Source organism: Salmo salar, chromosome ssa01, assembly GCF_905237065.1.
Source record: "Salmo salar chromosome ssa01, Ssal_v3.1, whole genome shotgun sequence".
In the NCBI taxonomy this organism is placed as follows: domain Eukaryota; kingdom Metazoa; phylum Chordata; class Actinopteri; order Salmoniformes; family Salmonidae; genus Salmo; species Salmo salar.
This window is the reverse complement of record NC_059442.1, coordinates 138,647,610-138,713,044: the sequence shown is the minus strand read 5'-3', so window position 1 is coordinate 138,713,044 and position 65,435 is coordinate 138,647,610. Positions and strand designations below refer to the sequence as shown.

The 65,435-nt window shown below is 42.5% G+C and overlaps 3 protein-coding genes across 3 annotated transcripts; all 3 read left to right on the top strand.

Annotated features, from left to right (window-relative positions):
• The first annotated feature begins 17,967 nt into the window (after positions 1–17,967).
• LOC106565618 (DDRGK domain-containing protein 1) lies at positions 17,968–28,970 on the top strand. The gene is made up of 9 exons (XM_014132927.1): positions 17,968–18,175; positions 18,677–18,832; positions 18,919–19,055; positions 19,885–19,986; positions 20,103–20,225; positions 21,408–21,446; positions 28,109–28,165; positions 28,351–28,399; positions 28,516–28,970. The coding sequence occupies exons 1-9, from the start codon at positions 18,088–18,090 to the stop codon at positions 28,674–28,676; spliced, it is 912 nt and encodes a 303-aa protein (XP_013988402.1). The 5' UTR covers positions 17,968–18,087; the 3' UTR covers positions 28,677–28,970.
• A 505-nt stretch (positions 28,971–29,475) lies between these two features.
• LOC106565624 (uncharacterized) lies at positions 29,476–35,187 on the top strand. Its single transcript, XM_014132939.2, has 4 exons — positions 29,476–29,686; positions 31,931–32,110; positions 32,399–32,560; positions 33,095–35,187. Exons 2-4 carry the CDS (start codon positions 31,933–31,935, stop codon positions 33,547–33,549), a joined length of 795 nt encoding a protein of 264 aa, XP_013988414.1. The 5' UTR covers positions 29,476–29,686; positions 31,931–31,932; the 3' UTR covers positions 33,550–35,187.
• Positions 35,188–38,082: 2,895 nt separating this feature from the next.
• Positions 38,083–47,968, top strand: lzts3 (leucine zipper tumor suppressor family member 3). The gene is made up of 7 exons (XM_045700751.1): positions 38,083–38,307; positions 41,307–42,107; positions 42,733–43,338; positions 45,544–45,672; positions 46,018–46,209; positions 46,484–46,714; positions 47,159–47,968. The coding sequence occupies exons 2-7, from the start codon at positions 41,394–41,396 to the stop codon at positions 47,966–47,968; spliced, it is 2,682 nt and encodes an 893-aa protein (XP_045556707.1). The 5' UTR covers positions 38,083–38,307; positions 41,307–41,393.
• Positions 47,969–65,435: the final 17,467 nt, after the last annotated feature.

Genomic DNA, 65,435 nt, shown 5'->3' with positions numbered 1-65,435 from the left:
TTGACAGATACATAACTCCATTTTTATTATAGGAAACAGGGCTGCATGGGTCACATTTTCCCTTTCACTTCACAGGGTAATTAGTACTTGGAAAAAACACCACCAAAACACGTGAGGATGCTTCTGGGTTTACACAGCCTTGTGTAGACAAACTGTTTACAGTAGGGAGTGTGGGAGAGAAGTAAGGGGTGAGGTGGAAGAGGAGAAGGATAAGGAAAAAAGCAGGGGTGGGAGGAGAGGATGAAGGGAGGAGGATAAGATTTGTGTGTGTGTCATGTAGTACCTGGCAGATGTTCTTTGGAAGATGAAGATGGGAGAGATTGCAGAGACAGAGGCTCAGAGAATTTACCCTATTTGTCCTGTTCTAATCAAAGGTCTGACTGTGGTATGGTGCTGCAGAAACTAAACACTGTTCAGCTGAGTAAGAAACTATGCAATACCATCTGTGAATTGAAGAACTTACCACAAAATATTTCACTTCATAACAGCAGAATTACTTTGAATTACTTTGTAATGTACAGTGCCTTGCAAAAGTATTCATTCCCCTTGGTGTTTTTCCTATTTTGTTAAATTACAACCTGTAGTTTAAATTGATTTTTATTTGGATTTCATGTAATGGACATGCACAAAATATTCCAAATTGGTGAAGTGAAATGAAAGATTTGTTGTTTAAAAAAATTCTAAACACAAAAAAATGTAAAAGTGGTGCATGCATATGTATTGACCCCCTTTGCTATGAAGCCCCTAAATAAGATCTGGTGCAACCAATTACCTTCAAAAGTCAGGGACAAAAAAAAAAGTCAGGGACAAAGTTGTGGAGAAGTACAGATCAGGGTTGGGTTATAAAATAATATCAGAAACTTTGACCATCCCACAGAGCACCATTAAATCCATTATTAAAAAATGGAAAGAATATGGCACCACAACAAACCTGCCAAGAGAGGGCCGCCCACCAAAACTCATGGACCAGGCAAGGAGGGCATTAATCAGAGAGGCAACAAAGAGACCAAAGATAACCCTGAAGGAGCTGCAAAGCTCGACAGCGGAGTTTGGAGTATCTGTCCATAGGACTACTTTAAGCCATACACTCCACAGAGCTGGGCTTTAAGGAAGAGGGGTCAGAAAAAAGCCATTGCTTAAAGAAAGAAATAAGCAAACACGTTTGGTGTTCGCCAAAAGGCATGTGGGAGACTCCCCAAACATATGGAAGAAGGTACTCTGGTCAGATGAGACTAAAATTTAGCTTTTTGACCATCAAGGCAAATGCTATGTCTGGCGCAAACCTAACCCCTCTCATCACCCCGAGAATACCATCCCCACAGTGAAGCATGGTGGTGGCAGCATCATGCTGTGGGGATGCTTTTCATCAGCAGGGACTGGGAAACTTGCCAGAATTGAAGGAATGATGGATGGCTCTAAATACAGGGAAATTCTTGAGGGAAACCTGTTTCAGTCTTCCAGATTTGAGACTGGGACGGAGGTTCACCTTTCAGCAGGACAATGATCCTAAGCATACTGCTAAAGAAACACTCGGGTGGTTTACAGGAAAACATTTAAATGTCTTGGAATGGCCCAATCAAAGCCCAGACCTCAATCCAATTGAGAATCTGTGGTATGACTTAAAGATTGCTGTACACCAGCGGAACCCATCCAACTTGAAGGAGCTGGAGCAGTTTTGCCTTGAAGAATGGGCAAAAATCCCAGTGGCTAGATGTGCCAAGCTTATAGAGACATGGCACATGGACTTGCAGTTGTAATTGCTGCAAAAAGTATTGACTTTGGGGGGGGGGGTGAATAGTTATGCACATTCAAGTTTTCAGTTTTTTTGTCGTATTTCTTGTTTGTTCCACAATAAAAAATATTTTGAATCTTCAAAGTGGTAGGCATGTTGTGTAAATCAAATGATACAAACCCTCCAATAATCCATCTTATTTCCAGGTTGTAAGGCAACAAAATAGGAAAAATGCCAGGAGGGTGAATACTTTCACAAGCCACTGTATACAGTCAAATACGTACAATATTAGTTTCCATTAACTGCAGAAATTTGAATGGAATAATACTCATATATTTAATATGATTTCCAACTGTACAGTTACAGTATAGTGCATTGATAATTCTTTGTACAATTATTTTTGATTAATCATACAAAAATAATAAATACAAATATTTTGATACACACATTACCAAACAAGTCTTACACTTTCTGAAGAAATGTTTAAAATATCTTCAAAGCGAGTACAAAGAGGTCTGTAGGAAAACTCACAGAATAGATTTGCAAATAAAACACTGATAAACATATGGAATGTCTCCATGAAATGACACTTAACTTCTTAAGGATAGGGGGCAGTATTCGGAAGTTCGGATGACTGACGTGCCCAAAGTAAACTGCCTGTTACTCAGGCCCAGAAGCTAGGATATAGCATTGGATATAAAACACTCTGAAGTTTCTAAAACTGTTAAAATAATGTCTGTGAGTATAACAGAATTGATATGGCAGGTGAAAACCCGAGGAGAATCCACCTGGAATCTTTTTCTTTTAGGTCACCACCCATTGAAATGCTTGTCTATGGGATATTCAAAGGAAATCCTCCCAGATTGCAGTTCCTATGACTTCCACTAGATGTCAACAGTCTTTAGAAAGGGTTTCAGGCTTGTTTTTTGAAAAATTACTTAGTAATTGTAGTTTTTCAAGGTGGCTCTCATTTTGGACTGGATGAGGTCGCGCACTTCATTATTTATCTCCGGTAATGAACATACTATTCTCCGTCTTACATTTAATCATTTATTTACATATTAGGGTACCTGAGGATTTATTAGAAATGTTGTTTGACTTGTTTGGACTAAGTTTTTTGGTAACTTTTGGGATTCCTTTGTATGCATGTTGAACGAGTGGAACGGGTGGACTACTGAATCAAACGCGCCAACTAAACTGACTTTTTTGGGATATAAAGAAGGACTTTATCGAATAAAACAACCATTTGTTGTGTAGCTGGGACCCTTGGGATTGCAAACAGAGGAAGATCTTCAAAGGTAAGTGATTTATTTTATCGGTATTTCTTACTTTTGTGATGCCTCTGCTGTTTTGGAAAATGTTTTTAATGCTTTTGTATGCGGGGCGCTGTCCTCAGATAATCGCATGGTATGCTTTCCCCGTAAAGCCTTTTTGAAATCTGACAAAGTGGCTGGATTAACAAGAAGTTAAGCTTTTAAATGATGTATGACACTTGTATTTTCATGAATGTTTAATTATTAAGATTTTTGTATTTTGAATTTCGCGCTCTGCAATTTCACCGGGTGTTGTCAATATGTGGCGATAGCGTCCCACCTAGCCCAAATAGGTTTTGAGTGCTACAAGTGGAGCTACAAGACATCTAGCAAAGTGTTGACAAAATCCCTCCTGAGATGTGTGCAAATCTGGTGGCCAACTACAAGAAACGTCTGACCTCTGTGATTGCCAACAAGGGTTTTGCCACCAAGTACTAAGTCATGTTTTGCAGAGGGGTCAAATACTTATTTCCCTCATTAAAATGCAAATCAATTTATAACATTTTTGACATGCGTTTTTCTGGATTTTTTGGTTGTTATTCTGTCTCTCACTGTTCAAATAAACCTACCATTAAAATTATAGACTGATCATTTCTTTGTCAGTGGGCAAACTTACAAAATCAGCAGGGGATCAAATACTTTTTTCCCTCACTGTATCAGCACCACTGTATCAACTAGGAAATGGGATGGTGAGAGCAGATCATAAGAAACTGTTTATTAACCAATCAAATTAATTTATAAAGCCCTTTTTACATCAGCTGATGTCACAATGTCCTGTACAGAAACCCAGCCTAAAACCCCAAACAGCAAGCAATGCAGGTTTAGAAGCATGGTGGCTAGGAAAAACTCCCTAGAAAGGAACCAGGCTATGAGAAGTGGCCAGTCCTCTTCTGGCTGTGCCAGGTGGAGATTATAACAGAACATGGCCAAGATGTTCAAATGTTCATAGATGACCAGCAGGGTTAAATAATAATAATCACAGTGGTTGTTGAGGGTGTGACAGGTCAGCACCTCAGGAATAAATGTCAGTTGACTTTACATAGCCGATCATTCAGAGTATCTCTACCGCTCCTGCTGTCTCTAGAAAGTTGAAAACAGCAGGACTGGGACAGTTAGCACATCCGGTGAACAAGTCAGGGTTCCATAGCCGCAGGCAGAACAGTTGAAACTGGAGCAGTAGCACGGCCAGGTGGACTGGGGACAGCAAGGAATCATCAGGCCAGGTAGTTCTGAGGCATGGTCCTAGGGCTCAGGTCCTCCGAGAGAGAAAATGAAAGAACGAAAGAGAGAAAGAGAGAGAGAATTAGAGAGAGCATACTTAAATTCACACAGGACACCGGATAAGACAGGAGAAATACTCCAGATATAACAGATTGACCCTAGCCACCCGACACAAACTACTGCAGCATAAATACTGGAGGCTGAGACAGGAGTGGTCGGGAGACACTGTGGCCCCGTCCGATGATACCCCCGGACAGGGCCAAACAGGCAGGATATAACCCCACCCACTTTGCCAAAGCACAGCCCCCACACCACTAGAGGGATGGATATCTTCAACCACCAACTTACCATCCTGAGACGAGGCCGAGTATATCCCACAAAGATCTCAGCCACGGCACAACCCAAGGGGGGGCGCCAACCCGGACAGGAAGATCACGTCAGTGACTCAACCCACTCAAGTGACGCACCCCTCCTAGGGACGGCATGGAAGAGCACCAGTAAGGCAGTGACTCAGCCCATGTAATAGGGTTAGAGGCAGAGAATCCCAGTGGAGAGAGGGGAACTGGCCAGGCAGAGACAGCAAGGGCGGTTTGTTGCTCCAGTGCCTTTCCGTTCACCTTCACACTCCTGGGCCAGACTACACTTAATCATAGGACCTACTGAAGTGATGAGTCTTCAATAAAGACTTAAAAGATGAGACCGAGTCTGCATCTCTCACATGGGTAGGCAGACCATTCCATAAGAATTGAGCTCTATAGGAGAAAACCCTGCCTCCAGCTGTTTGCTTAGAAATTCTAGGGACAGTAAGGAGGTCTGCGACTTGTGACCGTAGCGTAAGTGTAGGTATGTACGGCAGGACCAAATCGGAAAGATAGGTAGGAGCAAGCCCATGTAATGCTTTGTAGGTTAGCAGTAAAACCTTGAAATCAGCCCTTCTCTTAACGGGAAGCCAGTGTAGAGAGGCTAGCACTGGAGTAATATGATAACATTTTGGGGTTCTAGTCAAGATTCTAGCAGCCGTGTTTAGCACTAACTGAAGTTTATTTAGTGCTTTATCCGGGTAGCCGGAAAGTAGAGCATTGCAGTAATCTAACCTAGAAGTGAGAAAAGCATGGATACATTTTTCTGCATCATTTTTGGACACAAAGTTTGTGATTTTTGCAATGTTACGTAGATGGAAAAAAGCTGTCCTTGAAACAGTCTTGATATGTTCGTCAAAAGAGAGATCAGGGTCCAGAGTAACGCCTAGGTTCTTCAGAGTTTTATTCGAGACGACTGTACAACCATCAAGATTAATTTTCAGATTCAACAGAAGATCTCTTTCGTTCTTGGGACCTAGAACAAGCATCTCTGTTTTGTCCGAGTTTAAAAGCAGAACATTTGCAGCCATCCACTTCCTTATGTCTGAAACACAGGCTTCCAGGGAGGGCAATTTGGGGGCTTCACCATGCTTCATCGAAATGTACAGCTGTGTCATCCGCATAGCAGTGAAAGTTAACATTATGATTTCGAATGACATCACCAAGAGGTAAAATATATAGTGAAAACAATAGTGGTCCTAAAACGGAGCCTAGATGAACACCGAAATTTACAGTTGATTTGTCAGAGGACAAACCATCCACAGAGACAAACTGATATCTTTCTGACAGATAAGATCTAAACCAGGCCAGAACTTGTCCATATAGACCAATTTTTGGGTTTCCAATCTCTCCAAAAAATGTGGTGATCGATGGTATCAAAAGCAGCACTAAGGTCTAGGAGCACGAGGACAGATGCAGAGCCATGGTCTGACGCCATTAAAAGGTAATTTACCACCTTCACAAGTGCAGTCTCAGTGCCATGATGGGGTTTAAAACCAGACTGAAGCGGTTTGAATACATTGTTTGTCTTCAGGAAGGCAGTGAGTTGCTGCGCAACAGCTTTTTCAATTTTTTTTTAGATGAATGGGAGATTCGATATAGGCCAATAGTTTTTTTTATATTTTCTGGGTCAAGGTTTGGCTTTTTTAAGAGGCTTTATTACTGCCACTTTTAGTGAGTTTGGTACACATCCGGTGGATAGGGAGCAGTTTATTATGTTCAACAAAGGAGGGCCAAGCACAGGAAGCAGCTCTTTCAGTAGTTTAGTTGGAATAGGGTCCAGTATGCAGCTTGAAGGTTTAGAGGCCATGATTATTTTCATCACTCAGATGCAGGCCATCAGTCCAGTAAAAACATTGCTAATTATTATGCTCACGCAGCTGTGCCTCACAAGTAATACAACTAATGATCTATTACCAGTGTGATTATATACATAAAATGTTGAAATATCATTTCTGAGAAGAACAACATTGACTGGGCAATTGAAGCGTAGCTAATATGCGCAGATAATGTATTGAACCTATTTATTTGTACCTTTATTTAACTATAGCCTACTGCACAAACCTCATTGCTACAGAACTGTTTTTAATTGGTTAATGTTGCATAGGCTTGTGTTTTTTAAGTAATGTTTAAAAAAAAATCTGAGCAGTAGATCTCGGCTTGCATTTTGACTCAGAAAGTGATCTTGACTCAGAAAAGGTTGGTGACCACTGCTCTATACCAAAACAATACCACTGCAAAAAGAAGGCATATTAGCCAGACACAGAATGGCATTTGATGCAACCAGAGAAACTGAGCAACTGCTCTGTCCAATCAGTGGGCATCTTTTGAGTTCAATATCATTACATTGGATTTTTTTTTACATCAACATTTTACAGAGACACCCATGTATGCATTAATGGATCAATTATACAATCATACAATCAATTTTACTTTGTTTTTACCAATCCAACTACATATTGGTAATCATTTATTTGAATGGTAAATCTCTATTAATAAACATGGTAAATCAAGATGTAGCCTAGGCCTATCCACAATACAGGTAAATGCATATTTAACAGGAGTGAGTGCATGTATTGAGTTATTGGGCTTGTTTTGGCTTATTTCATGGTTCTACAGATGACAAACAAATATGTTTACCTTCCATTTGGGAATTATTTTATTGTACTGATCAACAACCTTTTCATAGAAGTAGCTTATTTTATAAAACATTTTCTTTTTAACCAGTAATGACTTCAATGTAAGAGGGGGGTAGCCCTTCTGATAATCTTTGTGAGAGACGTGAGAGAGAGACCCAATAATGTCTATTTACCACCACAAACCGACGCTGGCACTAAGACCGCACTCAAGGAGCTGTATAGGGCCATAAGCAAACATTTAAATGGGGAAAACCTAGTCAGTTGTACAACTGAATGCCTTCAATTGAAATGTGTCTTCCACATTTAACCCAACCCCTCTGAATCAGAGAGGTGCAGGGGGCTGCTTTAATTAACATCCATGTCTTCAGCGCCCGGGGAACAGTGGGTTAACTGCCTTGCTCAGGGGCAGAATGACAGATTTTTACCATGTCAGCCCGGGGATTTGATTCAGCAACCTTTACGGATAATGGCCCAACACGCTAACCACTAGGCTACCAGATGTGGTGCTCCTAGTTATGGTGATTTTAAATGCAGGAAAACTGAAATCCGTTTAACCTCATTTCTACCAGCATGTCACCTGTGCAACTAGAAGCAAAAAACTCTAGATCATCTTTACTCCACACACAGAGATGCATACAGAGCTCTCCTTCGCCCTTCATTTGGCAAATCTGACCATAACTCCTGATTCCTGTTACAAGCAAAAACTCAAACAGGAAGTACCAGTGACGCGCTCAATATGGAAATGGTCCGATGATGGTAAACTACAGGACTGTTTCGCTAGCACAGATTGGAATATGTTCAGGGATTCATCCTATCTGCATTGAGCTAAAGGCTAGAGCTGCCGCTTCAAAGGAGTGGGACACTAATCCGGACACTTATAAGAAATCCTGCTACGCCCTCCGACAAACCATCAAACAGGCAAAGATCCAATACAGGGCTAAGATCGAATCATACTACAACGGCTCTGATGCTCGTCAGATGTGGCAGGGCTGGCAAACTATCACGCGAGCTGCCAAGTGAAGCAAGCCTACCAGACAAGCCAACTGCCTTTTATGCTCGCTTCGAGGCAAGCAACACTGAACCATGCATGAGAGCACCAGCTTTTCCGGGTGACTGTGTGATCACGCTCTCCATAGCCGATGTGAGTAAGACCTTTAAACAGGTTAACATTCACAGGGCCAGATGGATTAGCAGGAAGTGTACTCAGAGCATGCCCTGACCAGCTGGCAAGTGTCTTCACTGACATTTTCAACCTCTCCCTGACCCAGTCTGTAATACCCAAATGTTCCAAGTGGACCACCAATAGTACCTGTGCCCAAGAACGCCAAGGTAACCTGTATAAATTACTATCGCCCCGTAGCACTCACATCTGTAGCCATTAAATGCTTTGAAAGCCTCAACAGATCCACAGATGACACAATCTCTATTGCACTCCACACTGCCCTTTCCCACCTGGACAAAATGAACATCTATGTGATAAACCTGTTCATTGACTAAAGCTCAGCCTCCAAGCTCATCACTGAGCTAAGAAACCTGGGACTGAACACCTCCCTTTGTAACTGGATCCTGGGCTTCCCGATGAGCCGTCCCTCAGCCCAGGGCACGAACGCTGCCCACTCCCCCGGCCAATCCTGGCAATACGACCGCAGAAACCTGCTCACATCCTGGTTCACTCTCTCCACCTGCCCATTACTCTCGGGATGAAACCCCGAGGTAAGGCTGATCGAGACCCCCAGACGTTCCATAAACGCCTTTCAAACCCTCGAAGTAAACTGGGGACCTCGATCAGACACTATATCCTCAGGCACCCCGTAGTGCTGGTAGACGTGCGTAAACAAGGCCTCCGCAGTCTGTAGGGCCGTAGGGAGACTGGGCAGAGGGAGGAGACGGCATGACTTAGAAAACCGATCCACAACGACCAGGATCGTGGTGTTTCCCTGAAAGGGGGGAGATCGGTAACAAAATCCACCGACAGGTGCGACCAAGGCCGCTGTGGAATGGGTAAGGGGTGTAGCTTCCCTCTGGGCAGGTGCCTAGGAGCCATACACTGTGCGCACACCGAGCAGGAGGAAACATAAACCCTCACGTCCTTGGCCAAAGTAGGCCACCAGTACTTCCCAGCCAAACAGCACACCGTCCGACCGATCCCAGGATGACCAGAGGAGGGGGACATGTGGGCCCAATAGATCAACCGGTCACGGACAGCAGACGGAACGTAACTTGTAGTTGATAGGCTGGTAGTTGATTTTAAGGTACAGTTATGATAATGGGGATTTGTAATTAACATTGAGATTGGACTAAAATGTTGGTAAATGGATGCTTAAATGTAACCATCGACTGTCTTACTTTTGCATAGGGTCAATTAAACATGAGAAGAAAGGGAGAGATATCAGATGTTTTTTTTAAAGAAGCACAAACAGGCAGATCAGGTGCAAACAAACCCCAGCCCTTTCATCACCACCGGACCCCAGAGCAGCTACCTACCTGAGGCTAGTCAGAGTGAGTGGGGTCAGACTGCACAAGGACCCTGTCTACCACCACCAGGTCAGAGCATCTACCAGGCAGTCAGTCACATGCCCAGTTCAGAATTTAAGTTTAGCTTCAGCTTGTAATAGATGATTTTGTCAGATGAAGCCTCACTTTAAAATGTTGGTTGTTGATTCATGTGTGTTCTTGTTTTGATGGCTGCATTTTTATTTTGATTATACACGAACAGTTCTTGTGTTATTTTAATGTAATAGATGTATCAAGGGATGACACAGAGACCTCTGGCTCTGAGCAAGACAGTGAGCCAGAGCTGCCAGGAGATGTTATTGAGCCCATCAAAACTGCATCAAGTACCAGATATGCTGTTCCAAAAGGACCCAATGGTATGCCAGGCCTATACTTTTGTAACGGGCGTCGTAAGGATTGGACCAAGGTGCAGCGGGAACGTGTATACTCATCGTCTTTATTTAATTAAAAGAAGGAAAAACAAACCACATATACAAAACAACTAACAGTCCTGTCATGTGCACAGACACAAAACAGGAGACAACTACCCACAAATCCCATTACAAAAACACCTCTATACATAGGACCTTCAATCAGAAGCAACGAGGAGCAGCTGCTTCCAATTGAAGGTCAGCTCCATTAACTAAACATAGAAATAGAAAGACTAGAACTAACATAGAAATACACTTACATAGAACATAGACCAAAAAACCCCGGAACACATAAAACAAACACCCCTCTTACATAAGCACATAGCCCAACAAACTCCGAACCACATAAAACAAACACCCCCTGCCACGTCCTGACCAAACCACAATAACAAATAACCCCTTTACTGGTCAGGACGTGACAACTTTAAACTACACATTTTAGTTAGCAGCTGTTAGTATCTAATCTTGTGTATCCCTTAATTATACATTTCCATAGAGATATGACACATTATTTAACGTGTATTTCAGACATTTCAAGATCCAGAGAAGAGGGTCCTGTACAGCTGTGTTTGAAAACATTTCCCACAACTCAGCATGGTACTAGGAAAAGGGCTTTCAACAGCTCCTGGTATAAGGACAATTCATGGCTCGAATATTCTGTAAGTCAAGATTCGACTTATTGTTTCGCCTGTAGGCATTTTTCTCTGCCCAATACACCTGAATCTGCCTTCACATCACAGTCAGGTTTTTGTAACTGGAAAAAGGTGCCGTTTAAAGATTCCGGGTTTAAGCTCCATTTGAAGGCAGAGCATCATATCAATGCTATGTATGCTTGTGTCACGATTTCCGCCGAAGTCGGTCCCTCTCCTTGTTTCGGGGGCGTTCGGTGGTCGACGTCACCAGTCTTCTAGCCATCGCCGATCCACCTTTCATTTTCCATTTGTTTTGTCTTTGTTTTCTACACACCTGGTTTCATTCCCCAATTACATGTTCATGTATTTAACCCTCTGTTTCCCCCATGTTTTTGTGTGTGATTGTTTCTATGTTCATTCGGTACGTTATGGCTGGTTTTCGATGGGTGCTGTTTTCACCCGTGCGTAATTGATTACCGTTTATTGTTGGTCAAGTGTATTGTTACCTTGTGCCTTTATTTTGAGTAAAGTACGTTGCTCACTCATTCTGCTCTCCTGCGCCTGACTTCATGCACCAGCTACACCCACCATCTGACAGCTTGGAATCAGCATAAAAGGGCTATTGACAGCAACTCAATGTTAGATGTCATAAATGAGGACCGGAAAAAGAAAGTGGAGGAAAACTGTACTTACATTCAAACAATTGCAGATGGGCTACAATTAACTGCCACTCAAAATATAGCGTAGAGAGGTCATCGAAAGTCTGATGACTCTCACAACAAGGGACATTTTTTGGCAATCTTAGAAGAAATTACAACGCATGACACTCTCATAGAGAAAAGGATGAATGCATGTAGCAATGCTAAGAACACAAGCCTTTAGTTGTGAGGTACTATTACAACGGGGCCATCCACGAAAGCTTTTTACACTTTCAGTCAGCTGAAAGCTTAGATGCAGCAGGTCTCACAAAACACATGGTCTGGACTACAGAAATAATCTTGTGGGGCAAGGCTATGACGGTGCATCCGTCATGAACGGAAAGCATTCTGGTGTGTCTGCACGGATTAAAAACAGTGCAAGATTTGCATTTTATGTGCATGTCACGGGTGTCGTATGAAAGAGACCAAGGCGCAGCGTGCGTATCGTATCACATCTTTATTTCTATGTGAAACTATGCAAGACAGACTATAAACAAAAACAACAAACCGTGACGAAGAGGTGCTACATGCATAAACTCAAAATAATCTCCCACAAACACTAGTGGGAAAAACAACAACTTAAATATGATCCCCAATTAGAGACAACGATGACCAGCTGCCTCTAATTGGGAATCATACGAAAACACCAACATAGGAAAAACAGAAACTAGAACCAAACAGAACTAAATAAACTAGATAAACCCCCCCAGTCACACCCTGACCTACTCTACCATAGAAAATAAGAGCTGTCTATGGTCAGGACGTGACAGTATCCCCCCCAAAGGTGCGGACTCCGGCCGCAAAACGTGAAACCAAAAGGGAGGGTTAGGGGGAGTGTCTAGTGTTGGTGGCGGTTCTGGTGCAGGACGAAGAACCCTCTCATCCTGCGGATCCGCCAGTATAGGAGGCAGATCTGGTGCAGGACGAAGAACCCTCTCATCCTGCGAACCCGCCAGCATCGGTGGAGGCTCCGGATTGGGGACCGTCGCCGGAAGCTCCGGACTGGGGACCGTCGCCGGAAGCTCCGGACTGTGAAGGCGCACTGGAGGCCTGGTGTGTGGAGCTGGAACAGGTAGCGCCAGACTGGTGAGATGAACTTCAGGGCGAGTGCGAGGAGCAGGCACAGGACGTACCTGACTGGGCAAGCTCACTTCAGGGAGAGTGCGAGGAACTGGCACAGGTGGCGCCAAACTGGTGACACTTCAGGATGAGTGCGGGGAGCAGGCACAGGACGTACCTGACTGGGCACACGCACTGGGCTGTGGAGGAGGTCTGGAGCGTAGATCTGGCACAACCCGTCCTGGCTGGATGCTCACTTTAGCCCGGCAAGTGCGGGGTGCTGGCACAGGACGCAGGCACAGGACGCACTGGGCTGTGAATGCGCACTGGAGACACCGTGCGTATCACCGCAAAACATGGTGCCTGACGGGTCACACGCTCCCAACGGTGAGTACGGAGAGTTGGCACAGGACGTACTGGGCTGTGAAGGCGCACTGGAGACCTGGTGCATATAGCCGGCCTCATTTGTACCGGAACTTTAACACACTTCTCGGGATGAGTACGGGGAGCTGACTCAGGTGGCATCTGACGGCTCACACGCTCCTCAGGGAAAATGTCGTACATACTACGCCAAACCAACAGCTCTCTCTCATCACCCCCTCAACTATCTCACAGTACTCCTCACTCAGTCTCTCCCAATATTCCTCTTCGCTCTCAGACTCACCCCTCGGCTTCGCCGACCAACCCATGTGCCCCCCCCCCTTCGTGGTCGCAAACCCCGGCGTCGCAGATTCTCCTCCCTCGCTGCTTCCACCTGCTTCCATGGCGGGCTTTTGTCTCCTGCCATTATTTCCTCCCAAGTCCAGGATGTCCTCCACTCCTGGCTTTCCTCCCATGCCCAGGATCCCTGCTCCTCCTGGGCACACTGCTTGGTCTGTGGGTGGTGGGATCTTCTGTCACATTTGTGTGTAGAGAAGGACCAAGGCGCAGCGTGAGTATCGTTCCACATCTTTATTAATATGTGAAACTATGCAAGACATACTATAAACAAAACAACAAACCGTGACGACGGAGGTGCAACATGCACTAACTCAAAATAATCTCCCACAAAAACCCCAACATAGAAAATCAGAAACTAGAACCAAACAACATAGAACTAAATAAACTTGATAAACCCCCCCAGTCACACCCTGACCTACTCTACCATAGAAAATAAGAGCTCTCTATGGTCAGGACGTGACACAACATGACTATATACAAGGAGTACCAGTAGCGAGCCGATGTGCAGGGCTACAATGTAATTGAGGTACCCGTACATATTGTCGGGGTAATGTGACTAAACAACAGGATAGAGAATAGACAATAGCAGCAGCCTATGGGTGAGTGTGAAAGTGTGTGTGTGTGTGTGTGTGTGTGTGTGTGTGTGTGTGTGTGTGTGTGGCATCAATATGCACGTGTGCGCATGTTATGTTTGTGTGGGTGTATGTATGTAGTGTGTATGTGTGTGTTGGAGTGTCAGTGTAAGTACAGTATGTGTGTGTGCACAGAGTCAGTGCAAGAGAGTCAGTGCGGGTAGCCATTTGATTAGCTATTTAGCTGTCTTGTTTAGCAGACTTATGGCTTGGGGGTAGAAGCTGTTCAGGGACCTGTTGGTTCCAAACTTTATGCACTGGTACCGCTTGCCATGTGGTAGCAGAGAGAAAAGCCTATGGCTTGGGTGGCTGGAGTCTTTGAAAAAAATGTGGACCTTTTGTAGTAGCGGTGCGTGGGTAAAATCACAGGATAAGCCATAAAAATAAACCATATTACAGCCTATGTGTTGTGATAATTGAGCTGTTTGCTCTATAACCTCTTAGTTCATATGCCTTGCGACTGTGATATATGCCTAAAGGCCGAGACAATAAGAAGACACAGTGGCAGAATAAATTCAACCACACCTTTGTTTCATCACAAAACCGGAGAGCAACCTTTATTCAGTGAAGTCCACAAAGCATATTGCATGCAAAAAACAGTTGACCTACAGCATGGTCAAGCAAGTTAATATTTCAGACATTTTCAGTTGGTAGAGCATGGCACTTGCACCGCCAGGGTTGTGGGTTCAATTCCTGGGGCCAGACATACGTAAAATGTATGCACGCATAACTGTAAGTCGCTTAGGATAAAAACGTCTACGAAATGGAATATATTATAAAACAAGAGTTCCATCTACTACTTCAACATCATCAAGTCACATCTGCTTAGTCTAATACAGTGACAACTAAAAGATTCCAAAAACTATTTGGTCCAATCAACATAAACTAAATATGATGTGGATGCCCATGGTTCTGATTTGTGTGTGTGTTCGTGCAAGTAGAAAAAACATGCTGACTTACTCTACTTGTAGAGAAACGCCAATGCCACCCTCCTCTCTTTCATGTTGACAATACGGTCTATCACTCTGTCATACAGTAAATGCTTTTATTTGTTGTTGTCCTATGCTACCTGGCTAAAATGCTTGCTTGCTAGCCTAACTTCCTTTCATGGGCAACGTTAGCTAGATAACATTAGCCTTCTACATCTACTGTTAGGGTTTAACCAACTATTTGTTTGCATAACCAATATAATACAACTATTTAAACCTATATAATAAAATTAGTTGTGGTGCATAACTTATGAATACTAATGCTAAACATAAGAGGTTTATATTGTATTAACATAGATTGAGCGACATATAATAGACATGACTAACTGGAGGGTTGCTGGCTAGTAGTGTAGGCTGAGTAGACTCGTGACACACACACACACACAATGCCTGGTTGTGGGGCCACTTAAGGACAGGTGTATATGAGGAACTGATAGAGGGGAGAATGGCTGTTGCATAAAAACAGGCACTGTCCTTGAGTGTCTGACTCTCGGTTACACACACGAAGATAAGCTAGAAGACAACTATGCCTGGCAACAAAGATGCGTCTAGAGGCTGGAGTAAGTCTAAACCACACCCAAGCCTCTACTATGACAGGCCCTCAGGGAGAGGGAACTAAGTCTGTCAAGAAGTATTTAAAGTAAAACTTGTGATGTTATTCCAGTTCTCTGTCTGCCCTGCAAGGTGTTACAGAGAGCCCGTATATACGAGCCACATATTTACCATTCAAGTGTTTGCATTAATTAAAGTACAAAGAAATCAGAAGTTACTATGTGCAGACTATTTTGTTCTGATACCAGATTCGAATTGACGCAACTTAACACTACTGTAGCAACATATTTAACTTCCATCTTCTCAGGCCAGAGGCACAATGTATGAATTAATGGTTGGATCAGAATCGCCGTTATAATCATTGGCCAGTACAGAGAATTAAGTAAAACCCTATCTCCATACATGGATAATTTAGGAAAGGGACAAATTTAGCTAGCTGGCTAGCCACTGGAGGACAACAACACAACCAGATGCAACAATACAAGTTGTTTCTGTCAATTACATATGCTCTCAATGCGATTTTATCCAAACTGACTTCCCATTACATTTTTTGTTGGTGCGCCAGGACCATTCACAGTTGAGCTCGCTCAGTTTAGCTCAATGCTGATTGGCTATTATGTTATACTTTTTTTATCAAGAGAGGCCAAAATGCTCCCTGGCTTTTCTTGCATTCAATGCTACGGGCGGCAACAATGTCGTGCTCCTTTGGACCAGACAGCATCAGATAGATGGCCTACACATACAGAGACAGAGAGGTGATGTTTCGCTCGCACGGATGCTTTCTCAGGTGAGATACATTCAGCCTCTTTCAAATTGAAGGACAATTATGAAACACAGATAGACAAAATATACATTATTTTATATGTTTATATTTCTTTCTTGATACATTTTTGGGGAAAGTCTGGCTTCCCTTGGTATCCATGAATACACGCCACTGCCAGAATGGCAGGGAGCTCTGCCCCGTGATGTACTGGTCTGTAGTCACCACCCTCTGTAGCGCTTTGCCGTCTTTATGCAATGAATTTGTCTAGCCACACGGTTCTGGTATTTCACGCTCTATGATTTGACATTTAAATAATGAGACAACGCTAGTTGATCACGTGACATGGGTACTTTGTATATGGTTCTGCGGCTATTACATCGATGTTGCGCCTTGATAGAATGCAAGCGAGGGCACTCAAGATGTGCGACGGTGCGTTTAAAACTACACCTGTTGAGGCTTTACAGGTAGATACTGCGCAAATGCCACTATCCCTTAGACGAGTTAATCTAGCCCTGGCATACTTGGCAAGACTGAAGGGTAGTACGGTAGATCATCCAACACGGACGGTATTAGAAAACTGCTGGGAATATGAACGACATCAAAAGAGGGGTTTTGATGGGGAAAAGGGTTGATAAATATGGACTTGTTATAGTGCCTTCTGTGGCAATAGGAAATGTTCCACCGTGGTTTTATATAAGACCACATGTTGATCATAGCCTGATGGAAGAAAAATAAACAGTGGTGTGAAGAAGCTAATGTAGAAACAATAGTGGATCAATATATTAGTACTCAGTTTTGTTCTTGCCGTGCAGTGTATACAGATGGTTCAAAGGATCCTATGAATGGGAAAACAGGAGAAGGTGTACTTATTCTTGAGTTCGATGTTAATCTATGCAAGAGACTAACAAATGATGTATCAGTATATTCAATGAAATGGTTGCCATAATTGTTGGATTGCAATGGATATAGGAGGTGCAACCAAGAAGAGTAGTAATATGTTTGGACTCTGTATCAGTTTTGTGTAGTTTAAAATCTGGAAGGTCAGAACGTGAGGATTTATGGTTAGAAATATTTATGCTGTTGTTGGATTACAAAAGAATGGTATTTAAATTCCGTTCTGTTGGATTCCTGCTCATAATAGGAAAAAAAAGCATTGAAAAAAAATATTGTGGATATACAGGTGCAGTTGGGAAGAGGGGAAATTAAAACATGTATTCTGAAAAATGGGTTAGATTGCTGGCAGAGACAATGGGGTGAAAGTAGTGAGGGCAGAAATGTTTATAGTACAAGGAAATCTGTATTGGAGGTAGTGTCATATAATGGGAATAGAAGGGAGGACATTATGTTGTCTTGGATGAGATTAGGGCATACATGATTTAATTTGTCTTTGAAATTGATAGGGGAACATGATACTGGAATGTGTAATGGCTGTATGGTAGAGGAAACGTTTGAACATGTATTATTATTTTGTGAAATGTATGATGTAGAAAGAGAGAGGTTGTTTGACAGGGTCAGAGAGGTTGGACTTGAATGTGGAGTGGGTGATATTTTGGGTGGGGGTGATGGGAGTAGAGAGGTTTGTTAGGGAAATATTTTCTTTTCTTCGAAATTCAGGGTTAGTTATGAGAATATGGTGTTTTCGGTAGGTCGTGACCGGCCTCACGCTCCAGTACTGTAGGTGGCGGTGTATGCACTTATCAGTTGGTTGCGATTCGCCAATAAAAACTTAAAGAATAAGAATATCACGTGACATGGGTCTCTGAAGCACAACACAACATACGTGTCTGTCATGGTGTAGAAGAGAGTTTGAAATGTGAAATTCATAGAATCTGAAATAGACATTTTAAATTTGCAATGGACATCGTGGTGTATTTGATTGCTGCAGCAATCCTTATTGTGTTGATCGTTTTTGCTGTGAAGGTACGAGGAAAAACAGAGGAAGGTAAGGAGTTAACTGTAGCTACCAGGCGTTTGGATAACGACACCAATACTTAAACAGCTAACGTTAGCAATAGTTGCTATTCGTGTTTAACACTGGCTATTTATAGCGTGCTAACTAAGTTAAAAGTAGAGGTTTTTTGGGTGTTTAATTTTTTTCCTTGTCCCTTGCTTGTCATGACCTGTCAGTTCTCAATGTAGCTAGCTAACGTTAGCTAGCTAGCTACTGTTGTAGCTGACTAAGGAACGTGTTGACAACAAGCTTATTTACGTTATTTCTCTTGCTATATTTAAGTCTCCCTCCCCTATTCTCTTCCTCTACTTTCTACTAGTAAACTTAATCGAGTCTATCTGTGCTCCCATTATCTGCCTTCCCTGACTCCCTCCATTAACTCTTCCCCATGTCTCCTGCTCTTTACCTCTCTCCGCATATGTGCACTCGTTTTTGGGCTAAATTGACCCAATAATCTGTCATTTAAAATGGTCCACCCCCCTCTCTCTGCAGTTGATCGTGAACAGAGGCAGGATGTGTTGGCTCGGGTGGCAGCTCCTCGCCCGCAGGTGGCCGAGGAGCGGGGGGCGGGCATGCCCCGGCGCCGTAGAAATCTCAACAGCAGGGTGATGGCCCAGAGACGAGCCCAGAGGGACGCATCCGACAACGGTAACACACCTGACATACACACATGAATATCACATGTGTTTCAATTGTGAAAATGAAGTTTCACAAATGTGTGAATGCTCCTTCAGAGGACAGCCCTGTAGAGGAAGTGGCTGTGGAGGAACAGGAAGAAGAGGAGGAACAGCAGTTCCAGGCCACAGGGAAGCTTGGAGCCAAGAAGCAGAGGAAACTGGAGGAGAAACAAGCCAAACGGGCTCAGAGAGAGGTATTACCACTCTCTGGAACAGCTGGAGGACAGTTCTCCATTGGAGATTGCCCATTATATGTCATCAGTAGCATGTCAATCAGTAGTAGGGCCGGGACGATACCAGTATCACAATACTCGTTAGTATTGTGGCAAGGAAACAAAACATGAAGCGGATTTAACTTCTTTAGGAAAACAGCCCTAATGTTGGAAACAAACATCATTATGTTGTCATCCAGTGTCACATTTATTTTCCAAGGTATAGCACACAATATTTTACCCTGCTGGTCATCTATGAACATTTGAACATTTTGGCCATGTTCTGTTATCTCCACCCAGCACAGCCAGAAGCGGACTGGCCACCCCTCATAGCCTGGTTCCTCTAGGTTTCTTCCTAGGTTCTGGCCTTTCTAGGGAGTTTTTCCTAGCCATCGTGCTTCTACACCTGCATTGTTTGGGGTTTTAAGCTGGGTTTCTGTACAGCACTTTGTGACATCAGCTGATGTAAGAAGGGCTTTAGAAATACATTTGATTTGAATTTCATTTGATTTTACATACAGCAGGTTTTTAAAGGACCAAAGAGTTTGATCTGCTTCTTGTTTTCCTGTTTGCCATGAACAAAAATATTGCCTCACAGCCCTAGTCAATAGTCTACAATGGCTTTCTCCCCTCAAATGGCGTTCTCCCTTCAGCTGCACTGCTTCTTCTCTCAGCTGCACTGCTGTGATAGAACCAGGCAGGTGAAGGGCATCCACCATATTGCGTTGACCCACCCTGCCTTTTCAAATCATTGTATTTTATGTTTGCAAGTGTTGTTCTTGGCGACTGGGTTTGATGCTGTGTTCCTCAGGCTGAGCTGGCAGAGAGAGAGGAAAGGAAGAAAATGCAGGAGCTCCGAGAGCAGGAGAGAAGCAAGGAGGATGAGAAAGAGAGACAACAGGAGCAGAAAGAGGTAATAAACACACACACTATCTCACTCTTCTGAACACAGATGCAGGTAGACACATCACTTCTTATTCCCACTTTTGCAGTCATTCCTTCTTTCTCCTATAATTATTTTCTGTTTAGGAGGAAGAGCAGCGGCGGGCCAAAGAGGAGCAGGAGAAGGAGGAGGAAGAGGAGTACCTAAGGCTCAAACAGTCCTTTGTCGTCGAGGAGCAGGGTGAAGCTGATGATGTCACAGAGGAAGAGGTAGTTTACTAGTGTATTCACATAGTTCAGTTTAGGTGGCTGTTGACATGAACCCGTTTTTATCAAGTAGATCAGGGCTGGGCAACTGGCGGCCCACTGCCCCCCTTTTGTAGGCCCGCGGAGGGAGAAAGAAAGAGAACAAAAATATAAACGCAACATGTAAAGTGTTGGTTTCATGAGCTGAAAGAAAAGATCCCATAACTTTTCCATACTCACAAAAAGCTTATTTCTCTAAAGTGTTGTGCACAAATTTGTTTACATCCCTGTTAGTGAGCATTTCTCTTTTGCCAAGATAATCCATTTACCTGACAGGTGTGGCATATCAAGAAGCTGATTAAACAGCATGATCATTACACAGGTGCACCTTGTGCTGATGACAATAAAAGACCACTATAAAGTTTCGAGGGAGCGTGCAGTTGGCATGCTGACTGCAGGAATGTCCACCAGAGCTGTTGGCAGAGAATTTACTGCTAATTTCTCAACCATAAGCTGCCTTAGCAAGTTATTCTAGTCTAGCTTTTCCTGCATGGGACTCCCAAGAGCTAAGGAGCATTTCTTTTAAGGAGAGGCCAGTATTACCTGAAAGAGAGGTAGGCTAGGACATCAATTATTTTATATATATATATATATATCAATTTAGAACAGGATTATCTATTTTGGATAAAATTTCAATGGTGTTGGGGAGAGACTGCTAGAGAGTGCCTGCGCGTGCACTGATTTTAAAGTAACGATATTCGACTGATAGGCTGTTTTAAAACTCAGCAGCTGCAATAATAAAAAAAATCGTTATAATTAAAAAACAAGGTCACCCCCGAAAGCCAGATGGAGATGGGTAAATTAGACACGCATTCTGTCTTTTTATATTACTGTAGCATAGGTTATGCTGCAGCAAATGTAGACCTACCTGTCACAATAAAACATTTTTTACCATGATGAGATGGGCTGTCTGTCCCCACCCTGAGGGTTGATTCATCATGCAGAGGCCGTAGAGAAGCCACATTTAGACATCGCATGTAATTTAACAGTTCCATTTCACACTATGCTGTTCATGTAAATAATTTACCGGTTTCTCGCAGTTATTTATCCCGGGAAAAGGGAGTAGTTTTGGGCGGTAAATCTCGGTAACCGGATTCCTGGCATTAAATCTCTATTTTATGTAAATGTTTGTTCTTTTTTTTATAGTCACGCAACCTTCTACAAGAGTTCATCCAGTACATCAAGGTATGAGCAGGAACCTAACCAGAACCATATACACTGTGTACAAAACTTTAGGAACACCTTCCTAATATTGAGTTGCACTCCCTTTTTTCTCGCAGAACAGCCTCAATTCGTCAGGGCATGGAGACCCCCAGCTCCGCTAAAACCTTTGACAACTATGTGCCGCTTTCAAGGGAATGTTAAATAAATGTTATAACTATTTGTTTTTAACATCATAACCTCTTGAAGAGAATAGTCAGAACTACACAGGTCTGATTATTCCACATTTAGCTCTATCAGAGTTATAGGCTACAGCAATTAACTGCATGCTTTTCATGATCTGTAAACCTCAATTGATCATGACATTTTAGATGCGTGAGGATAGCCTAACCATTTTTTATTTTATTCGTTATTTATTTAACTATGTAAGTCAGGTAAGAACACATTCTTATTTACAATGACGGCCTACCCCGGCCAAACCCGGACAACTCTGGGCCAATTGTGCACCGCGATATGGGACTCCCAATCACGGCCTGATGTGATGCAGCCTGGAATCGAACCAGGTACTATAGTGATGCCACATGCACTGAGATGCAGTGCCTTAGACTGCTGCGAAACTCGGGAGCACCATTTGGCATATAGCTAGTTAACAAACAACGTGTCATTTGGCTTGTATCTTTAGAGATTAGGCTTTTGGAAAGAGCTTGACATCAGCAAGTCCTCGTTCTGGTAAAGTTGTCAGTTGGACTTATGTCATCACCACTAGATGACAAGCAAATCAAACACTATTTGGATAAAGCCATCTAGTTTATCCCCTGAATGTTAACTTGTTAACTAACCATATTGACATGATCTGTTATTAGCTAGGTAGCCAATTTGACATCGTCCATTAATCAACGTAGCTTATCATGTCTGTCCACAGCAATCGTGATTAAACACCCTTAAAAACAATGTTGAAAAGGGAATAGTGTTAACTTCATTAGGTAGACCTAAGTTGGTTGGAGAAAAAAGTACATTACAACTACAGTGCATTCATGGGGCGGCAGGTAGCCTAGTGGTTAGAGCATTGGGCCAGTTGCTAGATCGAAGGTTGCTAGATCGAATCCCCGAGCTGACAAGGTAAAAAGCTGTCGTTCTGCCCCTGAACAAGGCAACCCACTGTTCCTAGGCCATCATTGTAAATAAGAATTTGTTCTTAACTTGCCTAGTTAAATAAAATAAAAATTCACTAAGTATTCATACATTTGGTTCTTACAGCCTGAATTCAAAATTGATTAAATATATTTTCTTCCTCGCCCATCTACACAAAAAAATCCCATAATGAAAAAGTGAACAAAAGTTTTTAGAAATGTTTGCAGATTTATTGAAAATGAATTTGATATCTAATTTACATAAGTATTTACAACCCTTTGCTATGACACTACAAATGGTTTTCAGGTGCATCCAATTTCCTTTGATCATCCTTGAGATGTCACTACAACTTGATTGGAGTACACCTGTGGCCAATTAAATTGTTTGGACATGATTTAGAAAGAAACACCTGTCTGTATACAGTACCAGTCAAAAGTTTGGACACCTACTCATTCAAGGGTTTTTCATTATTTTGACTATTTTCTACATTGTAGAATAATCGTGAAGGCATCAAAACTATGAAATAACATGTGGAATCATGTAGTAACCAAAAAAGGGTTAAACAAATCACAATATATTTTATATTCTTCGAAGTAGGCACCCTTTGCCTTGATGACAGCTTTGCAAACTCTTGGCATTCTCTCAATCATCTTCATGAGGTAGTCACCTGGAATGCTTTTCCAACAGTCTTGAAAGAGTTCCCACATATGCTGAGCACTTGTTGGCTGCTTTTCCTTCACGCTGCGGTCCAACTCAACCCAAACCGTCTCAATTGGGTTGAGGTCGGATGATTGTGGAGGCCAGGTCATCTGATGCAGCACTCCATCACTCTCCTCTTTGGTCAAATAGCCCTTACACAGCCTGGAGGTGTGTTTAGTCATTGTCCTGTTGAAAAACAAATGATAGTCCCACTAAGAAAAACCAGAATGCAGAATGCTGTACTAGCCATCCTGGTTAACTGTGCCTTGAATTATAAATAAATCACATACAGTGTCACCAGAAAAGCACCCCACACCATCACACCTCCTCCATGCTTCACTGTGGGAACCACACATGCAGAGATCATCTGTTCAACAAATCTACTTCTCAAAGACACCGCGGTTGGAACCAAAAATCTCAAATTTGGACGACTCAAACCAAAGGACAGATTTCCACCAGTTTAATGTCAATTGCTCGTGTTTCTTGGCCCAAGCAAGTCTCTTCTTATTAGTGTCATTTAGTAGTTTCTTTGTAGCAATTGTGAAGGCATGATTCACGCAGTCTCCTCTGAATAGTTGATGTTGAGATGTCTGTTACTTGAACTCTGTGAAGCATTTATTTGGGCTGCAGTCTGAGGTGCAGTTAATTACCGATTTCTGAGGCTGGTAACTCTAATGAACTTACCCTCTGCAGCAGAGGTAACTCTAGGTCTTAATTTCCTGTGGCGGTCCTCATGAGAGCCAGTTTCATCATAGCTCTTGGTTTTTGCGACTGCACTTGAAGAAACGTTCAAAGTTCTTGAAATATTCTGGATTGACTGGATGATGGACTGTCGTTTCTCTGCTTATGAGCTGTTCTTGCCGTAATATGGACTTGGTATTTTACCAAATAGGGCTGTCTTCTGTATACCACCCCTACCTTGTCACAACACAACTGATTGGCTCAAACGCATAAAGAAGGAAAGAAATTCCACAAATGAACTTTTAACAAGGCACACCTGTTAATTGAAATGCATTCCAGGTGACTACCTCATGAAGCTGGTTAAGAGAATGCCAAGAGTGTGCAAAGCCGTCATCAAAGCAAAGGGTGACTACTTTAAAGAATCTCAAATATAAAATATATATATATTTTTTAGGGGTTACTAAATGATTCCATATGTGTTATTTCATAGTATTGGTGTCTTCAGAATTATTCTATGATGTAGAAAATTGTGAAAATAAAGAAAAATCCTGGAATGAGTAGGTGTGTCCAAACTTTTGATTGGTACTGTAAGGTTCCACAGTTCAGGCATGCCAGAGCAGAAACTATACCATGAAGTCCAAGTAACTGTCCATAGATCTCAGAGAATTGTAATGAGGCATGTATCTGGGGAAGGGTATACAACTATTTCTAGAGTGTTGAAAGTTTCCAAGAGCACATTGATCTAAGTCGTTGGAAAATTGACAAAATATGGAACTACCCAGACTCTGCCTAGAGCTGGCCGTCCAACCAAACTGAGCAACCGGGTAAGATGACCTTGGTCAGGGAGGTGACCAATAACCCAATTATCACTCTGACAGAACTACGGAGTTCCTTGGCTGAGATGGTAGAACCTGCCAGAAGGACAAGTCTTTACAGTACTTCACCAATCTGTGCATTATGGGTGAGTGGCCCAGTGGAAGCCACTCCTGAGATAAAAAGCACATGACATCACGCCTGGAGTTTGCAAAAAGGCATGGGAAAGCCTCAGAGCATAAGGCAAAGGATTATGTGGACCGATAATGCAAATTGAACTCTTTGGCCTGAATGCAAAGCGCTGTGTGTGTGGAGAAAGACGGGTGTGAGCTGTGCCTGGTTAACACCATCCCTACCATGAAGCATGGTGGTGGCAGCATCATGCTATGGGATGGTTTTCAGCGGCAGGGACTGGGAGACTGGTAAGGATAGAGGGAACAATGAATGGAGCCAAATACAGGCAAATCCGTAATGGGAACCTCCTTCAGTGTGCAAACGACCTTATAAGATTTCCATTCCAACAGGACAATGACCCCAAGCATACATCCAAAGCAATGCTGGAATGGCTTCAGAACAAGAATGTGAAATGTCCTTGAGTGGCCCAGCCAAAACCCAGTCTTGAATCTCATTTAAAATCTGTGGAAAGTCTTGAAGATTGCTATTCACCGCCACTCCCCATCTAACTTGACAGAGCTTGAAAAAAATTGCGAGGAAGAATGAGAGAAAATCCCCAAATCCAGATGTGCAAAGCTGATACATGCGAACTAAAGATGAATCAAAGCTGTAATCGGCGCCAAAGGTGCTTCTACAAAAAGTATTGACTCCGTTGTGTGAATACTTATGTAAATTAGATATTTCTTTATTTTATTTCTATAGATTTCTAAAAACATGTTTTTACTTTGTGTAGATGGGTGAGGAAAGAATCTATTTAATCAATTTTGAATTCAGGCTGGCTCTAACACAACAAAATGTGGAATAAGTCAAGAGGTATGAATACTTTCTGTTTAGCCAACTGTGCAACATTTCTACCGGTAGCTTGCAATCTAATATTTGTATTTTCATTTTATTGCATTTTTTTATTTAACTAGTCAAGTCAATTAAGAACAAATTCTTATTTACAATGATGGCCTACCAAGAGTCAAAATGCCTCCTGCGGGGACCTGGGCTGGGATTAAAAATGTAGGACCAAACACACATCACAAGAGACACCACAAACCTACATAAAGAGAGACCTAAGACGACAACACAGCATGGCTGCAACACAATATGAGTAAACATGATCAGCTAACAGTACATCGGCAGTCGTGCCCTTCTTGACATGCAGAGCCCACAAAGGATGGGAAATGAACCTAAACCACTCACTATCAGGTATAGTTAACTTCACTTGTATTTTAGATCACCCAAATGTCAACTTAATTGTAGCCAATATTAAGAGAGATCGTGAGGCTATCGTCATGTACAGTTGAAGTCAGAAGTTTACATACACCTTAGCCAAATACAACTAAACTCATTTTTTCCCAATTCCTGACATTTAATCCTAGTAAAAATTCCCTGTCTTAGGTCAGTTAGATCACCACTTTATTTTAAGAATGTGAAATGTCAGAATAATAGTAGAGAGAATGATTTATTTCAGCTTTTATTTCTTTCATCACATTCCCAGTGGGTCAGAAATTTACATACACTCAATTAGTATTTGGTAGCATTGCCTTTAAATTGTAGCCTTCTACAAGCTTCCCACGGTAAGTTGGGTGAATTTTGGCCCATTCCTCCTGACAAAGCTGGTGTAACTGAGTTAGGTTTGTAGGCCTCTTTGCTCGCACACGCTTTTTCAGTTCTGCACACAAATTTTCTATAGGATTGAGGTCAGGGCTTTGTGATGGCCACTCCAATACCTTGACTTTGTTGTCCATAAGCCATTTTGCCACAACTTTGGAAGTATGCTTGGGGTCATTGTCCATTTGGAAGACCCATTTGCGACAAAGCTTTAACTTCCTGACTGATGTCTTGAGATGTTGCTTCAATATATCCACATAATTTTCCTCCCTCATGATGCTATCTATTTTATGAAGTGCACCAGTCCCTCCTGCAGCAAAGCACCCCCACAACATGATGCTGCCACCGCTTCGCGGTTGGGATGGTGTTCTTCGGCTTGCAAGCATCCCCTTTTTCCCTCCTAACATAACGATGGTCATTATAGCCAAACAGTTCTATTTTTGTTTCATCAGACCAGAGGACATTTCTCCAAAAAGTACGATCTTTGTCCCTATGTGCAGTTGCAAACTGTAGTCTGGCTTTTTTATGGCGGTTTTGGAGCAGTGGCTTCTTCCTTGCTGAGCGGCCTTTCAGGTTATGTCGATATGGGACTCATTTTACTGTGGATATAGATACTTTTGTACCTGTTTCCTCCAGCATCTTCACAAGGTCCTTTGCTGTTGTTCTGGGATTGATTTGCACTTTTCGCCTCAAAGTACGTTCATCTCTAGGAGACAGAACGCGGTAGTGTTTATATTTGCGTACTATTGTTTGTACAGATGAACGTGGTACCTTCAGGCGAAATTGGATGAACCAGACTTGTGGTCTACAACTTTTTTTTCTGAGGTCTTGGCTGATTTCTTTAGATTTTCCCATGATGTCAAGCAAAGAGGCACTGAGTTTGAAGGTAGGCCTTGAAATACATCCACAGGTACACCTCCAATTGACTCAAATGATGTCAATTAGCCTATCAGAAGCTTCTAAGGCCATGACATCGTTTTCTGGAATTTTCCAAGCTGTTTAAAGGCACAGTCACCTTGGTGTATGTAAACTTCTGACCCACTGGAATTGTGATACAGTGAAATAATCTGTCTATAAACAAGTGTTGGAAAATGACTTGTCATGCACAAAGTAGATGTCCTAACCAACTTACCAAAACTATAGTTTGTTAACAACAAATTTGTGGAGTGGTTGAAAAATGTGTTTTAATGACTCCAACCTAAGTGGTATGTAAACTTCCAACTTCAAATGTATCTGAAATCACATGATCAATTGATGTTTACTGGTGATGAAAAGCATGCAGGTAGGCTATTTGCTGTATAATTATGATGATAGAGCTACATTAAATGTCAGCAATTGTTTTGTATGGAATAATCAGAAATGTGTAGTTCTGACTGCTGTTCAAGAGGTGATGTGATAATATTACAACCAAATACTTAACATTTATTCAACATTCCCTTGAAAAAGGCACACAGTTGTCAATTGGTTTAGCAGAGCAGGGGGTCTCCTTACCCCCTACAGGCAAGTCGATTGCTTTGCACCTTATTGTGACATTTTGTTGTTAACAACGTGTAGGTTTTTTACCCTCTATTCCTCTGGTTATCTCACAGGACTCCAAGGTAGTACTGCTGGAAGACCTGGCGTCACACTTTGGAATGCGCACACAGGTGAGGGGCAGGTGATGGCTGGAAAATGATCAAAGGGTGCCATGGACCATGATTCCTGCACTCAATGGTCTGTTCTCATTTTGAAATATGTGTGTCAGATTGTATCTCCACAAGGTTCAAGGTTATATTAGTGGTGGTTGAGAGAAGGGAGATGATTGGTCATCATAACTAATCTTTGCTCACAGGATGCAATTGCGAGACTGCAGGACCTCTTAGCTGATGGTGAACTCACAGGTAAGTGAATAAAAGTGTGTACCAAAATTAACATTATTTCTCTGAGTAAATGAGTACAGTCAGGCACTCTTGCTTCTCTGCTGTCTGACCGTCTTTATTCTCATTCTTTTCTCCAGGAGTGATCGACGACAGAGGGAAGTTTATCTCCATCACGCCAGAAGAGTTAAACGCTGTGGCTCAGTTCATCAAACAAAGAGGGAGGGTCTCGATCAGCGAGCTGGCCCAGGCTAGTAACTCACTCATCAACCTCACGCCCGAGATACGAAATACAGCCTAATGGGGAATATACAGACACACACACACACACAACAATACACATTGTGGACAGATTTTGCCAAAGCTAGAAACTCCCTCATCAATCTACAGTAAAATCTGAAATATTCAATGCTGCCAGATTTGTGATGCCAAACTCAGATAAGTAATGAAGCATAAACAAACACATTAGACAACACTCATGCTGGTACAGACTCAGAATTATAATTTCATACACTGAATTATTGGATTATCTTGAGTGTTCTCATTATACTAAGTATACAGACTGTATATGAATAAAGTTGACATGTGAATTGGTTTTTGGATGTTTCGTCTTTTTCTGTCAATTTCCAGCCCATATTTATTTGTATCTTAAACTCGGCCATACAATCACTACCCACAGTTATACCTTGAGTACGTAACACATATTGTTGCACATTATTGCATTCTTAGAGCAGATTTATGTTCCAGATTTCATAGCATATTGTTGATTCCTTGGTGGGATGAATATGAACCTGTCAGAGACGGGTAAATAATTGTACAGTATGCAAAAATACTAATTTATGCTTTGTTGGATTTTCTAGTTAATTACATAATGTCCCTGACTAATTGTTTGCACACCGTTGCACTCGGGTCGTCAGTAGTTACCACAGCCACAAAGTCATAAACCAGTTTAACCTTTAAAAATATGATTTTACACCTAACCTTAGCAGTGTCGTTAACTTTATGCCTAACCGTAATCTTAAATGAAGACCAAAAGGCATATGATTGTTTCAGGAAGTTTTACGATATAGACTTTGTGGCTGTGGTAACTAGTGACAACATTGCACTCGTGATTGTAATTTCCGGTCATCCCGGAAGACTGTCTACGAGCCAGCGTTAGCCAAATGAAAGTTAGATAATTCCGTGCTTTGAATTGGCTTTAGATTATGTCGGATCAGAAAAAACATATATTTAGCCACACCCGTGAGGCATTTATATACATTTAAAGAAATAGATTGTATGTTCGTGGATTTCCTTGTTTTCTTAGCTCTGGTAAGTAACGCTAGCCTAGCTATTTCCGAAAGAACAAGCTTGTGCAGTTATTATTGTGCGCATGCATCTGAAATAGCAAGCGCATGCTAGCTAGCCTGCTATAGTTACTTGATTGACAACTGATTCTCTTGAGTTAGGTTGTAAATGTGAAATTTCGCAATGCCTGACTACACACCCTTCAGAAAGTATTCATACCCCTTGATTTATTCCATATGTTGTTGTGTTACAGCCTGAATAAAACATTTTATTCAATAGATATTCCCTCATCCATCTGGACACAATACCCAATAGTGAAAACATGTTTTTAGATTTTTTTTTTTTTTTTATTGAACATGAAATACAGAAAGATCTCATTTACATAAGTATTCACACCCCTGAGTCAATACTTTGTAGAATCACCTTTGGCAGCGAGTTTTCATGGGTAAATCTTACATTTTCCACACCTGGATTGTGCATAATTTGTCCATAATTGTTTTCAAAATTCTTCAAGATCTGTCAAATTGGTTGTTGATCATTGCTAGACAGCCATTTTCAGGTCTTGACAGATTTTCAAGTAGATTTAAGTCAAAACTGTAACTTGGCAACTCAGAAACAGTCACTGTCTTCTTGGTAAACAACTCCAGTGTAGATTTGGCCATGTGTTTTAGATTATTGTCCTGCTGAAAGGTGAATGAATCTCCCATTGTCTGGTGGAAAGCTGACTTGACCAGGTTTTCCTCTAGGATGTTTGATGCCTGTGCTTCACTCCATTCTGTTTCTTTTTTAACCTGAAAACTCATCAGTCCTTAACGATTACAATCATACCCATATCATAACGCAGACATCAAGATGATTGAAAACAATACTTTGGAGAGTGTCACTCAGTAATTTGTTGTAATGCATTTGCCCCAAAACATAACACTTTGTATTCAGGACAAAAAGTGAATTGCTTTGCCACATTTTTTTACAGTATTACTTTAGTGCCTCGTTGCAAACAGGATGCATGTTGTGGAATATTTTTTATTCTGTACAAGGTTCCTTCTTTTCCCTCTGTTAATTAGGTTAGTATTGTTTAGTAACTACAATGTTGTTGAGCCATCCTCAGTTTTCTACTATCACAGCTATTAAACTCTGTAACTGTTTGGCCTCATGGTGAAATCCCTGAGTGTTTTCTCTCCTCTCCGGCAACTGAGTTAGGAAGGATGCCTGTATCTAAGTAGTGTAAAGTGTATTGAATGGGATATTGAATGTCTGCTTTTTTCCCTACCCATCTACCAATAGGTTTCCTTCTTTGCGAGGCATTGGTAAACCTCCCTTGCCTTTGTGGTTGAATCTGTATTTGAAATTCACAGGTCAACTGGGGACCTTACAATTATCTGTATGTGTGTGGTACAGAGATGAGGTAGTCATCTCATGCTTTTACTCCTGAACTTATTTAGGCTTGCCATAAAGTGGTTCAATACTTATTGACTCAAGACATTTCATTTTTTCATTTTTAATACATTTGTAAAAATGTCTAACAATATTTGACTTTGACATTATGGGGTATTGTGTGTAGACCAGTGACACAAATCTACATTTAATCCCATTTAAATTCAGGCTGTAACACAATCAAATTTGGAACAAGTCAAGGGGTCTGAATACTTTCTGATGGCACTTTAGCTTGCTTTTCAGACAATATGCTGAACAATAGACAATTCAGTTGTCACATGACTTTTTTTATTTTATTTGTGGCACTTGGTTATCCCTAGCCAAGTAAAACTCAACTCCACGATGTTGATGTGAAGTACATTGTAGAGTTGAGTTTTACTTGGCTAGGTTATCCCGTAGCAGCAAGTAGCTAGCTAGTCTACATTTTCGTCTTATAGTGGGTTAGTGCTAGTCTAGCTGTTGGTAAGTGAAGGGTTAAGTGTACAGATGCCTTAGTAATACCGAACCATTCCACAGATCTCTCACTTCCTCATTTCAAGTTTCCCAACTTCAGGTTTACAGTGTCAATGTTCCTACAACCTGCAACAGCATTCTGTGCTGCATAGTTATTTTTTGCATAAACTCTTCTTAGTTGTACATCCATTGGAGTCATATTATTACAGCTAACCATACACATGACTTGTCTGAAACAGTAAGAAAATCCAGAGTCTAGTAAAACACCTTGCCTAAATGGTGACATTACATCTATGTATTTGGCAACTTTTGAAAATTCTCTGAGCAACAGTTGACTGTACAAATTGTTATGGATGGGGTTACATCGTGTCTCCCTTCCAGCCATGACTCTGAGCATGTCTCCGGCTGCGGTTTGCCAGTGCTTTACTTTGGTATCCCTGTGCACGTCCATCGCTGACCCCAACTGGATCCAGGTCAGGAACAGTACTGACCCCGGAGGCAAACAAATCATCTATGGAGTGGCCTTCACACTGCACGCTGCCCAGAACCTCACTGACACAGGTAGGGAAGGGCAAGGCTGGACCGTCAAAGAAGAGATTGGTTGACATTTGTCTTCTTGTTCTGCTACCACATAGTGGTCATCTGTTTTGACGCTGTAGAGTTCACATTTTCTACAGTTTAACTGCACCCACATATGTCTGGTAAAGGCCTATGTACTGTACTAGTCCGTAGTTCCATGTTTGTGATCTTAAACGTATTTACGTTCTTCTTGTGCAGAAGCCTGGGAGTGTGGTGTGTGTTTATGTGTGTGGAGTTGACTGCGAGTATGTGTGTGTTCCCTCCCTGTAGGTCCTCTGGGTGGTGTTAACGGGTGGGGGATGTGGCTGCTCTATGCCCTGGCGGCTCTGTGCTACACTGCTGTCCTGCTCTCCAGCTCCTCCTTCTTATTGGACTTCTTGGGGACTGGGATGTCCCACCCTCGACTGGTGGTGTCACTCCACATCTCCACAGGTAACCTAACCTTTCTCCCTTTGTCTATCTCTGTCTCACTTTTCTTATTCTCTCTTTTTCTTTCTCCTTCTTCCTCTTTCAGTCTCAATTGCTGCCACTCTGTTTTTCTCTGTCTGTTTGTCTCTCTTTCTGAGGGCTTTATCACTATACTGTCATAATAAAAACAAAAAAAAACATGTTTAGTCATTTAGCAGACGCTCTACTCCACAGCGACTTACAGGAGCAAATAGGGTTAAGTGCTTTGCTCAAGGGCACATCTGCAGATTTTTTATCTAGTCGGCTCAGGGATTTGAACCAGCAACCTTTCGGTTACTGGCCCAACGCTCTTAACCGCTAGTCATAATTTGAAGAAGAATGCACTCTCACAGGTCTCATAAAATATGAAGTGTCATAAAATGACATGAGTCATGTTTGCTGAGCCATGTTGGTTTACATCACTCTGCAGTTCTCTCTGGGATTAATTAGTTTATCATCCTCTCGCTCTCTTTCTCCCTTTCCCTCCATGTCTCTTTTTCTCCCTTCCACTCTCCCCAGTCCTTTTCCTAATGTCCGTGCTGGGAGTGTGTGGGGCTTGCCTGTACGTCATCAGCGGCAACCTTCAGGAGGGCAAATTTGGGCTACTGTGGGACTGGGTAGAGGGCTGGACCTGGCCCGGGTCTGGGTCTTGGTCTCCTAGGCCTGGCACCAGAAGCCAAGGAGGTGCAGCGGGGATGCAGGCTTACCCAGGGGAGAGCTTCTACATTGCCATTCTGGGCCTACTTTTTTCCTGCCTGGCTTCCGTGATCAGCCTGAGTTGCCCGGGGGACCCCACCTCCACCCAGAGTGACTACACAGCCGTGGTGGAAGGGGACGACAGTGACACAGAGCCCCTCACCCCCAGGGAACAGGGAGTGGGGCAGTCTGACGGAGACAACAGGGGGGAGGAGTGGGCAGGAGAGGTGGTCCCTGAACTGAATCAGGTGGAGGTGGGTGGAGGTGGAGACTGCTAAAGGGGGTTCTGTTTATATGTGTAGCCCAAAAGGTGAACTGTGGTTTGGTTCACTACTAGAATGCGAACCAGGATCACACATGGGCTGTAACAGACTTTATTAGACAGCAGTGCTGGCCCCTTCCCTGGTCATGTTTTGGTTCCTTTTAATGCTTCACTGGACCAAGCTAGTAGAATCCTGTCAGGAGCCAAAAAAGAGATCAGATACGTTTCCTAATGTTCTCAATGTTTGTCTGCCTAAAAACTTCCCTCTCGGGTCAGTGTGTGTACAGTTGCACAACATAAATTTTAAAAAGAATAACATTGTCTTTCCCTTGTGGGAGTTTAGACCCAGAGTCTCCAACTTCACTTGACCAAGGTCAATAGTTATTTTGCTTGCTGTGATGGTTGAAAAGGTGTGCCACATGTTTAAGCTATTTCTGTCTGTGTGACCAGGGCAAGTGTGTTATACAAATGATATGCCCTTCATGCTCTTTTCAATATAGTTGAACACGTGGCGTCACTTGCATGAAGGGATAGTAAACTCATCAATGGGAACAAGCTTTGATCCTGTTCCCATTACTGCAAAATAACCACTGGGGTATGTTCAGGATCAGCGAATGGTTTCAAACAGTTCAAAACCAGAAAATATGTTCAATTGAGCATAAGTTGAAATATAGCCCATGTTTGTACAATCACCTATTCTCCTTTTCTAGTTATCAGAAAAATCCCTACGGGAAGGTTATTAAAAAAATTATATTTGCAGGTTGTTTTCTAACCTATGCATTATCTTAACTTCTTAAACCCTTTGCACAGTCTTTCATAGTGACACTTGAAGTTTCCCAAATGGAGGACAGAAATCCAATAGATTATTCATAGATTTACCTGAATTGTACTGAAACTAGAGTTTCCTTTGAGAAATTAAATTTAAAAAGCCCATTTGGCTATTATTGCCACTGTATCACTTTTAATTGATGCACTATTTATTAATGCATGGATGTTTACTACTATAGGAAGAATTGAGTGTGGATATGACGGCTTGCCTTTCCACAACAGGAAGTGTAAATACATGGCTCTTGCCTTTATATGACTTGATATGCTAATGATATTAAAATATGATGTATTGAATGTTTTATGTATTCAAATGTTTTCTGGTTTCATAAAATGTCGACACTGCTATTGGTCACTAGATAATACATATCACTGTGAAAATATATTCCAGTTTGGCATCTTTAGATGGTTACATTACAGCACAAACCACTCTATAAAGCAGGGTTATCCTGCTTGAAGGCAACCAATAAAACAAGCTCCTTGATGGTGTTTGGTTGCAGATGATGTTAGGACCATGGATATTGGCTTAATTAATTAAGTTAGCTAAGAGCCTGCCTAGAATCAGGGTTTCCTTACCCACTTGTTTCCTGGACACAGATTAAGCCTAATCCTGGATTGGGAAACATGTTCAATCGATATTCTCTTTTTATTTCAGAACTAGGCTTCATCTGTGTGTGGGAAACTATCCCTCAATCTCTTCCTCAGGTACATAGGAAGACATTCCTTCTCTTATTCCAGGGTCACAGTCCCATCTCTATGAATCAGACTGTTCATTGTGATTGTTTGTGATGTTATTTATTCATTAAACTGTTTTTTCGTTTAAGTAAAATGTGTGAATGCATTTTCTTCCTGTTCCAGAACAGAAGTGTCCAGTCCAGTTCCTCTTATCCCCACTCATCTGTTTGTGTTGATATCTCATCTCTGACACTACAGGTTTATTTCCAACCAACATCATCAGGACATGATCTTAATCCAAAACCATGAGATCATCTAACACATTATTTTGCTTGCTGGTACGCAAATGACCAGGTATTAACTTAGAAATGACATGGTGAAATGATAATTACCCAGTAATAATCTACAGAATGAATTACTTGGTTTTTTTCTTCTTTGGGATTTAAACAAGCCCCCACAATCGGCACCATTTGGTAATAGGTTATGAAATTGTGTGAATTATATCAAAGTACCTAACCCCATACTAATTTCCTACAGCGGTGGAAACAGTACCATAAAATCCATTGCTACCCAAATTCACCTTGTGGGAACATCTTGTCATCAAATGAGACATCGAGTAGGGGTCTAGGGATTTTGTCTTAAACCAAATTGAAATCTGAACCCTGTCTGTTGTATAGAGTAAGTATATGTGACTATATAGGGACTGATGACCTTCTCTCCTCTTCATGAACAGTCAGATGGCTCTAAATATACCTCAACACGGTCCCACATGTCTTTCTGAATGCATAGGCAGGTTTTAGGGTTAGCCAAGCAGAAGGACTCTCTGTGAACATGATGTCCCCTCTGTCAAGCAATGACTTCAGCAGACAAACCACTCATTGGTAAGTAGAAATAATCTGTTTCTTTCCCCTCCCTCCATCTTCCCTCTACTCTGTCACATGAGTCCAGCCCCTTCTCCCATTGGACAGAAACCATTGCCATAGTAACCTTGACAAATTGTTGATGTCGCCAGTGAATTTGTGAATGGAGAGGGAAAATGCAGGGTATTTGAGCATATTTTAGTGGTGGTGTTGCGGTCATGGGTGAGTGAGTGGGATCCTGTGTGTACACGACACACGCATGTAGGTACATGTGTGGACGTGCTAGCACTGGTTTACTGTACAAAAATATACGGGAAGTTACAGATCTTTATATAGATAGTTTGCAATATGGTGCATTTCCAAAACATGTATTTATTTTCTAACCCTAATATTCACATTTTTGCGAGGTAAATCCGACATATTTTCAACAAAGCGCGTGTGTGTTTGCGCACGCGTGTACTTTATGGAGGCGGATGGAGGGAGTGAGAGGATGCTATTGGTAGCTCAGAGGGGCTGGGACGCGGTGAGAATTACTACAGTTCATCTCCACATGGAGGAGTGGAGCGAGGGATGAGGAGAGAACCGACAGGGACGAGCCTACTAGTGGAGCTGTGAGATTGCTCTTTGTATACCTTCTTCCACTCCCTCAGTTTTCCTCTGACTCTCCTATTCTCCCCCTAAGTGACATTCAGCTATGGCGGCTCAGAAATTAAAAAAGAGGAGGAGAGGAGAGAAAGAACAGTGGCGTTATTAAAGATGGATGTCAGATCCTTTTTCACTTGCGTACTTGAATGCGGTCCCTGTGTAGCCTATCTGATCCCGTGTTATGTTTATGTGTAGTAGGTCAGTACAGCATGAAATGTGAATACATTTGTGTTTTAATGTCCAGGGTGGGTGTGGATCACCATGTACGTGGCGACAACGGTCATATTTGCTTTAGTGCGTGTGTATGTACCATGTAAGTATTAATTGTTTTCTCTGCCAACCTGGCTCAGAGAGTGTGTATGTGTGTTTTTAGTCTCTTGACGGTCGTGTGTATCCTTCTACGACTGGCAAAGCGAGTTGCGTGCGTGTGAATTGTGTTGGAGTGGCTTGTGTGCAGTTCAGTGTTGGTGTGAAGGACCATGGCTGTTTTCTAATCGTGTTGACGGGGTTATGTGTAGAAGAGTGGTTGTAGTGTGTATGATTGTGCACACAGTGGAGTGTGTATGAAGACAGCATTATGAGTGGGAATCGAGTCACACATTTCTTGACATTGGAATTCCTGATTTACTCCAAATAAAACCTGCAACTCTCATATGCAATGAAAGGATAGATGTGTTTTGCAGGGAAAGTATGTTGTAATGTTTTTGTATCCATATAAAGGCCTATGTGTGTGAGCTCCGTGATTTTGAACGCCATGCATGTATTTGATTTTGGTAAACCCAGTCAGTTTTAGAAAATAGGACAGAGTCCTTCCTATGTCATACTTATCCATCTACTCATCTCTCTCTCCTATCCTTATTTTTGTCGTTGGAGTGGTCATTTTAGGCAGATGACTTCTTGTCAACTTTATCTCTTATGGGAGATGGTGTCTTTTGGCTTTATGACCAGCACCAAATATTCCATTCCAGACAAGTTAACAGTTCGATTCAGCTCCTGCTATAGCTTCAACATTGTCTGTTTCTCTTTCGCTCTGCCCTCTTTCCCTGCTCTATGCTCTCTCTCGTCTCTTTCTGCAATCTGTCTCTGTCTCTCTCTCGATTAGTCCTGAGTGAGGCTGATTTCAGGCTCCAGTTCCTCACCTACACAGCCAGCTCTGCTTTCTCTGCCCCTGGGAACTGGGCATCATGTTTGCCCAAGGCCTCGCTTGCCCTTGGTACTAAGAACTGAAGTCCAAGCTACACACACACACACTCAACCTGCCCGGTCATGTGTAATTCAGTTGTGCAGTACTCAAAGGAATAAATACAGAATATAATGTGCAGATGCATACATAGTGATAGAAACAGAGAGACATGCTGTAGGATTGACAGGGGTCCCCATTTTCCGGCAGTTGCATACGTATTCTGTGTGGAACAGAATCAATACATTGTGTGCTATTCTAAGGTGGAGGAAGAATTCACACCTTTGTGTGGGCGCAGGCGCGGGTCTGGGAAGGGGGCGGTGCTGTGCTCTATCAGAAGGGGCGGGGCGGAGGTGGGTGTGTGACACAGCTGATACACGCATCCTCTCGCTGTCTCCATCACCCGATATCCGCTACGGGCAATAGCGGTTGCAGTCTCCCCGACCAGAGCCACACGAGTAGGCTATAGGCCTACTGCCACTCCAACGTCCCTATCTGCGAACCCGGAATCGGACAGCTCGCCGAGGAGCAGTGGGGCGACGTAATTCGGCTTCATTCGGCGTTGTCTGTGCTGCTTCTGCCGCTAATAGTAAGTGCGGAGCTGTTCTCAGCTATGAAGTGATGGAGCCGAGCGCTCTTTCATTTCCATAGAGAAATACGCGCACAATCTACACCTGCGTTTTTCTATATTTATCGTCATTCACCGCATTGCCAATCCATTATCCTGCTGCTTTCCATGTTGGATTTGGGGTGATTCAAAGGTTGTTGTGGCAGAGAGATAAGTGGAGAGCGCGATGGAGAGAGAGAGAGAGACCGTGTATTTTAATATTGCTCGTTGGATTGAAAGTAAAGATGGGAATCCGTGAGGCGCAAGCGAGAGGTTGTAGCGGATGCTGATGTTTTCTCGAGCTCGCTCCTTTCCGATTCCCCCCACGGAGAGAGAGCTGCGAGTGGAGTAGAGCGCTTTGCGTGACCCACACACGCATTATGTATTGCGTGAATGAAAAGAAAAACGGATAGAATAGATCATGCTAATTATCTCGTTCTTCTTGCCTTTAGTGGCTGGGTCAGGTCTTTTTCACTGGTATGGAGAAGCGAGTAACATTTCACCATTGTGCTCTAGCATTGCCGCGTCAGCTGACAGCCTATGCACATCACTGTGGTGATGGGGAGGTTGTAGCGGCTGCAAAAATAATGTTTAAATGGACAGACCAAGAGCAAATGGCCTACAGTAGAATTTAGACCAACCTTGGTACTTAAAAGGAATAGACTTGGAATACATTGCATGGACGTGCAATAGGCTGATTTGTAGGCCTACATCACTACCAAACATATATGTAGCAAATACTGTATTATTGACATGATATAAAGCTTATTATGAGGATATGTATGGACTAGAAGTGTGAGCTAGCATGTCAGTTTTAATATGCTGGTAATGGCAAGGGAGCTCTGATAAAATAGGCCTATTATTTAATATTGTCCATAGTGCAGTGGTTACCTCTGTACTCAATGTGACTGCTCTGCGGGACTTCTACGCCTGGCCTATTTCAGGCCTTGAATGAAGTGTGTGTAGTGGGATAGCAGCGGTCACCGTTCGGGGGCAGTTTGTTTGCATTTGAGGTGTATATAGGGGTCTATGTATGGACAATGTAGTGAAAATATGGGAAGAAAATGTATTACTGCTGTGTAGGCTACAACTATTAATATAGTAATTATCTCATACTGCATGTCAACACAGGAGATTAGATTGAGAAGACTCCCTTAATGAGGTATGTGTGGAAGTGTGAGAAGGATGGGGGAGCGCGCACCAGAGAGAGTGCCTGCCTGTGTGTGCGCGCTCTCTATTTGAAGCATGGAGCCGATGATGTAATGCCTAGGAGTGTGTAACTGTGGCAGTGAGGCGAGTGTAGGCACGTGCCACAGCTCAGCCAACACTGGAACAGGGCCCTCTGCTGGCCCGAGGCAGTATCGTACCGTATGCCGTTTTGGACACAGCACCTCATCCTAAGGATTCAGTACTCCCCTGTTCACATCCCAATCTGTTCTCATGTCCTACCTGAGATGGAATGTCAATACTCACCTTATTATAGCAAAGTAACATAGAAGCATAGTATCTTCATTTGCACAGGCTTGGCTTCAGGCATGAAGAGACAATGGGGAGAGAGGATGGAGAGAGAGAGAATTCACACAAAGGTTTGACTGCATCTTTGCTCAGATAGGAGTAGTAGGCTACACTTGGTATAATGGACTATAAATTCACATATTACCTTTAGGTCAATGTTCAATCAGAGATAGATATTCTAGTGAGTAATCAGATAGTGCTCCCTGTGGGTGTGGTTCAGTGACAGGGATATAATACAAATATGTGTTCCTTATTGCACTCACTGATACATACAAGGACATGATGTACTGTCTTTATATGCACAAAACTGTGCATGGCCTTATTTTCAATGAAGTATTGACGATTGTCTCCCATGTTTTTCCTTCCATTAGAGGTTTGATAAAGAAGATGGGTTTTTGTCATTATCATTGGCACAGGGGGAACAACTGTGCACGCGTGTGTGTGTGTGTGTGTGTGTGTGTGTGTGTGTCAGAAGGCAAGGGGTTAACATACAAATATATCAGGTGTGCAAAAGACCTGCTCTGCTAACCAATCACAAAGTAGAGTGTGAGATGGTGAGAGAAAGGAACAAGACCAGGAAGTTGTGTGAGCAGAGAGCAGAGTAACCTTCCCTTCTATGGTTGTATATTCAGGATCTGTAATTGAGGTACAACCTGTTCATGTAGAATGTAGTTAATATTTTTTAGGATTTGATTGAACTTGATAAACATTTGCATTGGCTAGGCTATTTGTTATCCCTTTAATATCAACAGTTTTTACATTTTACATGAGATGTGCTTTCATTATTGTTGCATATGTGAATGTTGATATGATGTGGAATAAGGAGTAACCGTATAAGGGGAAGCATACTGAAATAAGTACTCTAATTCATACTTCAATCATACATTCAATGTACTTATTTTTGTAAACAAAAATTCTACATCATATTTGAATGCTCAAGAAATCTCAATTAGTGTCAAAGTAACCTTGTTCTTAAAAGAGTTTGAATCACCTAAATAGCTTTTGCAGGGTGTATAGTATGTATGACTCCTATCTCAGAGAAACAGAAAGAGAAGGAGAGGAGGGAACAGGGAATTGGGAACTCATTGCTATGGTGAGGGGGGAGAGCACGGGTGGAGAGAAGTAAGGAGGGGGCGAAAGGATGACCTCACCCACTGTATCAGTGTCCCATGAGAAAATGGCAGGGCTGACGTATAGGCCTATGGCACTTTTAGCTTAGTGCAAAGATATGAATCAACAGTCATATCCTACAATACAGTATGTCTCACTCTATAGATCATGTGTGTATGGTCACTAAATAAATGTGTGTGTGTCTACTTTATTATGTCAACCCCTTTACTCTCTTCCTTGTGTCTGTATGTCGTCTATAGTTATTAAGTAATTCTGTTACTTACAGTGTGTACCTTACTCCTAATGAACCCTTTCTCCCCCTCTCTCCCCTGTCCCTGTCTCTGTGTGTCCTGCAGTGTGTGTTGGCAGGTGCTGCCTCCCTGCCCTCCATCATAGCGCGTGTGGAGCACGGGGTGCTGCGTGAGGGGGGGCGCCCCCAGGGCATGGGCAGTGTGGCCAGCGGGGAATCCTCCTCGACCACCACCACCTCTGGTCAGCAGCAACAGCAGCAGGAGATCGCCATGCGGAGCGTGGGCACCCGCACCACCCAGCAGAACAGCCTGCCTCGCGCCCCCCCACCACCCCCCTCTTCCTCCTCCACCTCCAACTCCACCCACAGGGGCAGGAGCTTGGAAGATAGGAGTTACAGCATCGAGAGGTCCTCTCAGCAACCTCCTCCCCTGACCCATGCTAAGGGGACTACGGCGGACGAACGCAGCTTTGCCACTGTCGAGAACCCTTCTACTTACTACGGCAGCGAGCGTCCTCCGCCGCTCTGCGAGGGGAAAGAGAGAGAGAGGGCCCCCGTCCATAACAACGGCAACAGACATGTCTCCAATGGCAATAGGGGCATTTCCAATGGGAGCCGTGCGGCAGCGGCGGGTAACAGTGAGAGGCAGGTGGCCAATGCAGTGTTTCTGAATGGAGGCGGGCGGCGTGATGGGCGGGACCAGAGGGATGGGCGTGATGGGGGTAGAGAGGTGCCAAAAGGGGCGGTGAGTTTGGATATTTGTGGCAACAACGTGCTGAACAATGATAAGAACAGTAGCCAACAGCTGGCTCAGTACAAGGAGGCGGGCGCCAGCGCAGCCAAGCTGGATAACCATAACAACCCCCCCAACATCCTCCCCATCTCTGGGAAGATGGAGCAGGTTCAGGTGGGTCACTTGTGTGTGTGTGTGTGTGTGTGTGTGTGTGTGTGTGTGTGTGTGTGTGTGTGTGTGTGTGTGTGTGTGTGTGTCTGTCCAAATACAGGCTGTAGGTTGAGTATGAGGGTTCATGTTGAAAGTGTGTGTTGTGTATTTTGTACATACAGGCATGTGTATGTTATGGTGCAGGCAATAAAAAACTGTCGTAAATTCATGTACTGTACTTTGTTACCTACCGGCTGTACATCAGTGTTGTCCATTTATGACAGGGAGTTGTTTACATGAAATATGATCTGCTCTCCTGTCAACTCCTCCATGCACTGTAATAACATTAGCCTTAGCTATTACTGTACACTATATTACATTTCTGAAAATGTCTGGTACATGTATATCTACATATAGTTTGTGTACCGGTATATTAATAAACTATAGTAAATAAGATGAATCCCCCTTGTAATCAGGGAATTTAAGATCACAAATTCACATTTAGCTTCAGTATGCTGGTTGTTTAAGTAATTATACATATAGCAGAATATTCATAATCCCTGTAAACCTAATTGTCAGATAATGTATGTTGTACAATCCTCGCGTTATATTTCACCACCAATACCATCTGCCTTCCTCCCCCATCCAGAACAACGATGGATTGGTCCGCCCGTCGGCCTTTAAGCCTGTGGTACCCAAGAGCTTCCACTCCATGCAGAATCTGGTGTGCCCCCCCCAAACCGGAGGAGTGGGCCGCAGCGCCGGAGGAGGGTCTGGAGGTGGTGGGGGTCCCAGTGTAACAGGACCCCTCAGAGACACAGACAGCCCTGGCAGCCGGGGTGGAGGTACCAGAGGCGGAGGAGGGGGCGGCAGCAGGGGCGGAGGCCAGGGGAGCCTGTCCGACTCAGGGAGGAATTCTCTAACCAGCCTGCCCACCTATGCTGGCTCAGGCTACGGGCCTCCGCCTGTCCTGGGTCCCCTGAGTGCCTCTACCAGCCACATCAACCACCTGGGGGCCACGGGGGCCCTGGAGAAGTTGGACAAGCCTGGTGGCATTAGCGGTAGCGGCGGTAATAGTGGATACCAGAACGGACTGAGCGCCTCGGATAGTGGTCGCTCTTCCTCCGGGAAGAGCTCCTTGTCCTATCAGAGGCTCAGCCACCTGAGTGACGCCCCCGCACCGCTCCGCCCCTCTCCCTCCTCTGATGACGTCATCCAGGACCTGGAGGACCGGCTATGGGAGAGAGAGCAAGAGGTGAGGAGAGCGAGGGAGATTAGGAAAGAAAGAGGGAGGGATGAAAAGGGAGAGGATGAATACTACTGGGGGTTTAAGAAGGAAGGAGTCTTAAGAGATTATATTGGAAGTAACAAACAAATGGGAACAAATTATCACAACTATAGCACAGTGAATACAGTTATTTTATATACACTCCCATCCATATGTATTTTTGAGAGTGAAGCAAAACTTTAACATTTGGCTCTATACGCCACCATTTTGTATTTGAGAGCAAATGTTTCATATGAGGTGATAGTGCAGAATTTCAGCTTTTTGAGGGTAATTTCTTACATATCTGTTTTACTGTTTAGAAATAAATGCACTTTATTTATCTAACCTTCCCATTTAAGTAAATCATAAGTATTTGGATAAATTCACTTCAAGTGTATTAAAGTATTCAAAAGTTTAGTATTTGGTCCCATATTCCTTGCACTCAATGACTACATCAAGCTTGTGACCCACAAACTCTTTACATGTATTTGCAGTTTGTTTCGGTTGTGTTTTTGGGATTGTATTTCACCCAATAGGAAATGGATGGTGAATAATGTATTGTGTCATTTTGGAGTCACTTTCATTGTGAGTAAGAATAGATATTTCTGAACACTTCTACATTAATGTGGATGCTAACATGATTATGGATAATCATGAATGAATTGTGAAAAATGAGGCTAGAGGCTCAAAGATCATATCCACAAAAAAATGCTAACCTCCCCTGTTATTGGTAATGGGGCTATTCCACGCCAGCATGGCCCGAAAACATTTTTGGTATCTCAGATTGTTCTGGGAATTCTCACATAAAAACTTTATTGGGAGGAAGGATGTTTAACATGCTTTTTACATTTGTATCACAAACCATTTTTGACAAAATCTTTATGAAAGTGCAAACTTTCGGCTCTTTTTATACCTAAACAGTGCCTTCAGAAAGTATTCACACCCATTGATGGACTTTTTCCACAAAGTTGGATTAAAATGGATTTAATTATTTTTTTTGTCAACGATCTACACAAAATACTCTGTTTAAGTGGAAGAACAATTCTAACATTTGCAAAAAATAATATAATATATAAAACGCCCAATGTTGATGCCAGTATAGCCCCAATGTTGAGAGGTAGCATGTTTTGTTGTAGCCTCTGTAACCTTATTACTCATCCTTATTCATGATGGCATTATCAGGATTAATTAGAAGTGTTCAGAAAACATCTTTCACTTAGAAAGAAAATTACTCAAGTCACCATTCTGTTCCTATTGGGCAAAATATAACACAACTAAAACAAACTGCAAATGTATCCAACGAGTCACGAGCTTGATGTAGTCATTGCGTGCTACGAATATGGGACCAAATACTAAACTTTTGACTACCTTAATACACTTCAAGTTAATTTGTCCAAATACTTTTCCAAAATACTTCCTCAAATGGGGGGGACTAGATACAAGTGCTTTCATTTCTAAACTGTAAAATGTATGTGTATGTAAATGCCCTTGAATAAAAGGTGACATTCTGTACTGTCGCCTCATATAAAACATTTGATCTCAAATCTAAAATGCTGGAGTAGTATAGAGCCAAATGTACAATTTTAGCGTCACTGTCCAAGTACATATGGAGAGGAGTGTAATCACAAAAATCTGTTATTTGAGGAGTTTGCATGACCTGTAGAGGGTATGGGTAACTGTACCAGTGATTTTACTGTGTACATAATACGGTCTATGGCTTAAGAATAAACCGTTAAAACCATTGGGTGTGCCTGAAACTCGCTGAGTGGACAACTGTATTCTTGTTAGCTGATGGTCAAGTAGGTAAGATACGTTAGGCCTTGGGTCTGAAATAGTAGTGCAAGGTATTCAAGTACTGAGGGTTTTGGAAGTAGCGATATGTGATATTGGAGTGGTACACATTGGTGGCAGTTTGTGGGTGAAGATACAATGCAATGCAATACAAGGAGACATAGTGGAACACCTAAAATGCTATCAATTGATATTCAACACTCATTGACATTGCATATGAGAAGTACAAAGAAATATGAAAGACTAGTGGGGCAGTAACTGGTCCTCATTCACTTACCTTGATAATGGATGTCAGCCATTTTGTGAAATAACCATCAACACCTCCTGCAGTGGATGGAAATATGAGCAGCTCACAATACACGTTAATTACACCAGAGTTCCCTTCCTCCTCCCCTCCGCAAGGTTCTCCACATGCGCCGTAACCTGGACCAGAGCGAGGCGGCCATCGTCCAGGTGTTTGAGGAGAAGCAGCGCGTGTGGGAGCGCCAGATGGACGAGCTGCGGCAGAACTATGCCTCACGCCTGCAGCAGGTGACCACACAACTACAATAGATAGATATTACAATTGCAGAATATACTGTATATTAAAAGAATAGAATGGCTCCTCAGTTCACAGATTGTGGGGTGGTAGGCTATACGCAATATCATATAGCATTAGCCATGGCTGCATGGAAAAACACTGAGAAAAGGCAAATAATGAGCTTAAAGGAGCAGTTTAGAGATGCAGAGTAAAGTTCTGTGCAAAGAGATTATTTAATCACTGCTCTCAAATTTCATTCCAAATGGTACACTCAATATGGTTGCCACCGGTATACCCACTGCCAAATGTTGATTTGAATGGGGAATGTCCATTCTACTAAAAGTATTTCTACCCAGGTGACGCGTCGCGCCCAGCGCTCCCAGAGTGCCTTGCAGGCCCAGATCAGCCGTCTGTCGCAGGATAAGCGGCGCCTACAGGAGGAGATGGCTGCACTGCTGGCCCAGAAGGAGGAGCTGGAGAGGAAGTGCCTGGACTACAGGAAAGAGCAGGCCGACATCCTGCCCCGCCTTGAGGAGACCAAGTGGGAGGTGAGATAGGGGGGTGGGACTACCTGGGGGTTAAGGGGGTGGTGTGTGTGGCTGGGTGTGGGATACTAGGGAAATGAGTGAGGGCCCAGCATAACATCTACTAGATGTCCATGCCAAAAAAGGAAAAAAGGCAGTACTGTCTAAAACCAATGATCAAATATGCAATAGCTGTCCTATACTGTACATGCACATCCATTAGACAGAGACATGCTTGTTGATCTCTATTTCCACCATCTTCATACCTTTCATCCCCCCTCCCCGTCCTCCCCTCAAGGTGTGTCAGAAGGCGGGGGAGATCTCCCTGCTGAAGCAGCAGCTGAGGGAGAGCCAGGCGGAGGTGACCCAGCGGGCGGGGGAGATGGTGGCCCTGCGGGGCCAGCTGAAGGAGGTCAATGCCCAGCTGAGGGACCGGGAGGAGGCCATGCTAGGCCTCAAGGACTCTTACAGCACCAAGAGCCTGGAGCTGGAGCGCTGCGAAGGGGAGCTGCAGAGGACGCTGACCGAGGTAAACAGACCTGAAAAACTAGCTATAATTTGTAGAGTTGTTCTGCTCTGTGCACCACACGTTTTGCGCTCTTGGGTCAGTCACATGCATACAGATACAGGCATTCACATACACTTTGAAAGACACAAATAATACTCCACACACACACACACACACACACACACTTTTGTGTGTGTGGGGGACCAAGTAATTGACCAAGTAATTGATTCCCATTTTCCCTAAACCTTAACCTCAAAGTCGAACTCCTAAACCTAATTGTAACCATAAACCTAACCCCTAAGCCTAAAATAGCCTTTTTCCATTGTGGGAACCGGCAAGTGTCCCCACTTCTCAGAATTTTCTTTGTTATACTATCCTTGTGAGGACTTCAAGTGAATTAACCCTCACTTCCTCTTTCTTTAACTACTGATTGACCCTCCTGCTCCCCTCCCTGTGTCTCTCCAGGTCTCTCTGCTGAGGGACAAGCTGGGCATGTTTGAGGCTGAGGTGGTGGGGCTGAAACGGGCCCTAGGTGAGCTCAGTGCGAGGGATAGGGCTATCGAGGCTATGGGTGGCGGAGGAAGCAGGGAAGCATCCAGGATCAGAGGGGGGCTTTCCTCCCCACACAGCCCGCCTGAGGGCTCTGCCTTCTCCTACCCAGCCCTGCCTCCACCTCCTGTACCTCCCCCAGATGCCATACTGAGTTTGCAGAGCGATGAAGCTAAAGTTCAGCGCCAGGAGGCCCACCAGCGCCAGGAGGCCCACCAGCGCCAGGAGGCCCACCAGCTTCAAGAGGCTCAATTGCGGCAGGAAATCCACCAGCAGCGCCAGGAGGCCCACCAGCAGTGGGAGGAAGCGGGGGATCTACGCCGGCAGCTGGAGCGCCTCCAAGGCGAGCTGCGTCTCGAGCGGCAGCAGCGTGAGCGGCAGGCCCTCACTTTCAAGAAGGAGCGCCACGTGTGGATGGACGAGAAGGAGCGTGTACTCAAGTACCAGGCCCAGCTGCAGCTCAGCTATGTGGAGACCCTGCAGAAGAACCAGGCCCTGGAGCTCCGCGTAGGCCAGCTGGGCTCCAAGCTCACCTCAACCAACACCACCCCCTCGCCCACCTCACCACCCCGACTGTCCCTGGCCCCCATCCCCCTGCCTGCCCCCGTCACCCCCCTACCCTCCCTCTCTCTCTCCCCACCTCCCCTCGCCGAGGACAAGAATCTCCCCCCGCCCTCCACCAGCTGGCCCCCCCCTGGCCGGTGCCTACCCGTCTGGAGAGGATAGAGTCCACAGAGATCTAGATTCTATTTGCTGTAGATATATGGCCCTCCAGAACACTGCCGATCAGTTAAATTCAGCTTATACAAACGTTTACAATAATTAAACCATACCACATAGCACCTGTATCAATAGCATTCATTTGGTACAGTCCTAAATGCTTATACTACTCACTGCTACCCCGGGGCGGTCCTAGGACGCACTGCACTATGAATGGTGGACAGAGGCATGGAGGACCAATGGGAAAGGGGGAGAAAAACAACAGTTTAGACTGTGGTATTCAAAGACGCTCTTCAAGCCCCCTTGTATGCAGGTTTCTAGATCTATTGATCTGCTGTCTACAATATGAGGCAATCAAATGAACATTTAGGTTGGGGTGAAGATTGGAGTCAAGAGTAAGACACTACTGGAAAAGCTATTGTTACATTGTCGTTAGCATGATATTCATATATCATAAAGAGCAAGACAGTGTGTGGGTGAAAAGTTTTGAAAAACAAAACCTGTAGAATCTATTTAAATCAAGCCCAATACTACTACTACAGTTAACAAATAATGTAAAAGTATAGACAAGGGAATTGTCCTGCAGATTTTGTCTAGGACATCATAATAACTGATGTATGATAGAGAGTTTGAATAAAACACAGTTTTACCAACCTATATACAAAAAGGGGCTTGAAGGACAACATTGAACACTAATGTTGTAAGTGTCAGATTTGAGGCATGACTGTTGGGCATGTGTGGTTATGGTATGCCATGTGCAACTGGTCCAGGGCCAGTACTTCTGCTTAATTCACATGGTTAAATCAAAATCCAATCAAAGTTTATTGGTCATGTACACAGATTAGAAACGAGGTAAAGACAGCTATGATTCAGGTAAACGGGGAGATCCATCCACACAGCCTCCCACTGTGGCTTTATGTGTGGTATAAGAACACTCCACCACACCAAATCACTAAGGAAACACAACCAAAAGGTTAGGATACAGAAGACGTTTTTAAGGGATGTGAGATGTGTTTTTCAGGAGTGTATTGCATTGTATCATGGTAAAGGGGGGACTGGTGAGAGGCGTGCTTGGTTGAGATATGTAAATGAGGCTTCAGAACCCTAAGGGGCAGGATTGCATGACAGGATCAGTTGTATAAACCAATCGGAGATCTCCAAATATTTGATGGAACTGCAGCTGTGAATGATTAACGGCACATTGCTGGGTTTAAAACCCTTTGTTTCCTACCTCTCCAGTGATGCTGTACATGTAGGTTTCTCTGTGCTGTCAGTAGCTGCAGTGACTGAGGATGGCCACCATGTGGCGACAACTGACACAAAATGGCTTGATCAATCCCAGGATGACCTCCTTTTTTTTTGTGCATTTTTCTTCGTTTCGAAACTATGTAGGCGACAGCCAAAAGCAGTTTGTAATTTGTTGACGTTCTAGATGCTTTTGGTCTCTATTGATATTTCTTAAAGTGACAGAAAAGGACATGTTAGTGATCGGGTAATGGGCGAGTTTGTTTTGCATGGCAAGGTTGGTCAATGAAGCTGCTTATCTGAGCAAAGTGTCTATTTAAGATCACTAGCAGCAGGTGGTAGCTGAGCCAGCAGACTTGGTGTTAGATACTCATGGTGAGATTCAGACTTTATAGGAAGAGTAATGCATTTTAGAAATGATTCTTTGAGGCAATGGAGTTGTGTGGTGTACTTGTTTGAACAGGACCCACCATTATTTGAAAAAACGATGTATATGTCAATATATACTACCTTTATAGATTTGGCAGTATGGGACATTTTACAATATACGAAACTATTCTAAACATTATAGTGTGTACAGTATATGTTGACATATATTTTTTAATGGGTCTGGGCAATTTAGAGAATGCCTTTGTGAAGTGAGGGGTGAAAGGAGTGGACTTAAAGAATGAATGTTAGAGGACTGGTTTATATGAGGATGGTGTAAGTATAGAGGGATGGAGGCCCACATACCCTCTGTCTTGGGGCAACATTTGCTGCTATGTACTTCTGTTGTGTCCTGCTGTGTTCTTGGTAGAGACAGAAAGTCAGTGTACTTGGATGTAAATATCATTTATTTATTATGTGTACATATATATTCAAATATATCAAGCTATTGCGTGTGAATACTTTAAGAGGATTATTGTGAATTAATGAGACAGACATTTCTGCTTTAATTTTTTTTACTATATCAATATAAATATATAAATATATACATATATTAAATCTTTTTCATTTTGATCTACTACATGTTACAGTACAACTAAAGCGAACGTTCAAAAACCATTGTCTGTTTCTTTTTATTGTTGTTTCATCTCTTGCAATGTCTTAAAAGACAAAATGCTGCCAAGTTTCTTTTTGTATTATTTTGTATTATTTCTTATTTTGTGTTACTGAAAAATGGCTTGAAGAAAGCAAATATGAATTTAATTAATAAAGACGTGATTAAATAATCTTGAAGAACTCTTTTTTGGCCTACAGAGTGTACACACATCCACTACGAATAACATGACTTTCAATTTTAAACATGTTGCAGTAGCTAATTTCTTATTATAAATACAATTGGCCAATTATGGTCAATAATTTGGATTATTTGGATACAGTTGGTCAATTATGGCCAATTTCATTATTATGATATGATCATGTAAATATTAGAATTGTATTGTCATATATTGATTATCAATTGATTGAATGCATGATTTCAAATTAATTTGACCAACTGCATAACTAGGAAAATCCAGCCGTGCACATCTGCAGCATTTCATTTAGAGCCCTCTATGACTTTAGTTTTCCAGATCGATCTCTGTTGAGGGAGGAGCTATTTTTTTACACGTGTATATTTATTTATTCTGAACACATTTCCGTTTCTTGGCAACGTCAATTCTTGCACATGTTATTAAAATACAAACTTTTGTGTTCATTAGCTGGACAGGCACACGCCGCAGTGTACTAAACTGTAAACCAAACAAAACTTGTATACTATCCATGGTACTGTCTCTGCTGGTCACGTCTGCCAATCACTTTATCCGTATCTAAGGTATTAGACAGCTGGTGACATCGCGAGAGCGATCTCCGTCCGAAAAACTGCTATCAAGTAAAGTATTTTGTATTTATTTGTTATGTAACTATTTAGTTCTCGAAAAGTGATACCATCAATGCAAGCTGTAAAATGACTCCCAACGTAGAACTCCGCAACTTTTGTAAAGTAGCTAGCTTGCTAGCTAGTTACAACAAGTAGATATGTTGCTACCTAACAAGAACAGATAGCTTTATCACTAGTTAGCATGTCAACACGGTGTTGTACCGAAAAGCTCCCCCCTGCTAGAATTCTCCCCCTTCGCGTGAACGCGCACGCACTCAAATCTTCATTCTTACGACTTGCTTGCCTGTAAAGATTTCTGATCACGTTACAGGCTGACTAACCGCTCGTGTCGCGTGCGCGAGAGTTGCAAAATAAATGTAGAAATATATGTTATTCAATTATTGCACCCACACTGCTCGTACGCGCCAACGAGCGTCTGCGTTGCCAAGGGCTATAATAGAAAACAGTTATATTTCTGACACAGATTACCGGTGCAAGTCCTGCCTCTCCCATCTCCTCATTGGTTTATAGAAGCAGGTACCCACATGCCATCTCCTCATTGGTTATACCCACTTGGGTGACTGAAAGACGAACGAGGTCAGTGGCGGTAATGCACCTAATTTATGAAAGTTGCCAATTGCAATATAAAGTCAAGAGAAGAAAAAGCCTGGAAGGAAGAGAGATGACTAGAAACGATTTGGTTAACCGTTTCATGTGTGGATTAATTGGCAGAGTAGAGGACCTTGTGCATTTCAGGTAAAATAACAATGTTTATATCCCAGGACAAATTAGCTAGCAAGTGCAAGCTAACCAGCCAAATTTCCATAAATGTTTAATGCTTTTTGACCTGTCCCAAATTAATATAATTGGTTCAGAGTTTGTTTTGATATTTTAACGTGTCGTGTCGTGTTTGGTGTGGTTCTGTTTTGCCTTTTAGTCAGTATGCTTTCAGTAGACCCCACAAGAAGTAACATCTTGTTGGCATGGGTGAGGAAGGGTACCACACGCCCATCTGGAGATATTACACCCCTTCTCTCTCAGGAATGATCTGAACATATATGTTAAGAAAAGTAAAGCATTTTGAAACACTTTATTGATTACAATATAGAGATTAATAACAGGGGAATCTGAGAATGCAGGGATTCCAGCAGGGTGTAAATTGAAGTAGTCAAATGTGGAGCTGACAAGGGCCGGAATGTAAATGACATGTGATCATCTGGGATTATCTAACATCTGAGAATGGGCAGGCATTCCCTTGAGATGAAGAGCATCTCCGTCTTGCTGATTATGTGCTGTCATCCAGGTGGAAATGTCACCTGCATATCTGATGTTGGTGACAGAGATAAGAGATAAGTTGAGTGTCCTGTGAATATGTTTATGTATATGTACTGTTCATGTATGTGTATATATATCTTGGTATATATATTTTTTATTTTAATTTCTATTATTATTATTGTGTTTTGTGGTTGAGGGGTGGGGGGAGGTTGATGTGGAGGTGCTGGGCGTGTCCTATTGAGGGCGAAGGGACCTATTGGGGAAGGGATTCTTCATCGAGGCACATTCAGTCATAGTTTTGTTTATTATATTATTATACATGTATTTATTTTTTTCTTATTTTTTTTCTATTATTATAAGTTTACTGTGATTATGGATATGCACTCATGTTGACTTATATATTTGAACTTTCTTGTTCGCCCAGAGTACAGATTTTTGATTTATTATTGTTATTATTATTTTATTATTACTACTGTACCTACATTCTTTAAAACTAAAACAGAAAGAAAAGTGTAAAAAAATGTAGGACAAGCCATAAGAGGGAAAAGCACGATGGGATGGGGGATTGAGGGATGGGTAGTGAGAAGAGTAGAGGGCTCTGAAAACTATTATTGCTTAAATAACGATTTCTTTTTGTGACTAGAGTCTAACACTTCATGTGGCACCAAAAATGATTCTGAAGTGTGCCAGGCCTTGCAGTCCCAAGATAGAAGGGGGGGGGGGATTTCGGCAGGCAAGAAAATGGCCTTGCCGAAGTCCTCCCCCCGCCTTCTAATTTTGTGGCTAGAGTCAAATACTTTCTGTGGCACACATCAGAGTCAAATACTTTCTATTAAACAAACTTCACGTCAGCATATGCAACCAAAATTAATAATTAATGTACAGTTCAAGTCGGAAGTTTACATACACTTAGGTTGGAGTTATTGAAACTCGTTTTTCAACCGCTCCACAAATTTCTTGTTAACAAACTATAGTTTTGGCAAGTCGGTTAGGATATCTACTTTGTGCATGACACAAGTAATATTTCCAACAATTGTTTACAGACAGATTATTTCACTTATAACTCACTGTATCACAATTCCAGTGGGTCAGAAGTTTACATACACTAAGTTGACTGTGCCTTTAAACAGCTTGGAAAATTCCAGAAAATGATGACATGGCTTTAGAAGCTTCTGATAGGCTAATTGATATCATTTGAGTCAATTGGAGGTGTACCTGTGGGTGTATTTCAAGGCATACCTTAAAACTCAGTGCCTCTTTGCTTGACATCATGGGAAAATCAAAAGAAATCAGCCAAGACCTCAGAAAAAGAAATTGTATACCTCCACAAGTCTGGTTCATCCTTGGGAGCAATTTCCAAACGCATGAAGGTACCACGTTCATCTATACAAACAATAGTACACAAATATAAACACCATGGGACCACGCAGCCGTCATACCTCTCAGGAAGGAGACACGTTTTGTCTCCTAGAGATGAACGTACTTTGGTGCGAAAAGTGCAAATCAATCCCAGAACAACAGCAAAGGACCTTGTGAAGATGCTGGAGGAAACAGGTACAAAAGTATCTATATCCACAGTAAAACGAGTCCTATATCGACAACCTGAAAGGCTGCTCAGCAAGGAAGAAGCCACTGCTCCAAAACCGCCATAAAAAGCCAGACTACAGTTTGCAACTGCACATGGGGACAAAGATCGTACTTTTTGGAGAAATGTCCTCTGGTCTGATGAAACAAAAATAGAACTGTTTTGCCATAATGACCATCGTTATGTTTGGAGGAAAAAGGGGGATGCTCGCAAGCCGAAGAACACCATTCCAACCGCGAAGCACGGGGGTGGCAGCATCATGTTGTGAGGGTGCTTTGCTACAGGAGGGACTGGTGCACTTCACAAAATAGATGACATCATGAGGGAGGAAAATGATGTGGATATATTGAATTAACATCTCAAGATATCAGTCAGGAAGTTAAAGCTTTGTCGCAAATGGGTCTTCCAAATGGACAATGACCCCAAGCATACTTCCAAAGTTGTGGCAAAATGGCTTAAGGACAACAAAGTCAAGGTATTGGAGTGGCCATCACAAAGCCCTGACCTCAATCCTATAGAAAATTTGTGTGCAGAACTGAAAAAGCGTGTGCGAGCAAAGAGGCCTACAAACCTGACTCAGTTACACCAGCTCTGTCAGGAGGAATGGGACAAAATTCACCAAACTTATTGTGGGAAGCTTGTGGAAGGCTACCCCAAACGTTTGACCCAAGTTAAAGAATTTAAAGGCAATGCTACCAAATACTAATTGAGTGTATGTAAACTTCTGACCCACTGGGAATGTGATGAAAGAAATAAAAGCTGAAATAAATCATTCTCTCTACTTTGACTTTGTAATACCTTGACTTTGTTGTCCTTAAGCCATTTTGCCACAACTTTGGAAGTATGCTTGGGGTCATTGTCCATTTGGAAGACCCATTTGCGACAAAGCTTTAACTTCCTGACTGATATCTTGAGATGTTAATTCAATATATCCACATCATTTTCCTCCCTCATGATGTCATCTATTTTGTGAAGTGCATCAGTCCCTCCTGTAGCAAAGCACCCCCACAACATGATGCTGCCACCCCTGTTATTCTGACATTTCACATTCTTAAAATAAAGTGGTGATCCTAACTGACCTAAGACAGGGAATTTTTACTCTGATTAAATGTCAGGAATTGTGAAAAACTGAGTTTAAATGTATTCGGCTAAGGTGTATGTAAACTTCCGACTTCAACTGTATATGTGTTATATTAAATATAGAGGAGAGAGTAAAATTTAGGCAAGCAATAAGCATTTCAGAACAACTACTATTCGAATAAGACATGGGAGAGATGACGAATTTTGGCAAAGAGATTTATTTATAGACTATTACAATTGAGTGCGTGCACGTTCAAGCAAGTCGCAGAAATTAAGAATTGAGTGTGTGCACGTTCACGTGAAGGGGGGGAGAATTCTGGCAGGGGGGAGCTTTTCGGCACAACACCGGGACAAGGAGCGTTTAAGCTTTTAGTTTATTCCAAGTAATAATTTGACTACAAAAATAGGACAATGAGTGTAAATCTAATACAGTCATCAAGACAGGACCCACACATTGCATTCATACTGACAAATAAGAAAGGCCACATTATCCCTGCCAATAGTTGGAGTAGGATGATTGCAGAGTATCCTGCCTCAGACTGTCAGGATGTTCATATTCTAGCTCACAAACTACTAGGCTTGGGCAGTATACCGTATACCGTGGTATTTGGAAATAGCCAGGAGATGGCTTTTCAATACTGTCAATACCTTTGAAACTATTTCTTTGAAGTTTTAAAATACATTTTAATAATCGTAGCTACCTTTTAAGTAAATACCTGCAGTCAACTTGTGCAATACGTTAGGAGATAAAGCAGATCACGTTCTTCATTTCACTTACCATAGTTCCCCAGAACAGTTGAGCCAATCACGTTTTTGTTTGTAAATAGTACAATGGGAGAAGCGGGAGGTGTTAAGTCCATCTGTGTCTTGACAGGGGTTGCTTTTTATATTGAAAGTCAACAGTGTTGTTTTGCTTCAACAGAGTGATCAATGACGTGCTATAGTTTTCCTTCACAGGAAATACATTAGTGCAACACATTCAGCAGAAAATAGCTTGATTTATATCAGATGACAACAGGAGTGCAACGCTATTTGGCTGGCAGCAACACAAGTAAATTAGCTTACACAAAAGCAATATAGATTTTTTCAAAAACGATGCATGGCCGTCATATTTCTAATGTTAATCATTAATGTTTTGCTTAAAGTTAATCTTGCATTTTACTGGAGAAAAGTAGGCTGGCTTCACTGAGAAAAGAACTGGAGTGAAGTAGCTACACATCAGTCAGAGCTGTCTGCTGATAAGAATGCCAGTTCATGAATTATCATCTGAGTGAAGTGCAACTGAAGCACGAAATTAGTCTGCATTTACAAACCGCTGCAAGATATTCCTTATGCGTTTGATCTTTCTTTCCTGTGTGAAAAGTGCAGAATTCTGCATTAATGCACCCCCTAAATTGAATTTGCTAGTTAATCTGCGTAAGTGGCTGAATTAGTAAGGTGACGGTGCATCATATTGTGTTAGCTTTCTGCCATGTTTAAGAAGTCAAAGCCCGTTGGATGAGTTATTTGAACAGCTGCCACCATCTTGATTTCCTTGCATTTTTTCTTCTGTTCTCGGCCCATCTCCTCTCCCCTCAGAGCATAGCAGGCAGGCCCGTTGCCCTAGCGACTCCAGACACAGGTGTAGCCTACAAATGCTGCTCCAGAGCCAGTACTGTTCTTCCTTCAAACAAGCATGCATCAAAATTTGGTTAATTTGCACAATGTTTCTTGTTCACATTCGCTTGTAAATGTCCAAACTCACCAAAATGAAATTCAGTAGCTCTTACACTACCGTTCAAAAGTTTAAGTCACTTAGAAATGTCCTTGTTTTTGAATGAAAAGCACATTTTTTGTGCATTAAAATAACATCAAATTGAGCAGAAATACAGTGTAGACATTGTTAATGTTGTAAATGACTATTGTAGCTGGAAACGGCAGATTTTTTATGGAATATCTACATAGGCGTACAGAGGCCTATTATCAGCAACCATCACTCCTGTGTTCCAATGGCACGTTGTGTTAGCTAATCCAAGTTTATCATTTTAAAAGGCTAATTAATCATTAGAAAACCCTTTTGCAATTATGTTAGCACAGCTGAAAACTGTTGTGCTGATTTAAAGAAGCAATAAATCTAGCCTTTAGACTAGTTGAGTATCGGGAGCATCAGCATTTGTGGGTTCGATTACAGGCTCAAATTGCCAAGAAACTGAAGATCTCGTACAACGCTGTGTACTACTCCCTTCACAGAACAGCGCAAACTGGCTCTAACCAGAATAGAAAGAGGAGTGGGAGGCAAGACTGAGCAAGAGGACAAGTACATTAGTGTCTAGTTTGAGAAACAGATGCCTCACAAGTCCTCAACTGGCAGCTTCATTGAATAGTACCCACAAAACACCAGTCTCTGCCAACCCGTTGAGGAACGCCCCACAGTTTGGGAACCACTGTGCTAGGGCACCAAGTCCATTCACCGAAATAGCCAATAAAATGTATTTGAAAACCAAAAAACACTAGCTATTCAACAAAAACATAAGTGTATGTAAATCTACATAAATAATTTGCCGTATTGGCTACAGCCTGTCATGTCCAGACCAATGCTGACATGAGGGAGGGCCTGAAAATGTAGCCAAACTTTAATGAGACTTTTAATTACATACTGTAAATACAGTGTCATGTATTCATGGATGCCAAGTGAAGCCAAGCTTCCCCAAAAAATGGACCAAGAAAAAAACATACAATTATTTATCTTTCGTCTCTCTGTGTTGTCATAATTTTCCTTCAATTCGCAAGAGGCTGAATGTATCTCACCGGAGAAAGCATCCAAACGAGCGAAACATCACCCCTCTGTCTCTGTATGTGTAAGCCATCTATTAGATGCGGTCTGGTCATAAAGAGTAAGGCAGAGTTGACGCCCGTAGCATTGAATGCAAGGGAAGCCGACGAGCATTTGGCCTCTCTTGATAAAAAGTATAAAATAATAGCCAATCAGCATTGAGCTAAACTGAGTGAGCTCAACTGTGAATGGTCCTGGTGCACCAAAAAAAAAGTGTCAAGGGAAGCCAGTTTGGATTTGGCTTCACTCCTAACACAGGAGAAATACATAATCAACAGAAACAACTTGAGTTGTTGCATCTCGTTGTGTTGTTGTCTTCCGGTGGTTGGCTAAAATTGACCCTTTCTTAAATTAGCCATTGATGGAGATAGAGATTTGGACTTAATTCTCCAACTTAATTCTCCGTCCTGGCCAATAATTGTAACAGCAATTCTGATCCAACCATAAAATACTTTGTGCCCCTGGACTGAGAGGATGGGAGTTCAATATGTAGCTAGATGTAGAAGGCTTATGTTAACTAGCTAACGTTGCCCATGAAAGGAAGTTAGGCTGAAAGGAAGTAGCCTAGGACAACGAAAAATGTAAGCGTCTACTATATGACAGCGTCATATACCGTTTCGTCAACATGAAAGAGGAGGCTGAGTAGGGTGAGTCAATATGTTTTTCTACTTGCACGAACACACACACACAAATCAGAACCATGGACAGCCACATCATATTTAGCTTACTTTGATTGAACTAAATTGTTTTTGGTATATTTTAGTTGTCACTATATTAGACTAAGCATACTCCTATGATGATGAAGAAATGTTGCGACTCTCCGTGGTTCTAATCAATATTTGTTTAGTAGTCGGAAAATGTCGGAAACATTAACTTTGTTGACTTCACTGGATTGGGTTTTGTTGTTGAATTTATTCTGCCACTGTGCCTTCTTATTTTCTAGGCCTTAGGCCTATATATCACAGTCACAGGCCATATGAGCTAACAGGTTATAGAGCAAACATCGCAATTATCACAACACATACACTACATGACCAAAAGTATGTGGACACCTGCTTGTCGAACATCTCATTCCAAAATCATGGGTATTAATATGGAGTTGGTCCCCTCTTTGCTGCTATAACAGCCTCCACTCTTCTGGGAAGGTTTTCCACTAGATATTGGAACATTGCTGCGGGGACTTGCTTCCATTCAGCCACAAGAGCATTAGGGAGGTCGGATACTGATGTTTGGCAATAAGGTCTGGCTCGCAGTCGGCGGTCCAACTCATCCCTAAGGTGTTCGATGGGGTTGAAGTCAGGGCTCTGTGCAGGCCAGTCAAGATCTTCCACACCGATCTCAATAAACCATTTCTTTATGGACCTCGCTTTGTGCACGGGGGCATTGTCATGCTGAAACAGGAAAGGGCCTTCCCCAAACTGTTGCCACAAAGTTGGAAGCAAAGAATCGTCTAGAATGTTATTGTATGCTGTAGCGTTAAGATTTCTCTTCACTGGAACTAAGGGGCCTAGCCCAAACCATGAAAAACAGCTCAGACCATTATTCCTCCTCCACCAAACTTTACAGTTGGCACTATGCATTGGGGCAGGAAGCGTTCTCCTGGCATCTGCCAAACCCAGATTTGTCCGTCGGACTGCCAGATGGTGATGTGTAGTTCATCACTCCAGAGAACACTGCTCCAGAGTCCAATGGCGGCAAGCTTTACACCACTCCAGCTGACGCTTGGCATTGCGCATGGTGAACCCATGAAGCTCCCGACAAACAGTTCTTGTGCTGACGTTGCTTCCATAGGCACCTTGGAACTCGGTAGTGAGTGTTGCAACCGAAGACGATTTTTATGCACTATGCACTTCAGCATTTGGCGGTCCCGTTCTTCACAGTCCGCGTTGTGACAAACTATGAAGAACGGCGCTAGCATGGTTCTGTAGCCAATGTAAAATATAGCAATGTTACCACAAGGCTAATTTTCAATCAGTTAACACACAGCTCAGACACCCATACATACCCAGTGGCGTAGCCTTGCGGGGGTGTGCTACGCCAGTGTGCATACCCCACAAGACATGCTGCAGATGTCTCTGTCCAGAACAGAGGCTAAGAAATGCACAGTACTATATAGAGCCATTCATGGAACTCTCTCCCACCTCAGGTAACTCAAGCTAGCAATGAAATCTGATTTAATAAACAGATAAAACGTCACCTCACGGCACAATGCGGACTGTGAAGAAACACACACATACACTCACTTTAACACACACACTCTACACCCACCCACACATTATTCTTAGTAATGTATTGTAAAATTGTAATGTAATAATGAGGAAATGTTTTGTATGATGTCATGTTTTATTTCTGTTTGGGCCACAGGAAGAGTAGGTGCTGCCTTGGCAACAGCTAATGGGGATCCTAATAAAATACTAAATACTTCTCAAAGTAGAGGATGTGCGCCAGATGTGACTGGTCCTGCTAAGTGGACTGTCAAATAAAAATGAAGTGTGCCATTATGACAAACAGTCAGTCACTAAAGGATGTGGAGGGAGTTATAGAAGTGTTTGTTTGCAAAGTTCATAAACAAATATTGTGTAACTAAATCTCATTTTCATATGGAGTGAATCCTTTCAATCACAGGCCCTCATGATAGACAACAGATTGTGAAAACCATAATAAAGGGCAGGAAAAATAGGTTGATTTAATGTTTTGAAGAAAATACAACTTTATGTTATTGTTATTTTATAAGGTATATCAATACATTTTACTCATACATACATACTTTCTTGAAGAACTTTTGAAAGAATGAGGGCATTTAAAAAATTATATTTCAGTTTAAACAAGGGGGAAATGTAACAGTCAGCATGATAGGCTGTAGCATGAATTAGCATCAAAGCTTGTGATGTCACCAAGGTTTCTGTCAGACGCGCATAAGTGCTGTACAATAAGTGTCTCCCACTCTCTCTCTCTCTCTCTCTCTCTCATACATACACACACACACAGGCACATTAACAAAAGCACGCTCAGTAGCCCTGTTTATGCCTGGTTCTAACATGCGTCCATTGTCCTGATCCAGACTGGTTGCATAGACTAGACGTAACATAGTAAATGTAAATCCAGGACACTCAAATTAGTATGATACAGGTATGTTACATTTGATATGGTTAGATAATAGTTCTTGCTATGAGATGGTACTCCACTCTTCCACCAAGGCACTTGCATGTTCCCAGACATTTCTGGGGGTAATGGCCCTAGCCCTCACTCTCCGATCCAACAGATCCCAGACGTGCTCAATGGAATGGCTCTTCGCTGGCCATGACAGAACACTGACATTCATGTCTTGCAGGAAATCACGCTCAGTATGGCTGGTGGCATTGTCATGCTGGAGAGTCATGTTAGGATGAGCCTGCAGGAAGGGTACCACATGAGGGGGGAGGATGTCTTCCCTGTAACGCACAGTGTTGAGATTGCCTGCAATGACAACAAGCTCAGTCCGATGATGCTGTGACACACCGCCCCAAACCATGACGGACCCTCCACATCGATCCCTCTCCAGAGTACAGGCCTCGGTATAACGCTCATTCCTTCGACGATAAACGCGAATCCGACCATCACCCCTGGTTAGACAAAACCGCGACTCATCAGTGAAGAGCACTTTTTGCCAGTCCTGTCTGGTCCAGCGACAGTGGGTTTGTGCCCATAGGCGATGTTGTTGCCGGTGATGTCTGGTGAGGACCTGCCTTAGAACAGACCTACAAGCCCTCAGTCCAGCTTCACTCAGCCTATTTGCGGGCAGTCTGAGCACTGATGGAGGGATTGTGCGTTCCTGGTGTAACTCGGGCAGTTGTTGCCATCCTGTACCTGTCCCGCAGGTGTGATGTTCTGATGTACCGATCCTGTACAGGTGTTGTTACATGTGGTCTACCACTGCAAGGACGATCAGCTGTCCATCTTGTCTCCCTGTAGCGCTGTCTTAGGTGTCTCACAGTACGGACATTGCAATTTATTTCCCTGGCCACATCTGCAGTCCTCATGCCTCCTTGCAGCATGCCTAAGGCACATTCACGCAGATGAGCAGGGACCCTGGGCATCTTTCTTTTGGTGTTTTTCAGAGTCAGTAGAAAGGCCTCTTTAGTGTGACGTTAATTGCCTACCATCTGTAAGCTGTTAGTGTCTTAACGACCGTTCCACAGGTCCATGTTCATTCATTGTTTATGGTTCATTGAACAAGCATGGGAAACAGTGTTTAAACCCTTTACAATGAAGATCTGTGAAGTTATTTGTATTTTTACGAATTATCTTTGAAAGACAGGGTCCTGAAAAAGGGACTTTCCTTTTTTTGCTGAGTTTAGGTTAGTTTCTTAAGGTAAAAACGAAAGGAGGGTATTATAACTCAAAAGTCTAGTAACCCAAAGGTTGCGTGTTTGAATCTCATCACGGACAACTTTAGCATTTTAGGTAATTAGCAACTACTTACTACTTTTTTGCTACTTTGCACCTACTTAGCATGTTAGCTAACCATTCCCCTAACCTTAACCCTTTTAGCTAACCCTTACCCTAACCTTAACCCTTTAACCTAAATCCTAACCTTAACCCTAATCTTAACCCCTAACCCCTAGAGCTAAACTGGTTACCAACGTAATTTAATCAGTAAAAATACATATTTTGTCATACCGGTGGTATATGGTCTGATATACCATAGCTGTCAGCCAATCAGTATTCAGGGTTCGAACCACCCAGTTTCTAATTATATTTATATTCCGGACTCTGACATTGCTCATTCTGAAATTTCTTGATTTTTATTTTGGGGGATTTGTGTGCATTGTTCGGTATTACTGCACTATTGTAGCAAGAAATATAAGCATTTTGCTGCATCTACAACATATGAGTACGATACCATAAAATTTGATTAGATTTTGATTTTATCTCATCCACATTATGATTGTGCCCACATTTTTCGACAGGTGTAGATGTTTAAAAGACACATTGTGATCTTATAAGTGTAAACAGACCATATCAGGACGCATGTTAACCACAGGTATAAACGGAGCTATACACATGCACACGATGTCCCCTGGCACATCTCTGCATTGGATTTGTTTGTCACTTTTCCTCTGACTAATTCTGACGAGACCCTTATTGAGAATTTACTATTCCAACGCCAGTATGATACCCAACAAGCCACCTGTTAGGACACTGAGAATTAACACTCATTTAGAAAGGCCCATTTGAATTTCCAATGGCTTGATTTATTCCTAAATAAAAACGTGTCAAATGTCACTGCATAAATATGGTCGTGTTCAAAACCACACACAAGCTGTAGCTTATTTTCTCCCTGCTCCATCTGTCCATGTCATGTCCAACTGATATTGGTTTCAAGGTTTATTTCAAGGTATTTATTATCATAAACCATGTTTCTATGCACAGTTTTTATGTGAGTAAAGTCATACAGTATAAAAAAAAGTCACTACAGCTGTGATGGAAACAGGAAGTTTCGGTACAATTTTATAAACGCCTACAGATAATTTGTTTGTTCGACATGGTGGGATTTTTTTGTGAGAGGTAAAATGAACTATGTGAAACACTTTGAACTTTAGATTTGTATTCGGTACATGAAACCTTTTAGGCAAAAAATTACATTTTGTGTGCACAATGTCCTCACGCAGCAAGTCTGTTTGGTGGAAACACCACTGGTGAGAAAATTTGCATTTTTTCTTTATGCAGATTTTAGAATATTTGCATGGAAATCTGTTGCCAATTGGATGGAACCCTGAATGATTGTTCCATTCAGAATTGTTGTCTCTTTACCAGTTCCCCCACCACTGCCATAGCTCTGTGAACGATTGTTCCATTCAGAATTTTTGTCTCTTTCCAAGTTCCCCCACCACTGCCATAGCTCTGTGAACGATTGTTCCATTCAGAATTTTGGTCTCTTTCCCAGTTCCCCCACCACTGCCATAGCTCTACAGTAGACTATGTATGGAATAATTGGTCAGTCTAAGAAATGTGTGTGCCAAGTTGCACCATTGTAGACTAGTTGCACTGGCTGTGGTTGTGACATCACATCATTTCCATACAGCCATGGGGGTGGAGGGTAGATATTGTTCTTTTTGCTCCATTCATTTGAAGGCTCCCCATGACTTCTCACTGTTGCTCCACTTTGTTTTCTGCCTTGCATACGAACGGCTGGTTTAGTGTAACAGTCATAAATATTCAGAGCAATTAGCCGTGGCATCGCTGTAAAGGACTGACAGCTTCTTTAGCTCATGTTCAGAGGTCCTGCTTGATGTGCCATAAACAAAATGGAAGATTTCTGATGCAGCTCATCACTCTTGGTCTTACAATGCTTGCTCTCTCTTTGCTGTCTCTTTCTCTCTCTCTGTGTCTGCCTGTCTGTCTAATAACCTGTCACAAGCACATCACTCTGGATCAATGTCACACATTTTGTTTCACATTTAGTGAAACATTTCTCTATTACTCACTATTTCTGTTCCTTCTTTCTCTTTTAACATTGCCATCCCTCTTCTCAGTCTCTTGTCTGATTGGGATGCAAACGGTTAATTAAGGGGAGACCACTTGCATGACCTAAAATGAGTTGAGAACACTTACAAATTATTTTTCGGCCTATGTTATGGAAATACAGGTTTAGGATGTGTTTTAGAGACCATTATTGAAGTCCCACCCATTATATGTAATGAAATGGTTATATTTCTTTGGAATGCATATTCTTGGAATGTCTATGGTGTCACATCATTTCATATAGGCCTAGGCAAAAACCTGACAGTGGATAGGCTTGTCAAGAGCGTTCGCCAGACAACTCCTTGAAGTACAGTGGCAAGAAAAAGTATGTGAACCCTTTGGAATTACCTGGATTTCTGCATAAATTGGTCATCAAATGTGATCTGATCTTCATCTAAGTCACAACAATAGACAAACATAGTGTGCTTAAACTGTATTGTATTTTTCTTGTCTATATTGAATACATAATTTAAACATTCACAGTATAGGTTGGAAAAAGTATGTGAACCCCAAGGCTAATGACTTCTCCAAAAGCTAATTGGAGTCAGGAGTCAGCTAATCTGGAGTCCAATCAATGAGACGAGATTGGAGATGTTGGTTAGAGCTGCCTAGCCCTATAAAAAACACAAAATTTGAGTTTGCTATTCACAAGAAGCATTGCCTGATGTGAAACATGCCTCGAACAAAAGACATCTCAGAAGACCTAAGATTAAGAATTGTTGGCTTGCATAAAGCTGCAAAGGGTTACAAATGTATCTCTAAAAGCCTTGATGTTCATCAGTCCACAGTAAGACAAATTGTCTATAAATGGAGAAAGTTCAGCACTGTTGCTGCTCTCCCTAGGAGTGGCCGTACTGCAAAGATGACTGCAAAAGCACAGCACAGAATGCTCAATGAGGTTAAGAGTAATCCTAGAGTGTCAGCTATGTTCCATAGTGCTACTGGCAAAATATTCTGTGGACAGATGAAACTACAGTTGAGTTGTTTGGAAGGAACACACAAAACTCTGTGTGGAGAAAAAAGGCACAGCACAGCACACCAACATCAAAACCTTCTTCCCAACTGTAAAGTATGGTGGAAGGAGCATCATGGTTTGGGGCTGCTTTGCTGGCTCAGGGCCTGGACAGCTTGA

What these genes read in the sequence shown, in the direction of transcription:
- LOC106565618 (XM_014132927.1), top strand. Translation starts at nt 18,088, where the DNA reads ATGGACATCGTGGTGTATTTGATTGCTGCAGCAATCCTTATTGTGTTG. An exon ending in ATGATGTCACAGAGGAAGAG is followed by an intron (nt 20,226 to 21,407) that starts GTAGTTTACTAG and finishes TTTTTTTTATAG; the next exon opens with TCACGCAACCTTCTACAAGA. An exon ending in AGCTGATGGTGAACTCACAG is followed by an intron (nt 28,400 to 28,515) that starts GTAAGTGAATAA and finishes TCTTTTCTCCAG; the next exon opens with GAGTGATCGACGACAGAGGG.
- LOC106565624 (XM_014132939.2), top strand. Translation starts at nt 31,933, where the DNA reads ATGACTCTGAGCATGTCTCCGGCTGCGGTTTGCCAGTGCTTTACTTTG. An exon ending in CCAGAACCTCACTGACACAG is followed by an intron (nt 32,111 to 32,398) that starts GTAGGGAAGGGC and finishes CCCTCCCTGTAG; the next exon opens with GTCCTCTGGGTGGTGTTAAC. An exon ending in GTCACTCCACATCTCCACAG is followed by an intron (nt 32,561 to 33,094) that starts GTAACCTAACCT and finishes CACTCTCCCCAG; the next exon opens with TCCTTTTCCTAATGTCCGTG.
- lzts3 (XM_045700751.1), top strand. Translation starts at nt 41,394, where the DNA reads ATGGGCAGTGTGGCCAGCGGGGAATCCTCCTCGACCACCACCACCTCT. An exon ending in TATGGGAGAGAGAGCAAGAG is followed by an intron (nt 43,339 to 45,543) that starts GTGAGGAGAGCG and finishes CCCCTCCGCAAG; the next exon opens with GTTCTCCACATGCGCCGTAA. An exon ending in TTGAGGAGACCAAGTGGGAG is followed by an intron (nt 46,210 to 46,483) that starts GTGAGATAGGGG and finishes CCTCCCCTCAAG; the next exon opens with GTGTGTCAGAAGGCGGGGGA.